Source organism: Solanum stenotomum, chromosome 2 (genome assembly GCF_019186545.1).
Source record: "Solanum stenotomum isolate F172 chromosome 2, ASM1918654v1, whole genome shotgun sequence".
Lineage (NCBI taxonomy): Eukaryota > Viridiplantae > Streptophyta > Magnoliopsida > Solanales > Solanaceae > Solanum > Solanum stenotomum.
This window is the reverse complement of record NC_064283.1, coordinates 43,451,414-43,523,502: the sequence shown is the minus strand read 5'-3', so window position 1 is coordinate 43,523,502 and position 72,089 is coordinate 43,451,414. Positions and strand designations below refer to the sequence as shown.

The following is a 72,089-nucleotide window of genomic DNA, read 5'->3' as shown; positions in this document are numbered from 1 at the left end:
CATCTTATCATGCATGCAAAGTGTATGATTAACAAGGTATGAATATGTGTTGCATAAAGGTGTTTATGTGAAAGGCTTTCTCACATAAGTACACGCACACACATTAATGATTGAATAAGGTTTATGATAATCTAGTGAAAGTGAGTCTCTTGAAAGGTTTCCTCAATTGAACTCTAAACTAGACTATGATATGAATATGGTATGACTATGTGAAAGGTCATTCTCACATAATGTAGGTTCTATGATGAAAGGCCATTCTCATCTTAGAAACCTTTGAGCTATATGATATGAGGGATTAAGTCCCTAAAGCCTACTTTATGAACTAATGTTAAATAAAGGCTTAAAGATGTTTAAAAAGGGAGTAGGAGCTTAGCACCGAGTGAACATGAAAAATGAGAGTGGGGGGCTTCAAGTTTAGCAAGTCCGGGTTCCCACAAGAGAACCTTCACGTTTAGCAAGTCTGGGTTCCCAACATAGATGTTGCTCATGAGATGGAAACCTCCACGCCTAGTAAGTCAAGTTTTCTAGTAGCAATCTCCTTGTTCCATAACTATGTGCCCCCGTAGGTCTTAGCTTAGTGGATCCACTAGATAGCTATTATGTATATAGGTCCTACCTTGGCAAGTAGTACCCTCTTTCTTCGGTGTGGGAGTAGAACACCGGATTCCATGTAGCTAACATGGTCTATGTCAGTTATGGCAATGTCTCCCGAAAGTTAAGAAATGAACTAAGATAAGAATATGAACTCTAGTCATGATTTCTTGAAGAGTTACTTAGTGTATGTAGGACTATGGACCCTACTTATGCATTGCACAAGTGGACTCTAAGAGAGGTTATGATTAGGCTCTTTATGTAATAAAGACTATGGTCTATGTATGTTAATATGAAAGCATGTTAAGGTTTACTTTACTTATGTCAAGACATGAAGTATGATTATGCATGTGAATTACACTTATGACTTCTTAATGGGTTTGCTTATTATATGTGGGCGTATGGGACTCCATGTGTACATTGCACAAGAGAGCTTGTGAAGGGGATTGTAAGGGTGGTTTACCTATGATATGAACTAAATGGGTTATGACTAATGATGTAGTAAATGAATGAGTCCTTATATGATGTTATGAAGTATATTGGTCTTATGTCTAATGTTAAATGAAGATGTTATGACTTGTTGAATATGATGTGCCTAGTCTATGGTGGCTTCCTAGGAACAATTGGTGGGAGTAGTATTATGGGATGCTACTTGCACATTGCACTAGTGTGACTTGGGGGTTGTCTTAGGTGATGGTTCCTATGTGAAGACTATGTCTTATGGTGTGCTTATGACTCTATGAATATATGTGGTTGGATTGATGAAGGTTATATGTAAGTTCACCCTTGTTAACCTTAAGGTGATACATTGCACCAAGTATTCCCTAGGGGTTGCTTGAGGAAAGGAGTTAAGATAAAGAGGAAGGTAATGTATTGTATGCATTGAATGTGCCTAAAATGTTATAAGTGGCTATATGTGTTATTATGAATGGTTTCCATGTGTATGATGATGTATGTGGTTTATATTGTGCCTATTGTACTAAATGTTCTTGAAGTTTCTCTAAAAAGGCATGATGCATGGTTTCCAACTAAATGTCCCTTTTAAAAGCATGTTTTTGCATGGTTATATACTTAGTGCATTTTTGTACTAACATCATTCTTCTTCATCTTTTTACACCAAGTGTAGGTGGTGGTGGCTAAAGGGCCTTTCCTAAAAGTGATGAGTTTGGCTTACTATTCCCAAGTTCGGGTGTGTCCTTAAAGATTCAAGGACCTTTATGTTAAAGAGTTTCCTTAAGTTCAATGTACTAGATAGTAGTTTCTTTTGTATTGTAAGGGTTGTGTCCCTCTTGTGTTGTAGTCGTGCTTTAAGATGGCTACCTTGAGACATTGTACTTCGATTTTGTATTAAAGGTTTAAATGAGGTGACTTTTAAGGCTTGTGTTATATTATGAAAAAGTTTTAAATTTTCCGCTATTTTTCTATGATAAATGATATGACGAATGCTAAGAGCTTGTATAAGACCTCCGAGAGGTCGAATACGCCGGTAACGGCTAAGGGGTGCTCTCGGGTCGTTACAGTTAACTTACATGGTTTATAATATTTTTATTGTATGTAGAGTGCACATGCATAATGTACATGCATGCCCCTAAGGCAATGTGATCTTCCATTTTGAAGGAAATAAGTTATGGCCTCTTCTTCTAATAGTCCATGATAAACACCTTCGGATTGTGTTGTAAATTTTGAAGGAGAAAGAACTTTACGCTAAATTTCCAAGTGTGAATTTTGGCTTAATGAAGTGGCTTTTCTAGGATATGGTATATCAACCGAAGGTGTAAAGGTTGATCCTAGTAAAATTCAAGCAGTTGTTGAACGGAGACCTCCCAAAATTCCCAGTAAGGTAAGAAGTTTGTTGGGCTTAGTAGGGTACTATAGAATATTTGTGAAAGGCATCTCCATTATCGCTTCCCCTTTGACTAAACTCTTGAAGAAGGAAGTAAAGTTTTCTTGGGATGACAAATGCAAAGAGAGCTTTGAAACTCTCAAATCTTTGTTGACACAAGATCCTATACTTACTCTACCAATTGGGGGGAAATAGTATGTAATATATAGTGATGCTTTCATCGAGATCTGTGATGTATTTTGGTTCAAGAAGAGAAAGTTATTTCTTGTGCCTCTCAGAAATTAAAACCACGTGAATTGAATTATTCTACTCATGATCTTGAACTTGATTCTATAGTGTTTGCTTTAAAAATATGGCGACATTATTTGTATGGAGAAAAATGTCAAATATTCACTAATCACAAGAGCTTAAAGTACTTGGGTACACAGAAAGAGCGGACCCTAAGACAACGTAGATGGCTTGAACTCATCAAGGATTATGAATGCACGATTAACTATCATCTAGGTAAATCCAATGTGGTTGTTGATGCCTTAAGTCGAAATATCCTTCAAAAGCTTAGCTTTGAGTCTGTTGCCCTTACTTCTTGAGTTAAGAGCCATGAATGTTTGTTTTGCACTTGATTCAAATGGTTCAGTTATTGCTAATTTGCAAGTCAAACCAATATTACTTGAAAAAGTGAAAGAAGCGCAAAGGTTGGATGAGAGACTCATAAAATTGACTAGATAAGTTCAAAATGGGGAAAAGCTTGATTTTGTATTAACGGAGATGGTACCTCGTTTTATCAAAATAGGTTATGTATCTCTAATGATGAAAAATTGAGAAGAGAATCGAATTAAGAACATACATCATCATATGCAATGCATCTTGGAGGTACAAAGAACATTATTAGTGGAATGGTATGAAAAGAGACATTGTTGAAGTCATTTCAAAATGTTTGGTTTGTTAGCAAGGAAAGGCAGAACACCAAGTCCCTGATAGTTTGCTACAACCTTTGTCGATGCCAGAATGGTAATGGGAGAGAATAACTGTGGACTTTGTTTCTGGACATCCTCAGCACTCCAAGAAATCATGATGCATTATGGGTAATAGTGTGCCCACTTTTTAGCAATCAAGACGGATTACTCACTTGAGCATTTAGATGAATTGTACATTAATGAGATTGTAAGACTACACGGGATCCCTATGTCTATTGTATCTGACCGAGACCCAAGGTTTACATCTAGATTCTGGGGTAGCTTGCAGGAAGCCATGGGTATTAAGTTGAAATTTAGCGCTTTGATTATATCCTCAAACAGATGGTCCGTCGAAAGAGTGATACAAATTTTAGAGGATATGCTTCAAGCTTGCATTATGTAGTTTGACAGTAGTTGGGACAAACACTTGGCTTTGATAGAATTTTCTTATAATAATAGCTACCAATCGAGTATTGGAATGCCTCCCTATGAAGCCTTGTACAGAAGAAAATGTTGGACCCCTCTTTGTTGGAGTTAAGTTGGAGAAAGAAAGCTTATTGGTACTGAAATTGTGCAAATATGGAATACAAGTTAAAAATTATCAAGGATCGTCTAAAGATTTCTTCGGATAGACAAAAGTCGTATGTTGATCTTAGAAGGCCTGACATTGAGTATAAAGCTGGAGATAAAGTATTCTTAAAGGTGTGTCTATGGAAAAAGATTATGAAATTTGGTAAGAAGGGAAAACTTAGTCCCCGATTTAATGGACCTTATGAGATACTTGAAAGAGTCGGACATGTTGCATATAAATTAGCTTTGCCACCTGAGTTAAACAAGATCCACAACGTCTTCCATGTTTCTATGCTCAGAAAATATCGTTCTGATCCATCACATGTTCTTCCAGTTGAATCTATTGAGGTTAATCTTGACTTGATGTATAAAGAAGAACCTATCCTAATTCAAGCTCGTGAAGTAAAGAACCTTAGAAACAAGATAATTCCCTTAGTAAAAGTACTTTGGAGGAACCATTCTAGAAAAGAAGCTACCTGGGAGCGAGAAGAAGACATGAGGACCCAGTATCCACACTTGTTTTGGGACTAGTATAAGGTAAATTTCGAGACGAAATTTCTGAGGGGGAGAGAGTTGTAACACCCCTAAATATTAAAACCAATATTCGCTTTTCGATACACCATTCTTTAATTACTTTAGTATGTTTTATTCTCATTTTAGGAACTCAAAATTTTGTAATATTTGCAAATTTGCATAACAATGATTTAAGGGATTGTATTGGGGTATTTACGTAATATACTAATTAGAATTACCTATAACTTGAAAGGGAGATAAGGTATATACATATTGGTATATATGTATACATTTTGGGCAACCAACCTTTTTACTTTTGGGCAGCCAATTTTTCTTTCAGCTATATCTATTAAGTGACAAACATCACTTTTATAACATATATTTTGACACCTCCTTTATAAGAATTCGTGTTACTTAACTCTAAGAAACCTGAAGAACTTTCCCTAGCCATATTACTCACAAAATCACAAGAAAACCATGGTCCTTTTGGTTGGAAGTCAAGACACATCCTACCTTTTGGTGAGTAATCGAAATTTGTTTTTGACCTGAGTAGTGTTTAGTACTTTTAAAATATCTCGTCCTGTAGAACTCCCTTTTCGGTGAATAAATATGATTTGGAAAGCTAATTCATATACCTACAACTCTTGTGTTTATGTAAAAATCTAAGTTTGTTGTTATCAATTCGAAATAAGGGACGCAACATAGGACAAGTTCTGTCGTGATTTCTGATTTAGAAATCCTGTATTTTCAACTGTTAGTGTTTTAAATATATATTTTTGTACAAAACGAATTTTGCGATGATTCTTGATTATTCGCATCTTTAAGAGATATAACTACATCTTTCATGAAGGATATAAAGTCCAGTTTTTCCGTTTTCCTCTTCAAAACTAAGTTGTGACTTGAGGAACCAGGCTGGACAGATTCACTGTTTTGGTACATGCTAGGTTTACTTGTGATGATGATCCTGTTTTATGTCAACATTATTCAGCTAGCACAAGATAAAAAAGTTATTTAATTGTATTTTTAAGGATATATATACTCGTGTAGAAGTTGAGGACCTTGATACTGAACTCTTGAAGTTTTGTTGGACTGTTTCTATGCTAAAGCCCGAGGTTTGTGTATAAACTTGTACTTGTACTCCTTTTATCTGCCTGTTTATTTGAAGGGTTATCTCGATACCTTGGTTACTTCTTGTCACGTTGTATTATCATATTGGTATTCTCTGAGACTTTCAAGACACTTGTGTAACTCGCCCACTAGTACAGATTGCTTGATCGCCTGGCATTCTTGTTGGGACTTTGTCCTTCTTGTGTATTTGATTTTGTCACTACTGGCATGCCTATTGATTCGGATCATTGGCCATCTTGACTCTGGATTTGTGGCTCCTCTTAAGTATGGAAGTTGTCCATTTTAAGTATGAACTAGGAAGCCATTTTTAATATGGCTCTCGATTCTCTTGATTTTTAGGCTTTGACCCTTCTTGATACAGGGCTTCGGTCCTTCTTGATACTTGATTATGCTGGGTGTGACGGTATGATGTATATATTGGGCAAGCCTTGATATTGGATCTTTTGGGAAATGGTGCTATGAGCGTTCTTGACAGTTGGATCTTTAAATATAGAACTTGATACCTTTGATATTTCGTTTACTTGATTTATTTATTATTTTTCAATTGTGCTGCCCATGACTTTTGAAAGGTAACTTGGTGAATCTAGCGGCTCCTCGCATATAGTTTTTACACCACTAAGCTTTATGCTTAGCGATAGTTGCTTCTATCGTAGGGAACGTTTGAGGTGATACTTGAAGCTGACCATTGGAGACGGAGATTTTGAGAGCTTTATAGGAAGATAACATTTGCATATAGGCATCTATAGTTTGCATAAATCTTGGGACTTGTACATGATCTATATGTTATACATTTACATTAAATTTTTAAGGCTAATTTGATCATGTCACCATGGGTTGTAAAATATGACTACATGTTTTACTGTTTGGGTGTGTAAACCCAACTCTTTTAATGTATTAAATTTACAGTTTATTTCAAAGGTTTGTATGAAGCATGAACCATTCAAGCTTCGGTACCCCGAAGTTGGTAATGATTTATAACGTGTCTTGTAGTAGTATAGATAATACATGAAACTCTCTTAGCGTATTTTTAAAATTATTTTGAAAGATTCTTCCGCCATAAATTGGGACTCTTGTCTTGTTTAAATTTGAGATCAACTAAATTTCTAAATGACAAGCCTTTATACCTTTCACTTTTTATTTTGGGCTAAATTTCTCTATTGAATTATAATTTATATATCTTAGATTAATCCCTTTTAAATGTGCAAGTATTATATTAGCGTTTTTGTTAAGTAGTAGCATCCTTCAGAGAGGGTTGTTACAGGTTCGACAAAATGGTTGAAATTTCACCATCTTTAAGGGCAGCTCAAACCTTACCCTCTCTATTACTCTCCAACTATAGAGTTCTCTATTTTCTCAGACAGCCAACTTCAATCAAATTCTCTAAAAAAAAATTGTTTTTTAATTTCTCTCCTCAAAATTATATTATTATTTCTATTTCATTCTTATTTTCTTGTTTCATAAAATAAACCATTTCTTCTTTTGGCAAATATTCACCCTATAATCTATATAATGTTCATGTCATATAAAATTTTATTCTTTTCAAATTTTCCATTTAATATAAAATTAGATTTTATTCTAAATTCTAAATAACATATATAAATTGCAACAAATATTATATATAATACATATTAACGAACAATTCAAATAAAACTGAAATCAATGATAAAATACTATTACATAATAAATAGTGCATCGTCGTAAAATTTATTCTAACTTTTACATAAATACTCAAATTTCAAGACTATTACATTGCTTTCATAAATTCTCAATTAATGCATTACGTCAAAATGAGTAATTTTTTGTCCTTATTTATTTCATATACATATAGCTAAAAATTGTTTAAAATAACAATTTCATCTTGTGTCCAATTAGTTTGTATTGTAATTTACTCCCCCTATTCCATTTTGAACTATGTAATAAGTATTTTCATGCTCGTTAAAAAGTGTAGTTTAATAATTTATCACTATAACATAAAAGTAGATTGTTTGAATTATCATGTAAATTTTGTGCATTTTTCATAATGGAAGATCAAAAAATTTTAAAAATTAAATTGAAAAAACTGTTAATTCGGGATGAATGTAGTATACTTATCAATAATATGTTTTTAGATGGTATATTACTTAAAAAATAAATACAAATATTAAAAACTTAATTAATAATTTTATATAATATAAATAATATTAAATTACATATTTAAAGTGACAATTATTTTTTTAAAATAAAATAAAAAATTATTAATTCGGTTGAAAGTAGTAACTTGTCAATAATATATTTTTAGACGTTTTATTACATGAGAAAATAATTACACATTATTTAATTAATGATATAATATAAAAAATATTAAATTAATCAAAAAGTGAAATACATAATTGAATTATAGTTTTCCAAATTTGGAGAACTACTATTCACATCCTGTATAAATGAAGTATAGAGAGTAATATGGAGGTGAGTTAGCGAAGACATTCTCTATTTTACCCTCAAAATATAGAGAATGGAGAGTAAAATAGAGATGAATGTAGAGAATGGGGGTAAAATAGAAATGGGTTGATAGGGATGGAGCGGATGCAGGACGGGGCGGGGCGGGTTTAAGGATATGCGGGACGGGGTGGGTTTAAGGTTGTGCGGGGCGGATGGGATGCAGGGCAGGTTGAATTAGATTTTTTTTTAAAACTAATGCGGGGCGGGGAAGGTTGCGGGTATATTTGATTTTATGTGGTTTAAACTTAATTTTAAGTTTTTATATGTTATAAGAGTGATAAAACATTATTTATTAAGAAAATTTCATTAAAGCTACTAAAATATTCAAGATAGCAAATGAAAATGGTTCGATAAAAAATAATTCAATTTCTTATATGTTTCCCAATTGACCTCTAAAAAATAAAATTTTAAGTCATATCCTATAAAATTAATACAACTTAATGAAAATGAATTTATTTTTATGAATTTTATTTTTAGTATCAAACTTAAATAGAAAAAGAAAATATTAATAAAATTATGTGGGGTGGATTCTTGCGGTGCGGGTCTATGCGGGGCGGGGTGGGGCGGTTTGAAAATAAGAAAAAATGTTATACGGGAGGAGGATTAAATTTTTTGCAGGTAAGCTCAACACACCCCGCCCCATTGCCATCTCTATGGGTCGGAGATGGATTCAATCGCATAGCATACAATTGAAAAGAGTAGTTTAACCCCTTACCTATGCGAATCTAGACCACAAGGGCCGCCTATTTATTTAATTTCATATACACAGATAGATCGCCAAAGTGAGGCTTGCTTCATTCACTCAATCTTTGTACCTATGCGAATCTAGAACACAAGGACCGCCTATGAGTTTAATTTCATACACACAGATCCCCAAAGTGAGGGGGTCATGCTTCATGCACTCAATCTTGGTGGCAGCAGCCATTGAATAGCACAACTAATGTTTATAAATTCCTCCTCAACAATCAGCATTTACTTATGAACAAACTTCTTTTTGTTAAACACAAGAGAATCAAAGTGTATATACACGTGTGATGGAATAATCACCATTCACTCACTATCTTAGATAAAAAATACCAACTCAATGCATACTAGACACCTGGTTAAATCAATCAAACCAATTAACAAAGGGACAGATTTCTGGTCTTAACACTTATACTCGGTGATATAAAAGTACAAAGTCAGAAAAATAAGGAACACAAGAAATGTGAATAAATTAGTACTGGTCCAAAATTTCCCAACAAGAGGAAAGTCGCATAATCAGGAATTAATATACTATGACATACAGAGTTTCGAACTAATAGCACTTCTGCAACAGCAAACTCCCTTTTTGTCCTGAGAAAACGATATCTAAGAAGCTATATACAAAAATCATCTGACTTCCCAAATCTGATGTATTCATTCAAAACATTTCAAACGTTTCTGCAGTATGATAGGAAGTCATGGACATTCCGCAGGATTGTCATTTGATTTGTAAGGAGCAACGAAGAACTGCATCCTTGACATTCACCAAAAAGAAAATATAACAAAAACCTGCTAGCTAGATCACCCACTTTCTCTCAAGCAATTACCTGGCAAAAGAAACTTATACTTGTCTGCATTTTCCAAAAGATATGCCGGTAGGTGAACAGCTGAATAAGAGTGGGGAATTGGTCCCATTTTGCCAATGATTTCCCTGAATGTATACTCCTCCGGTAGCATATCAAATAAATCATCCCCATTACAGATAACCCTTTGGACTCTCTTAGGGTTGAGAAAATGAGAAAATCTGACCCTGTCAAAATGGCTGTAGGCTTTCATCTTAAATATAAATTCACTTATGCGGCGGAAACAAAAGCTACAATGCCACCCTGCGTCTGCCAAGATGGTGTCCGACTGTCTGTAATGAGCATACCTTGTCTTACCCGATTGGTAGCGATGCACAGAAGCTCTCCAGCTATCATTATCAACAAGAAATTCAAAGGAGTAAAGATAATTCTTCAACCGAAGATGAAGAACTGAAGGTACATCATCACACCACCTCAAAAGATTGATGGTATGTCTACTAGGTATCTCATCAACATCGGACATTATCAGTAAGTCATCATCCTGAATACCTGCTTGTTTGAGAAGATAATCCAATGCAAGCCTCTGATAGGCCTCCTCAACAAAAGGGTTTTCTCCTCTTCTAAATCTCCCAGGAATTTGTCCATACGTCAATCTTGACTCAACAAATTCAAACTCTCCTCTGTGATTAGCAAAGTAAGAAGGCTTTGGCAATCCAGTGAAGGTTGAATTTGATTCAAGTAGAACAAACTCTGTAATATAAGGGTATAACTCATTCCACCGTATGGTAAGCATGTCAACCTCATTATTAAACAACACTGCATCAAAGACATGCCTCGGGTACTCACGGATTCCCCAGCCATGAAGTTTACAGAGATTCTCCATTGATACATTCTCATGATAATAGTGAGGCATTTCATTAAATGGTTTTGGTGGTTTTTCCCATAAAGGGCGTAGAAAGTAGGTGATTTTCTGGCCATGGACGTATATACCCCAGACACATGTTGGTATCAAGACAAAGAGAAAGATATATGTTTTAAGATCCAAGCCACGCAAAATACATTTTAGTCTCGACATACTCGAGGCTCGTCCAGTATCCTGCATTCAACAGGATCTCTTGTTAGAGATACACACATTATTACAAGCTCTATTATTGTTCCTATTATTATTATTATTATTATGTAAAATCAAACATAGCAAATATCAACAACAAGCAAAAGGACTTGAATTAAAAAGGCAAAATAAAATACTTGATGTAGACGGTTAGATATATTCAAACTGAAAAGCAATAGAAATACAGAGAATCACAAAAGACGACACGGGAATTTTTCTCAAGATCAGTAAGTTTCGTTTAACATACAAGCAGCAAATAGGCCTGTGAAACTAATTTTGAAAATTTATGTTGGGTATACTTACTGATCATAAAATCTAGAATCAGATCATACATCAATTTGATTTCAGTTTCCAATGGACCAACTAAAGATGATAAAGTTTCATATATAAAGCCGCAATAGTTGAAAAGTTTCTTTCTTCCTGTCTAAGCAAGATGTAGAAAGGATTTGAAGAAATCTGTTACCTGATTACACAAATCATCCTTTTTCTTGGAACAATAACTAGATCCCCCTTCCGCAACGGTGTAAATTTTCTCACAACATCTAGAAATACCCCACATCTTGTGTGTTGATTTACAGATCAACTTTCACTCCAATAAACCTAGAACAGCAAAATATTGCTTCTGATTTTCAAATTGGCAGAGAGCAGGTTTTGTTTTTGTGATGAAAGGGTTTGCTTAACTGGTTAATTGCCAGAGAGTAGTAGTTGTACAGAATATTATTATAACAATGCCGTTTTCTATTCTTTCTTCTTCCTTCAACCCCTGCCCCTCTCCTCTCTCTAAAAATAAAAAGCATCTTTATTTATTTTTTACTTGACAGATTTACCCATTTGCTAGTTCAAATTCGTCACAGTCAATGGATAATTATGTCATTTAACACTAGGAAGGCCACGTCCCCTTACGCGTCAAATTGACTTGCTCAAACGCAACAACGGATTGGGTCACCGCTCAGGCTAGGCATTATAGACGTCCAGGGTGGCTACTTAAATTAACAACTACTACAATTTTACAGTATCTTCTAAATTTTTATATTATATATTTTAGGCGAAATGGTCCGATGGATTCTCATACTTTTATGTGTTTATATTGTCAATCCTTCTACTTGTTCCTTTGTCATCTGTACCTTTGAACTCATCAAAACACAATATTTTAAATACGTTTTTTACTACTCAAATGTGTGTGTATCACAAACGCCTGACACATAATTTTAAAAATAATTATAAAATGACACGTATGATTATAAAATGACACATGTATATATGATCACTCCATGTCATTTTTCCTTTTATTATATTTGATTAATATACCTGCACTTTCTCTTTCCAATTTTTATTTCTCTTTGTCATAGTCATCTGCATCTCCATCCCCACAATCTCATTTCAAATTTTTCTTATCTTCCTTACCCTTTTCCTTTTTCCAACCTCTTCTACTCTTTCCATTGAAGTAAAAAATGTTGGCACGATTTTTGATTGTTCACAATCTCGTCGAAGTTGATTTTGGGTTCTGTTGGATTGGGATTTTGGTGGTGACCGGTGGCGCTAAGGAAAACTGGGGGTCTATTGGGTGGTCTGATTGTTTCTAGTTGTTCACAACCGGCGGCGTTCTGAAAGTCGAGACTTATTGGCGGAGTTAGTTTGGGGTTCTTGTCGTCGTTGTTGTTGTTGGTTCTCATTTATAGTTGCTGGTTGAAGCTTGTCGGAGATGGTGAGAACGAAGGCAGTTTGGTCGGAGAAGGTGAGGAGGACGAGAAGAAGGCAATAAGTTTGGGTTTGGTTTGGAACTGAAACAAGGGGTCAATGTCAAATATCTTTGAGATTTTTTGTTTGATTTTCAACTTATCTAGGTAGATTTTTCAATTTATTTTCGAATTTATTTGTTGTTTAGTTTGGATTTGATCTCTATTTGTGTCTTTGTTTGGTTTTGAGGTTTTAGTCGATTACATTGATTTTGTTGATTTTTTTTGGGGATTTTGCATTTTGGTGTCTAATGTTAGTGTAAGATATTTTGGTAGTAGTGTTATGCCATCCATGGCGTTTTTCATTAAAAAAAAAAGAGCTGTATAATAACAAGAAACGATAGAGAAGAAATTTGGGGGAAAAAGATAAAAAAAAAAAAGAGGCCAAGAAAAGCTCAAATTTTGTCCAACAATGGCGTTAGATGCAAATAGGAAGATGATGGCTTTACAAAGCCCTAATGTCACTGTTAGACCCTTTTCCAAGGGTCTCACGCTCCTAATAGGTGTGTGTCACATACTCTTTGATATTCACTGCCACATAGGATGCCAAGTCAAAAATAGTGTTTAAAATATTGTGTTTTGATAAGTTCAGGGGTTCAGATGACAAAAGGGCAAGTAGAAGGGTTCACAATACAAACACATATAAGTATAAGAGTCCACCAAACCATTTCGCCTATATTTTATGATAGATGTTTCCAATCTTATTAAATATTTTGGTGGCATATAGTAATTGGATTTACAGTTAGTATCTAGATGGGATTTATCATCCCATCTTCTTCTCTTTTTCTTTTCCTTTTGCAATTTTATTACTTCATTGAAATTTTATTCAATTTGAATTTTTGTAAATTATTTTAAATTCAAGAAAATAGTCTTTAAAAATAATTTCCTATGACAACTTATAAATTGGATAGAACAAAATTACCTTGAAAAAGAAATATATTACTACCAAATTGAAAAATAATTTAGTATACTTGTTGACACCCAATTTTGGACATCCACAATATAGATTAATAATCGAGTCTTTTCAATTTCAAATGATTTGGAATAATTAGTTTTATAAAAATTCAAGTTTTTAAAGTGATTTTAGTCACTTTTTATATTTTTTAAATAATATGTGTGTTTTATATAATTATGTATATAATTAGTATATTTATGAATATTCAAAAATCGTGAAATTTTTTTTTAGTTTTATTTAGAATTTTGTCAATTAGTTTAGTTAATTAATAGTTAATATTTTTGAATTAATTAATTTATATTTAAGTTGATTATTTTATTTCGTTAAGATTAAGAAATTCATTAATTAATTATGTTAATTCATCTTTTTAAATTATTAGTCGATTTTACTAATTAACTCAATTTGGCTAAGTCCTTAATTCAATGGCAATAATTGCAATCCAATGGGTCAATTTCTCCATTCCAATCTACCCTCTTTCATTACCTCACCTTAAACCCATTTGGAGAGCCAATTTTGGGCTTCTTAGTGCCATTTCCAGCAGCCCACTTGTCAAACTAAACAAACCCAATACACAAAATACCATCAGCAAACCCATTCCAATACAATTCCAAAAAACCCAACAACATCAATAATACGTACATCAATACACCAACGATACAACGCGACCCCACCTCCTCAACTTCGTCTTCTCTGCTGCGAAACCCAGATTCCAGAAGCCCCAGAATTGCGAGCAGCAACCTAGCGAATCAGAACCGAGTCTAGCGCGCGTCCATATCCGTCGTCCTTATCCGTTTGTGCAAGAAACGTTGGAGAATCATCCAATGTGTCCCATCTCCTTGCTCGTTTGTCCTTCCTCTCTAAATCAGTGGTCATCCTCTCAAATCCGTTGAGAATTCGTACAATTCCAGCTCGTCCCTTATTCTTTGGAATTTTGAATTTTGAATTCAAATCCCTCGGTTTCCCCCTCCTTCTGCCCTAAATCTCCCCTTATAAATACCCCTTGATTTTACTGTTAAGGCGGCGGATTTTGGGGACCAAAAAATGGATTTTAACTATTGTTTATAACTCTAAAAAAGCACACACAAAATTCATATCCAGAAAAGGCAATTTTATTGAAGAAATCGAAAGATTTTTTTGGAACCAAAGGCTCTGTTCTCTTTTAAAATTTTGTGTCTTTTCTGCTTAACAGGTTAAGCTCGTGGTGGTCTCCCTGCTCCGAAAAAGGTAGCACCTTATTTTCTCTTATTTCATTTTTATTGTAGTTAATTTGTTCTCTGTTTGGTGAAGCAGTTGTATGTCTATATCTGTTTCTTTCGGTTTGAACTCTATTAGGGATCGTTTGGTAGTGTGCATAAGAATAATGTTAAAAATAGTGTATTAATAATGCTTGCATTAGCAATGCAGGTATTAGTTATGATTGCATTTGTTATACATAAATTATTTTTATTTATTGTTTGGTTTGATGCATTAAAAAATAGCATGCATTGCATATTTAATTAATTACGAAGATACCCTCCACTATTATGGTAGAAAAGATGTAAAAAAGGTTTTGAGGGACAATTGAGTCTTTAATCATGTTAATGCATGCATTAAAACTATTGCATTGCTAATACCTAGAAATCCATAGGATTAACAATACACACCTTAATACACAATAGGGTGTGCATTAGTTATGCATACATTGAAAAAGAGTACCAAACAAGGTACTAATAATATACAAGGCTAATGCATGCATTATTTTTCCTAATACACTCGACCAAACGACCCCTTAGTGCTGTAATACGTGAATTAGGATACAATAATAGCTAATTTTATGATACAATGCCATCTTCTCTCACCGTTTATTGTTGCTTTGTTTAAGAATGAGAATGTGTTTTGCTTCACACCCTTTTACCCCTCAATGAAGATAAATGTTCTTGTTTGTTTATTTTGAGTAGTAGTTTTAGCTAGATTAACTAATTTCTTGAAATCGTGATTGTTTCTTTTGTTAAAATATCCCTTAGAATTGTATCCAAGTATTAATGTATGTCTTTTCTTTTTCAGAATATGCAATTTTTGCTTAAAATATTAATATGAGTTTGTGTATAATGAGACAGTCTTAACTTCTCTGTTTCAATTTGTTAGTGTCAAAATGTCCTGAAAATGCTTATTTAAATTCATTGTTCGGAAAAATTATGTTATTTAGAACATCTTGTCGATGTGTAACTTAGTTAGTTCAAACATGTATCAGGTTGATTAATTTTGATACAAATTGTTCTTCTCTTATCATAGTTGCTTTCGTTGAAAAGATTTGCCAATGCTATTTTATTTGCATATGGTCAGGAATTGTCTAGCGCGTGCAGTTGGTCATGCCTTGTTAATATTAATTGTATCTCATTTGCACAAGATTTTATTATCATTATTTCATCGTATTTTATTTTATTGTCTCTTATTTACCATCCTTATGATAGATACAATGGGATGTTCTATTATTTGGTAATTTAAAACACCATTGTTAGCTTTGGAATAAATTTGATTCTTATGTGATTTTTACTTCTTTTTTACATGCGACTTGGCTAATGTTGATTCAATTTTTCTTGTATATGCATCAATCCGAGTCCCTTTTGGACTCCCCTCTTTGCATATCTTCGAGTTGAATTTCTTTGAGTCAACTCCATCTTGTCAAAGTTGCTGGGAAGTTAAAATACAGGGCAAACGGAAGCAAAAAAATGCAGAAAAGGACTGATATGCATGCTGATATACACTAGTATATACTTATGTATACAAAGTGATACATGGGCAAAAATATGCTAAAAAGGCCCAGGTGCAACAACCGTCCAAAAGAGGACTAAAATGGACACATTTCAGAATGAAAGTGGGCTGAAAAAGGGCCCAAATGATGCAGCCTAATATTTAGGATAGGTGGAAGAGTGGACCTATAACCCAATACATGAGCAAAGTCCAATTTTACTCTCTCCTTTACATTGCATTTCTTATTATATTTGTTTAACTTTAACTTGATTTGTTTGGTTAATTTAGTTAAACCCCCTAAAGATTGAACCACTTTTGATTATGATAACTTATTGCATTTAAATAGTCTTATTTAATAAGCCTTTCTTTATTTATTTGATTTTTCTTTTTTGGACAAAGTTTATTTTCTTTTCAAAATCATTTCAAGTGCTTAAGTTAATTTATTTTCAAATAACTTTGAACATATTATTTCCTTTATTTTTTTTAAGTTAGTCAAACTAAATCCTTAGTCAAGTCATAGGTCAACCGCACGTTAGTAGACACTTCGAATGCCTAATCCCTTCTTGAAGTGTAAATTGAACCTCGAACCCTCTTTGGATTCTTAAATGATTTTTCTGTTTAAGTCTTTTGAAAATTAAAAGTTTTCTTGATTTTTATTAAAAATTAAGTGGCAACACTCTTTGAAAATTAATTTTTCTTTAAAACTTAAGTTAAGTTGATTTTCGAAAACAAAAGTCTTTTTATTTCTGAAACAATACTCAAGAGATAAGAATTTTTAATATCTAATATTTAAATGTATCTACTAAAATTTGTTTCTTAATTTTTTCCTTATTTAAACCACAATATATATTTACCTTATACTAACTCTGGAGTAACACCCAACTTTTTATTCATATACTTATGTTGCTGAGGAATGGACGTTCCACGAAAGGAAAACTATTTCCTTTTTACTTGATTGCTAAACAATGGTTTTTCTCACGTATTTATTCAAATAAATGATAAATAATTTTTATGATATAAAAATAAAAATATTTCATAGTTAGGTAATAATATTTTCTTGGAGAAAAATGTTTTAACTACTATAAATTGAAAATAATTCTTTTTACAATAATACAACAACATTTACAATGTAGGCGTTGAACAAAGTCTTCTTAATGGGAGATTATTCTTTTATTAGTTTTCTATATTTTTTTTTCATATCAATCATATGTGATGAGTCCACGACTTGGACTCATTTGGGGATTTATTTTAATAGATTTAGTGTCCTCAAATGCATATTTTGTGCCAATAACTGATGTAAATCCTTGATTTTCATGTATTTGGATTGAGGAACAAAGCATGGACACTAATGAGCAAAAAGGAACAAGGCAGCTGAAAGAACGAAGAAACGAAGGCCTGAAGATCGCCTAAACCATTGGGCGAGTCGCGAATGGCCAAAGTCTCGCCTAATGTTCAAGTGTGCCAATCCTTGAAGGAGAAAATCAAGTCGACAATAGAAAGGAGCAGTTGGCGAGCCGCCGAACGGCTCCGCAATGCAGTGCTATATCACCCAAAGTTATAGAACTTGAAGATGCTGAAGGCCAAAGTAGTATGGCGATGGAATTGACCAAAGGGCGGATTGCCGAGTGGATCGGCGATCCCGACTTATTGCGCCGAATGATCCTTCGCAGCACATTTCTGTCAACTATATAAATACATTTTTAAATTCTTAGTTTATTATCAGATATCTATCTAGTTTTCAAAGATAGAATCATTATTGTTCAGTTTTCAAGTTTGAGAGCTTAGAAGTGAGTTTGGAGACAATATTTCCTTAGCTTTGAAGATTTCCTTTTCTAAGAAATTGGAAGTGGGTGTTGAAGATTCTTCATCTTAGACCTTTGTAAAGACGATATTAATCTTGTCCAGTTGATGGAAAAACAATTTGGTAACGATTTTTACCTTTTTATGATGTCTAGCTAAAACTCCAATTCTTGGGGTGTGATTATGTGATTATGGATTGATTTAGCTGCTGGGTATTGTTAATTGATAGTGTAAATGCTGTTTAAAAGTGATTTCATTCAATAATTGTGGCTTAATCTAAAGGGTTGTAGTTACAAATGCAACTCTACCTTCGTATTTTTGGCTTGCTTGAGAGAGAGGTTTTAAAACCAAGATTACTAATTTGATGGTCTGTGGGTATTGGGTTGTCATGGGTTCATCTCGAGAGAGTGAATCCTAAACCCTTTTCCACACATTCAGCTCGAGAGAGTGAATGAACTAAAGCGTAGGCTGTTCTTTATTGCTGCTTGTTGGTGTTTGAGAGAAACCTATTTGATTCAGGGTAAATTATTCGAGAGAAAGTTTATCCCCACTAAAGTTTAGCTTATTCACTGATTTACATCTTTTCACTATTGATTGCAATCACCCATTTGTCTATCTTAGCCCATAATCCAATCACATCCCAAGAACCCGTCTCTATACTTGTTATTTTCGTGTTATTTGTTGTTGTAGTTGATAGTTGAAACCAAATCCCCCTTTTATTTGACACTTGTGTCACCCTAAACTTGAACCATGCTTTTATTCGTAAATATTTTTAGCTATGATTGACTTGAGAACATTCATGCTTTTCTATTGATTGTCAAATACGTACCACTCCCTTGGAATTCGACCCCAACTCACTTAGTTGGGTTATATTCCTGACTAACGATCGGTGGCACTTAGTATTGGATGAAGTGTCCTGATACGTTAAATTAATATGTAGGTCAATTGACCGACTTAATTTAATATATTACGAGTCTTTTATAATATATCTTTATTATCATTGTTCAAGGTTTCTTTGTTAGTTTTCGCGTGGGTCATGGTGTTTTTAGAAAAAAAGTATACTTATTAGACACAAAAATAAAATTAATTATTTGTCCATACCTCACCTTTAATGGTGCCTCAAAGTCCCCCTCCCCTCTAACTCCCAAGTCTAGCGGGGGGTTTGAGATCTCTAGTCAGACTCCCCCATTAAAAATGATGGCCCCACCGTCAAAGCCCCCAAACATTACCTTAATCCTTTCACGAAACTTCGACAATAATTCCCATGGAAGCCACAACCTCAGTAACTCCTAACAAACTCTACCCCTACACTATACAGAGTAATCATCACCTTACTCAAGTCGAAGTGACACCTCCCGTCATTTTGAACTACAATGGTTCTTCCTCATCCCTTAAGAAGGAAACTCAATCCTCTTCCTTCTTCACCTTTTCCTCCAGCTCTCAAGAACCCATAGAAAGTGATGGCAAACACACCACCAGTACCGCTAGTTTTCACTACGATTACACCATTATTGGACCACACACGATGCAAGGAAGATCGCTCTCCCTGAATGTTAAAGTAGGCGAACAACCAATGGCCGTGATTATCCAAAATTCGGCTTACCTGGCCCATCTGGTAAAGGAAGAACTAAACTATTCCATAGATTTACTAGGCCAGTAGGTGTGGTCTCAAACCCTGTTGTGCACCCAACTAATGAGGATCCAAGACCGGATATTTATGTCATCCCTGAACAATGTGATGGCATAAGTCTTCCAGAAAGCTCTTTTTTTCCTGAAAACACCACCATCAGAGTCTATCCTCAACCCTACCTTCACCCCTACACATACAGGAGGGCCAAGTAGAGGTATAAATCCAACGAGAAGACTACAAGCACCGGTCCAAATGCTGAGTTAAAGCAACGAAGGTTTGGAGCTCATTTTAGCCTCCTTAGGGGAACAAAATGCTCAACCCATAATAATGGAAAAGAAATTATTTAAAGAATTCAAAGATCCCTCAAGCAAAGCTATTATCGCGTTCTGTCCGAGGGAGATGACCAAGTTCACTATGAATCTGAGGAGAAAGAAAGGAGTGATACCGGCGGCACGTGGCTCTGACTCTGTAAGAGAACAACTATGGATTTTCCAAGTGGAGATAGGGAAGAATCTCACTGCTCAAACACCAGTGGACACAATCATGATGAACTTAATCATTTGGAATGTTAGAGGGGATAACAACGCCAACTTCAAACGCTAGTGAGAAGCAATGGTCAAGACTCATAAACCTACTATGTTTGTGCTCCTTGAAACTAAGATGGTTCTCAATTTATAATGCATCTTTATTGTTGCTTTTATATTGAATTGAGTTGAGTATTTCTCAGTTTGAGTATCCTTGAGTTGAGTTGAGTTTAGTTGAGTTTAGATGAGGTGAGTATGCCCTTCCTTTTTATCAGTTCAAGCTTACGTCTGTGCTTTAGAGTTCCCCTTGCATGCTCGTACATTTCATGTACTGATGGCATTTGGCATGCATCTTTCATGATGCAGATACAAGAGGTTAGGGTCATCAACATGCACACTATTGATACCACTTGCAATTCCAGCATCGCTTTGGTGAGCCTCCTTGCTTCCGAAGGATTCCCATTTATTTTTTAGTTTTGTTTGGATGTCGTGGGTCTTCACCTAATTCCATCATTGTAAGTAGAGGCTTCATAGACATTGGTATTATGAGAAGTCTGTTTCATTTTCAATTGTTAATGTTCAAGACTTGAGTTGCCTCTTTTGTCCAGTTGAATGTTTTTAAATATTTTGAGTTATTTATTTTTAGACTTTTGAGAAACCTTTACTTTTGAGCTCATATATTGTTGAGTAAGTCTTACACTGAGTATTGAGCCAAGGCAAGGGCTCACTTGGGGACCATCAATGGTTCTCGAGTAATAGTTACATCCATTTGGTATCAGAGCACAGAGTTCAAGAGTCCTAGGGTGTCTATGAAGTCGTGTTTGTAAAGTCTTAGTTGTCACTGTGAAATGCATCACATCTATAATTAGAAGGCTACAACATTTAAGAAATATCTCACTTCTTTCATACTATTCATGCGATAGAGATGGACTCTATAAAAGTTTATTTTTAATTTGTGCTCACGCATATTTTTCAGATCATGCCTCCACAAAGAGCTGCTCGAGGTCGTCTTGCTAGGAGGAAGGTTGATCCCAAGAATCTAGGGGTCCCAAATGCACCAGAAGTCCAACCCCAATGATAGGTCACTAATGTTGAGTTCCGAAATGCTATCCGGATGTTGAGTCAAGTGGTGACTATCCAAGCTGGGTAACAAAGAGGGAATCGACAGGATGTGGCAGATACATCCATGATTCGTGAGTTCTTAAGGATGAATCCTCGGGACTTCACCGGTTCAAGTGTCACTGAGGATCCAAAAAAACTTTATGGAAGAGTTGCAAAAGGTTTTTGAGGTGATGCATGTTGCAGATGCTGAGCATGTGGAACTAGTTGTATACCAACTGAAGGGTGTTGCTAGAGTCTAGTACGACCAATGGAAGAAGATTAGAGATGAAGGGGCACCAATTGTGAGTTGAACTGTGTTCGAGTAGGCCTTCATGAGGCATTTATTTCCTCATGAACTAAGAAAGGAAAAGGTTAGAGAATTCCTCACTCTTAAAGTAGGAATCCATGAGTGCGCATGAGTATAGCATCAAGTTCACTCAACTGTCCCGTTATGCTCTAGGGATGGTTGCTAATATGAGGAGCGGGATGAGTTTATTTTTGTCTGGGTTTTCTCGTCTGCCAAACAAAGAAGGTAACCCTGCGATGTTGATAGGGGACATGGACATAACAAGGCTTATTATCCATGTACAGCAAGTTAAGGAAGATAAGTTGAGAGATAGAGAGGAGTTTTGGAACTAGAAGGCTAAGACTATAGGTAATGAGTCCAGGAAGTAGAAGAGTAATGCGAACCAATCATCTTTTCAACAAAATCCGAATGTACCTGCTCCATCACCTGCTAGTGCACCTGCACCAAAGAACAGAGGTGAGTTCAAGTATCAGATTTCGCAGAACTGCAGTGCTAGACCTGCCCAGTTTGAAGGTAGTGTGGCACAAGAGGCCAATTGGACTCCTAGATGTGCTGAGTGTAGTAGGAACCACCCAGGAGCGTGTCGTGACGGATCTACTGGTTGCGTCAAGTGTGGTCAGACATTTTACTTCATGAGAAAGTGCCCCAAGAACATGCATGGTAATGGTAATGGGGGCAATAGATCCCAATCTTGTTAAGTGGCTCCGCCAGATAGAGTTGCACCTAGAGGAGCTACTTCACAGACAAACGGAAGAGCAAACCATCTGTATGCTATCACTAGTCTCTAAGAGCAAGATAATTCATCTGATATTGTCACTGGTATGATGAAAGTCTTTACTTTTGACGTATAATCATTGCTTGATCTAGGTGCGAGTCTATGTTTTGTGACTCCATATATTGCTATGAATTTTGATATTTTTCCTGAGTAATTTCTTTAGCCCTTCAGTGTTTCCACACCTGTTGGTGAGTCTATTTTAGCTCAGAGAGTTTATCGTGATTGTACCATTTCTTTTAATCACAAGGACACCATGGCTGACTTAGTCGAGTTAGATATGATGGACTTTGGTGTTATTCTAGGTATGAACTTTCTCCATGTTGTTATGTCTCAATTGAATGTAGAACTCGAGTAGTTAAGTTCCTGTTTCCCAATGAGTTACTTATAGAGTGGTGGAGTAGTTTAGTAGTGACTAAGGGTCATTTTATCTAGCACCTTAAGGCCACAAAGTTTGTTTCCAATGGGTGCATCTATCACCTAGTCCGAGTTAATGACTCTAGTGTTGAGACACCACCTATTCAGTCAACTCCAATTGCGAGTGAGTTTCCAGAGGTCTTTCCAGATGATCTCCCCAGAGTTCCTACTAAGAGAGAAATATACTTCGGTATAGATATTCTTCCTAATACTCGATCTATCTCTATTCCTCCATATAGAATGGCTCCCGCTGAGTTGAAAAAGTTAAAAGAACAGTTAGAAGACCTTCTTGATAAAGGTTTTATTCAACCAAGTGTCTCACCTTGGAGAGCTCTGGTCTTATTTGCGAGGAAGAAAGAGGGTTCTATTAGGATGTGTATTGATTACTGCCAATTGAACAAGGTCACAATAAAGAATAAGTATCCACTTCAGAGAATTGATGATCTTTTCGATCAACTTCAGGGTGCCACTTTTTTATTTAAGATAGACCTCAGATCGGGCTATCATCGGTTGAGAGTAAGAGAGAGTGATATTCCAAAGACAGCTTTCAGGACCCACAATGGTCATTATGAGTTTTTAGTCTTGTCCTTTGATTTGACTAATGCTCCTGCAACGTTCATGAGTGTTTAAGCCTTATCTTGATATGTTTGTCATCGTTTTCATTGATGACATTATAATTTATTCGAGAAATGAGGAAGATCAGGCTAGTCACCTCAGAATAGTTCTCCAAACTCTAAAGGATAAGGAGTTATATGCCAAATTTTCCAAATGTGAGTTTTGGCTTGAGTATGTGGCGTTCTTAGGCCACATTGTTTCTGGTGATGGGATTCAAGATGACACTCAGAAGATTAAGGCAATGCCGAACTAGCCTAAGCCCACATCTCCAACTGATATTAGGAGTTTCTTGGGATTGGCTAGTTGTTTTAGGAGGCTTGTCGGGGGGTTCTCATCTATTTCGTTCACATTGACAAAGTTCACTCAGAAGACAACAAAGTTCCAATGGTCAGAAGCTTGTGAGAAAAGCTTTCAGGAATTGAAAACGCGGTTGATTACTGCCTCAGTGTTGACCTTACCAAAGGGTACACAAGGCTTTGTTGTGTATGATGTGTCTAGAGTTGGACTGGGTTGTGTATTGATGCAGAATGGAAAAAGTTACAGCTTATGCTTCCAGACAACTTAAGATTCACGAGAGGAATTACCCAACCCATGATATAGAGTTGATTGTTGTAGTGTTTGCTTTGAAAATAGGGCGTCACTACCTCTATGGTGTTCATGTTGATGTGTTCACCGATCACAAGACTTTATAGTATGTATTTAGACAGAGAGAGCTTAATCTTAGACATAGGAGGTGGTTGGTGTCATTGAAAGATTACAACATGAGTATTTTCTATCACCCAGGTAAGACTAATGTTATTGATGATGCTTTAAGTCAATACCATCTTAAAACCTTTGAACTCATAATCACAGTCTCTTTAGTAACCATAGTTCATTATTCATGTTCTTATTGTGGGAGAATAGCCTTAACCGACATAGAGACCATGTGAGCTAAAACATGATCACCCGGTGTCTCCCACACCGAAAAGGGGTGTTCTACTTGCCTAAGGTAAAACCATGAACTCTTAGCTTAGGTGGATCCACTAGCTAGATAACCTATGGGAGCACATAGTGTATGGGATAAAAAGATTGCTACTAGAAACCTGGCCTCTACTCACGTGAGAGCTTCCATTTCATGAGACCTCTTCTAGAAACCCGACCTCTACTCACGGGAGAGCTTCCATCTCATTGTCAATATCCAGTCGATTCTAAGCATAATTCCCACATGATATTTTATTAAGTCTTACTTAAATCATATCTCATGGAAGAATGTCCTTGACCATCAATCCAAGTTAGGTCATTAGGATAGCTTTTATTCATTGATTCAATTAGGTGAGAATAACCTTTCAACCTAAGAATCCTTTACTTGTGAGAAAACCTTTCACATCATGTTTGTAAGTGTTTCATGAGAATAACCTTTCAAAAACACAACAACACAATTAACATTGACACTTTACTCTCAAACCACCCTTAAAACATTTGCATATGGTTTATAAGATCATGCATAAACTCACACTTTGCCCTTCTAAGGTTCAAAGCCATTATTAATCACCAAATGTAGAACATAAGCATTAGATAGGGATATCATCATAATTTCATGTAATTCTATCAATTCATACATTAGATCATAGAACAACTCTTTCTCAATCAACAACCCAACATATGAGATCACAATTTAGAGAAGTATAGGGATTTGCATGGGTTCAGATGGGAAGTATCATAAAAGAATTGTAGATCATCAATTCATGCATATATAGACATAACTAAACCATTAAAATCATTAAATCAAATAACCCATGGTGAATGAAGAAAACCCTAGCTAATTGGGAAATCTACCATTTGAAATTGAAGATTTTGAGAGGGCTCTATGGGTGAAAGCTACCCATGGATGAAAACCACCATACCTCAATCACAAAGCCCTAATAATTTTATGTAAAGCTCCTTGCTCCTTTAACCCTAGCCTTCACTTTCTTCTTCTTCTTTGAGTTTTCTAAAGAGAGAATTTTTGGAGAGGATTCAGGTCTTTCTTTTGGGAATTGGAAGAATGAGTTAAAAAGACTTAATTTAGTGATATAAAATCCTTATATAGGTGATCTAATTTAGGCTAAAACTACGTCACTTAATATTAATTAAAATCGCAAAACCCCAAAGTATCCCTAACTAACTTCTCAAAACAGTTTGAAGCTCACCACCCACGACCCCATGACCACGGTCTGTGGATGGACCCACGTGGCATGTTGGTGAACCATGGATGGGTGTAGTTGGCTTGATTTTTGGGACACCGACCCACGATTCCTCACCATGGGGTGTGGATAGACCAACGGGGCGTAGGTCCTCTTCGTTGGTCACTACCCACACAGTTTTCTAGGGTCTTCTTCAACGACCCATGGTTGGCCCTTAGGGGTCATACTTTGATGATCCAACTCAAAACCCTTTATTTTTAAGTACGGGGAGTTACGTTTACAACTCTAACCCTCATGTTAAGATCTAGTTTAGCCTACTAAGTTCCCGAGTGTTACAATATCTCCCCCTTGGGAACTTTCGTCCTCAAATGACGATCTAGACACCTTACGGAAATAAAGACTTAAGACTAGAAGGCCATCATGCATGAAACATCAAAATAATGCACAATTCAAAGGAGGAAACATCAACCCTATCTCAAACATAATTAATGCATCACAAGGAAGTAGAAACTACATCTAACAACCCATTATGTATGAAAACTCAACATTTTCTCGTATTCATAAAAGGAACTATCTTCTCCAAGCTTTAAAGCATGCTCAACACAATCTCATGAAACCATTAGGCCATTCCCTTTAAGAAAAGAATATACATATAAAGCATGTTCATCAATTCATCTCATGAAGTTAAATAGGCAACTCATACTCAATACACAACAACATGAGGAACATCAATCATAAAAACTCATTTTCTTACTAAACATGTTCTCAAGAACACGCATAATATAAGGAAATCATGGAAATACACATATAACACGCACGACTCCCAAAACACTAAAACTCAAGAGGAACTACTTACCTGAAGCTTGAATATGAGTAGAAAGAAAGAGATGAGGATATCGGGACTTCATATCGGCCTCGGCCTCCCAAGTAGCACCCTCAACTAAGTGATTTCTCCATAAAACATTTACTGAAGCTATTTCCTGGTGTCTCAATCTCTTGACTTGCCGGTCTAGGATCTCTACCAGAACCTCTTCATATGTAAGACTTTCATCAACTCCCAACCCTTCTAGGGGAATAATGGATTCCGTATAATACTCTGGAAACTAGTAGGCAAAAACTAGAGCTAAACGATTGAGGGTTAGAGTCATGGAGGTGGCCTAGGGACAAGGGCCAAGGCTGCCCAAGCCTTGGCATAGCATTACCCCAAGACCAAGAGGGCCTTCACAACCAGTGGTGGTCACCACGAGTCGTGGTGACACTAGTGAAGGTGGAGGTAGTAGCCTCCCCAAGGCTGCCCCAAATTGGCTCCTCCACCCGAGCCACTTCACGACTTGTGAAGCCTTAGATGGCTCGTGGGAATGGCCTTGGTCATGCCTTGGTGGTGTGAGCTTGGTGCAGAAAAGTGGCTTAGCCACTGCCTTAAGGTCCATGAGAGGGACCACGACTCGTGGCCTTGACTACGGTTCGTGGAGTCCCTCGTGAAAATGTCTTGGGCTTGTGAGCTAAGGGCACATATTTCCCAAGCCACTGCCTCAAGTCCACGAAGGGGACCACGGCTCATGGTCATGACCACGGCTCGTGGAGCCCCTCGTTGCACTTAGTAGCTCACTTTAAGTGAGGGGTGTTTTGGGTAATTCTGTTTTGAGTCCTATCAAAGTGAAGTCATTTTGGTTAAGTTTAGGGTCACTATATAAGTCATTTTAAAGACAAATTCACCTAAACTAAGTCATATTTTCGCAACACCCAAATATTTTCCCAAAGTTCATCTCATCTCCCAAAATTTTCTCTCTAGAACTTCAAGGAAGTAGAAGAAGAAGCAAGTTGGGGCTAGGGTTCAAGGAACAAGTTTTTATACTCAATTCCATTGGATTCCATTGCTAAGGTATGGTAGTCCTTCATCCATGGAGTCCCTTCAAAACTCCAATTTCAAAGATAGAAATTCCCTAAAATCTAGGGTTTGTTTCTAAGTCATGGGTTCCTTTCAAATTCCAATTCTTTAATTACATTATATTTGATTGAATTGATGAATTATTATGGTTTTTATGTTGAAACACCCAAGAACCCATGAATTCCCCATTTTTCTCAATTATGATCTTGTGATGTAGGTTTGTTGATTATAGAAGAATGGTATGAAATTATGTATGTAGTGATTGGGTTACTTGAATTATGATTATATCCATGTCTAATGTAGTAATTCTAGATGTGTTGATTGAATATGATCTTTTGTCCTTGAAAGGAGAAGTATGAGAATTATGCATGATTATGAGATTGATGTATACACGTTAAGAACACTTTGAGAGTAAAGTTAATATGATTATAATCTAGTTGTTGTGTTGTTGGAGGTTATCCTCATGTGCACACTTATGTATGAATATGGTATGATGTGAAAGGTGTTCTCACAATATGATGATTCTAAGGTTGAAATTCTATTCTCACCTATTGAATCTATGAGTTATAGTATGAATTATGTTGGATCCAGTGTCAAAACATTCTTCCATGAATATGCACTTAAGTCAAGACTTAATATGTAATCTATGGGAATTAATGCTCAGCACCGAGTGGATATGAATATGAGATGGAAGCTAATACGATAGTTGAGTCTGACTTTTCAAACGGGTTCCTTCTACTTTAGTTGAGTCCGGGTTCCCATAGTATATATCTCTTGAGATGAAAACCTTCTACCTTAGTTGAGTCTGGGTTTCTAGAAGAAATCTCCTTATCCCATAAACTATGTGCCCACATAGGTCTTTAGTTGGTGGATCCACCTAAGCTAAGATTATAGTTCTACCTTAGGCAAGTAGGACAACCCTTTTTCGATGTGGGGTAGACACCAAATTCCATGGTAAGATCACATGGTCTATGTCGGTTAAGGATAATTTCCCCTTTATGATAGTATGAACAAAAATATGAAATATGAACTATAGTTACTCAAGAAGCTTTACTTAGTATGGGTGGGATTATGGGATCTTATTCATGCATTGCACAAGTATGCTTTGAGGGTATTTATGGTATCTTCCTCTTATGGTATGATGATCTATGAGTTGATTATGCTTATGACTTATGATTTTCCATTATCTTCCAAATGATGCTCTAACTTAGTAAATTGCATACATTCAACTATAATGTCCCTTTTAGCATGTTTTCATGATTTTATGCATGACTATCATACTTAGTGCATTTTTGTACTAACCCATATTTTCCTACATTTTTTTCAAGTGTAGGGTACGGTTCTCAAGGTGGTCCCCATTGTGGCTAGAGCTTGGATTTGTTCATTTCTCCTTGTTTGTGGTGAGTCCTCATGGTTCGAAGATGGATGTTGTCTTTGTAGTTCCTTTTTCTTATATTTGACTTCCGAATTATGCTATAAGGGCTGTGACCCTATTTGATTTAAGGATTGTCATAGATGGCTAATTGAGACAAGTCTAGACTTCCTCTTTCCTTTTATAAAAATTTTGGACTTGAAATGCGTTTTTACTCTTATTGTTCTATTGCTTATGTTGTGGTATGCTAAGTGGCTTACATGGAGCCTTTCGGGGTTCTATGTGCCTTGTTACATCTAGGGGGTACCCCTGGGTCGTGACAAACTTGGTAATCAGAGCACAATGTTAGAATGATTCTAGGATGATGTCTCATAAGCCACGTCTAGTAGTGTCTTGTTCATGAGTTTGAAGCGCACCATACTTATGAATGAGAGGCTAGATGTTTAGGAAATGTCACTTCTTTAATTACTCTTAAGTCGTGCCTTAGGGTTTAACTCTATAAAGTCCCTCTTCTAATCATTCTCTTGTGTCTTCAGGATATGAACACACGAATGGCTAACACTAGAAGAATGGAGGGTGTCAATGTGAATGAGAAAGCTCCTCAAGGTAATAAATCTCCTTAAGTTAACAAGCTCTGGTTGATCTCGTGGTTGAGAATGTGACTCATGCGGAGTTTAGTCTACCATCCAAATGTTGGCTCAAGTCGTGACGGCTCAAGACAATAGAGAAGTTGTAGCTCCGGTGAATCCTAATGTGAATTCGGCTGCTTATAGGGTTAGGGATTTTGCTAGAATGAACCCTCCAGAATTTCATGGCTCTAAATTGGAAGAGGATCCCCAAAGGTTTATCAATGAAGTTTATAAAGTTCTTGCTATTATGGGAGTGTCTTCGCAAGAGAAGGTAGAGTTAGCCGCCTACCAACTAAAGGATGTTTCTCAAGTATGGTATGATCTATGGAAGAGGGGAAGATCCGTAGGAGCGGGCCGGTTGAATGGGAAATATTCAAATTGGCATTTCTTGATAGATTCTTTCCCCTAGAATTGAGGAAAGCTAAGGTGGAAGAATTCATTAATCTTAGGCAACGTAGCATGAGTGTCAAGGAGTATGCCTTGAAATTTACCCAACTATCCCAGTATGCTCCATCTATGGTGGTCGATTCGAGGGATGAGATGAGTAGATTTTTGACGGGTGTGTCCAACTTGGTTCAAGAATAATGCCGAACGGCAATTCTCCTTCATGACATGGATATGTCAAAGCTTCTGGTGTATGCTCAACAAATTGAGGAGTCAAAACTCAAGAAAAAGAATAGAGAGGTGAAAAGAGATAAAACCGGTGACGGGAACTTCTCCAATGCTAGGTCTGATGGACAAGGTCGACCAAGGTTCAGACAAAGGTTCTCCAATAAAGGCTCCTCTAGTGCTCTAAGGGTCAACAAGGATAGGGTTTCCAACCCTAAACCTCAAGGAGGTAATAGTAGTCGTTCTTATGTTGCTAGGCCTAATTGTGCAAAATGTGGAAGAAAGCATGATGGCAAGTGTCTTGTTGGTACAGATGGGTGTTTTAGTTGTGGGAAGGTTGGCCACAACATGAGAGATTATCCAATGCTCAAGGTTAAGGGAAGGGAATATAAACAAGCTCCTCCAAGCGGTTCAAACTCCAATGCTCAAAAGCAAAACCGCTCCTATGCTCTTCAATCCCGAGGTGACCAAGAGAGCTCCCCGGATGTTGTAACCGATATGTTAAAAGTCTTTTGCATTGATGTGTATGCCTTGTTAGACCCCGGTGCTAATTTGTCCTTTGTGACACCTTTTGTGGCCATGAAGTTTGAAATATTCCCTGATGTGTTAGTAGAACCTTTTTTGGTCTCTACCCCGGTTGGTGACTCGGTGGTGGCTAAAAGAGTTTATAGAAGTTGTCCCATTTCCTTGTCCCATAGAGTTACTTTGGTGGATTTGGTGGAGTTAGACATGTTAGACTTTGATGTGGTTTTTGGTATGGATTGGTTGCATGCATGTTACGCCTCTATCGGTTGTAGGACTCGGGTGGTTAAATTACAATTTCTAAATGAGCCTATCTTGGAGTGGAAGGGGGGAAATTCAATACCTAGAGGTCAATTTGTTTCTCGTGTTAAAGCTAGGAAAACGGTCTCCAAAGGGTGTATTTACCATCTTGTTAGGGTGATGGCTGTTGAGTCCAAAACCCCTTCTCTAGAGTCGGTTCCGTTAGTGAATGAGTTTCCGAAAGTTTCCTCGATGATTTGCCCAGTATTCCTCCCGAGCGGGAAATAGATTTTGGCATTGACCTTTTACCGGATATGCAACCAATCTCCATTCCTCCTTATAGAATGGCTCTGACGGAGTTAAAAGAGCAATTAAAAGATTTGCTAGATAAGGGTTTTATCTGACCGAACATCTTTCCATGGGGTGCTCCCGTGTTGTTTGTTAGAAAGAAGGATGGGTCTCTTAGAATGTGCATCGAGTATCGTCAATTGAATAAAGTGACCATTAAGGATAATATCCATTTTCTAGAATTGATGATTTGTTTGACCAACTTCAAGGGGCTAGCTATTTTTCCAAAATTGACCTTCGTTCAGGTTATCACCAATTGAGGGTGAGAAGGGTTGATATTCCCAAGACGGCCTTTAGGACCCGGTATGGTCACTATGAATTTGTGGTTATGTCATTTGGGTTGATGAACGCCCCGGCGACATTTATGGATTTATTAGTTAAATGCAATATTATATATATATTTATTTCAATTTGATGAGGTTCAATCATGTAATTAGTCGTATCGCACTAATATTACCTTATAAATGATATTTATTGTGTATTTTTCTTGTCATCTAACCATATGTGTTGTGCATGTGTATTCCACGTTAAACTGTTTAGATATCATAAGAACATGTGAAGAGAATAACTACATTTTATCTTTTAGAACTACTTTTTGTATATTAATTTTTTTATAAGTTATAACATAATAGATGACGTTCTTGTTATTGGCTGTCATATTTGACTTTTTGATTAATTGTGTAGATAAATCAAACATAATTATTTGACTGTCCATAGTTAACTGAGAAAGTTTTTCTTTTTTTTTTTAACCGAAAACACTAAAAATTAAAATTAAAGAATATATTCTATTTGTGAAATCATATATTCACTTGTTCATCTTACACCCAACAAAGATATAATTCATATACTTGTAAACGATTTTTAATTTATTCAACCAAACATGATTCGTCAAAGGAAACATAACAACACTATGGCTGGTAATGGGATCGGTAGCGGGACTACCGGATCGGGACGAACCGGAATGGAACCGAGTACCACGGGGCAGAACCGTACTGAAACCGGGACGGATCGAAACTAGTAGTTCCAGAAAATTATGTGTATATCTGTCCCGGACTGGTACCGTACCGGGACCGAAAACTGGGTCCCAACGACTACATTTTAAAAAAAGAATTTACTTATTACAAGTAAAATATTAGGAACTTTAACCAAATAATATTATAACTTTTATAATTTTTAAAGTTAAAAATTTATACTTTTAAACTTTTAAAGTTTAAAATGCAAACTTTCAAACTTTAGTAGTATAAAAGTTTAAATTTCACACTTTAAAAGTTTAAAAATTTAAATTTCAAACTTTAAAACTATAAAAGTTTAAATTTCACACTTTAAAAATTTAAATTTTGAACTTTAAAAGTATAAAAGTTTTGTTCACACTTTAAAAGTTTGAAAATTTAAATTTCAAACTTTTAAAGTATAAATTTCAAATTTTCAAACTTTTAAAGTTTAAAAATTGAAATTTCAAAATTTAAAAGTTATAAAAGTTTAAATTTCAAATTTTAAAAGTTTAAAAGTATAAATTTCAAATTTTATAAGTTATAAAAGTTGAAGACAATAATAAAAAAAATTAAGGCGCATAGCCTATAGTTTTATTAATATTAATTAAATAGTACAATTTGATTTACAAAATATTATTAGAGTAATAAAAGATCTAATCTACACAGCCACCTTCTAGGAAGGATTTTGTTTGAATTAGACCTCAAAATATCATGCTCATACTAATAGACATTTAAATTTAATAGTTATCCTACCAAAGAAATCTTTTCTTAAATCATTTAACATTTCTCTAGTAACATGATCTGGAATTGGTTGATTAGATAGTTCCTCCAATGTATCAATGTCGTCGTCACTAAAATCTTGCATTATTTCATCAATATCATTTTCAAATTTGGTCGGTAAAGCTGGATGATCATAACTCCTTCTCTCGCCATTAATCCAATCTCTAAATAGTACTGATATCTCAAAGCTATCTGCTGCTAATGAATAACTATGATCTCCAATTTGAAATCTTGCTGCACTAAAAGCACCTTCCGAAGCTATTGAAGATGCTTGAATAGCTAACACATCTCGAGCAACCGGTTGATGTTTTGGAAATCCCTTGTCGTGATTGCTCCACCATTCTAGAAGATCAGTAGTAGGTTTTGTATTTTGATTAATATATGCATACATCAAAAGGAACATGTACGGTGCTGTCCTCGAATCTATGAGGACACATCAAGTCTTCATCGTCAACACTTAGAAACTTAAAAAGTAGTCATGACATGTCACTGTCTCTCAATCCCTACACTTCATTCAAAAAGGGAAAGAAAGGGATTAGCACAATTAAGTACTAAGTATGGAAACCATGCAAAAACATGCTTCAACAGACATTTACAAGGAATATATGCTTTCATATCATTTTTGATAAAACCTTCACTTCACAAGTATAAGAGATATAATACAAGTCAACATTCGCATATAAGACCATAGCCAACCATACACATACTCAACATATCCATTTCCAATCCATGCTTAACTTTAGAAGAACACATGCAATTTCATTAGCATAGGACCTCTACCTAATATAACCTTAAGACACGCTTGAGTGAGACAAGAAGTGACCGCCCATACGACCTCGTCAAGCACACTTAAGTGTTCCTCAAGATTACCTTAGATAAGGACATTTCCTTTACAACATAACATCAATAGACCCACATTTTTTAAGAAACCACTTAGGAGACCTTCAAGCACATAAGGGGACTTTCACATAATAGTCGTTAGACTTAGGGAACTCACTTTAGTATCTTCAAAGCCTACTCGTGTCATGTGTAGATAGCATCCCATACTACTACCTACACATTGTAGAACCTATCCAATAACTATAGTGCACATCCCACATGATGGGAATAGACATAACTGACATAGACCATACTAGCTAGGCATGGAATCCGGAGTCTATCCTACTCCGTGGAGGTTGTTCTATTTACCAAGGGTAGAACTAGTAAGCAACCCATGTAGGCACATGGTTTGGGGGATGTCCAAGGAAGTTCATTGTGCCTAAACTCATACTCAACTAGGACACCTTCCTAACCACATCCACTCGGTGTTAGCCTTGTTTCCCATAGAATATTCTATCACATATGTACTAGAGAGAGTTCCTTTTCTAGTTCAACCAACTCATAGTACCACTTCCCAAGAAAGGCCCCATTTCTTAGTCATAGCCAATCAAGGTTCATAAGAATAGCTCATTTAACTTTCTAAGATAAGGATTCGCATGCTGTTCCGGCTCCATCCATCTCTAAGTCTATTATTTCACTCAAGAAGGGAACATCGCCCTAAGGCCCATCCTTCAAGGTTATACATCTACTTAGGAAAGTTAGACTTATGAAAGGGCACCATTTCTTAGTTCTGCCAATTCAAGTCTGGACCTAGAATTCCTCTTTTAGTATTTATAGAAAGGGCACCATTTCTTAGTTCTAGCCCACTTCACACATTCATGCATTCAAGACTTTAAGTAACAAGAAGAGACACTTTAGTCTACTAATCAAGTCACAACATTATCATTTGAGGACACTTCATAATCCAACATCATCACATATATACATCAATGAGAAATCATACTTTAAATCACAATGCTATCCACTTTACATAGGATCATCTCAAGATCACATAAACTCATTCACATCATATCTTCACATATAGCTTCACATAAAACTTTACATACAGCTTCATATAGAACTTTACATATAGCTTCATTTATATATATGAACACAATAATACAACAATACTCATATAATGCCCTTCATGGACACAATCATAATTCAAAAGCAACCAGCAACACTTCCACCAAAGGTGGATCCTACCTAAGAAGCAATTATAGCAACATTAAGAGATCAAGCCATCTTACCACCTTTCCAAGGCCATAAGGCACAATACTCAATTACGTGCCACTTATACATTATTCATCAAGTTAGGTCAACTTACCCTCTTTCCATGTCTATCTTCATCATCCTCATATTCCAACAATTAACAATACAATAACATTGATAATAACAACATTCAACTATACAAGCTAAGCTAAACAATATCCAATAACCAACATAAAGCCTAAGTCCCAATTTATGACCATTCAAGGCTACTACCTCACATTATACAATTCAATAACAATTTCCAACAATTCAACATAGTTAAGATCATATAAGAACAGCCCACATCAAACCACTCAAAAACCCTTCATCAATTACTCAAAATGAATAGACCCACTTTAGACCAAATTTAGAGAATTTGAGAAGACATGGGTTCATGAAGATTTCTTACTTAAAACCATCAATAATCATTAATAACAACATAAAAAATCATTTAAAAGGTTTTCATGCAAGAACCCATGCTAGAATTGAAATTAGGGTTTTTGGGAGAACTTTGAAAACACTTTGATTTGGCTCCTTGAATGGAAGAGGAATCAAGGATAAAGGATCCCCATACCTTAACCTTCATGAATCCCACGAAATTTGAGAAGAAAACACTTGAAACCTTCAACCCTAGCTTTAACTTGACCTAGCCTCCAATGGAGTTCTAGAGAGAACTTTTGGGGAGAGAAGGGATTTGATTTGGAAGAATGAATTCTAAAATACAATATACAACTTTAAATACCTTTAAAATACTTAAAAACACTTTAAACAATAACCCACATATTACCCAAACTACCCCTCACTTAGTTGGACCTTTTTAGACAAGTCTAACTTGAGTTTTATTTTCACAGATTTCGTCGGGAAACAAGTCCGCGAAGCGGAGGTGTTCCCACAAGTTTCTAAAAATTAAATTTCAGGACAGAAGAGTCCGCGATGCGGACCAAACATTTGGCCCTTGGTGGAGCTAGTTCGCGACGTGGACATGCTCCCTCCAAGCATAACTTCAAGCTGCCTTGGCAGCTTGTTTGGCCAAGGTTGGGGTCCTTCTCGGGGACCCTTAGGGTGGACCCCCGGGCTTCGTATCCAAAGGTTTTGACCCTAAAAACATTTATTAAGACACTAGGGTAACCTCCACTGATTTTAGACTCCAAACAACACATAAAAATATGAACAACATACTAGAACATACCAACACGTAAAATACTAGTTTCCGAACGTCTTGGTCGTCCCTTGACATTTGACTTCCAAACTCCTTAAACTGACTAAAAAGGCTATTCTTCATTATTTTAACAAGTTATTAATGCATAAAACCCATGTGAGGCTCTACTTTATCCTACTTCATTTTGAGGGGTGTTACATCTTTAAAAAGGAACTTACGATAACTTTTGCCCACTTTTATTTTGCGACTTACCTTACTTCAAAACTTGAGATACAACCCTTGAACACTTAAAATATGACATACCACATCATTTTTAATTTATTACTCACCCTCTTGTCTTTCCACGAATGTACGAATTAATTTAGACGTTTAAAAAAGTCGGGGTGTTACATCCTCACTCGACTTGGACCTAAATTCTGTGAAATATTAGCTGATATTTGTGCAAGAGATTATGTTATCTCTTATCCAGAACTTTACGAGAAGTGACTTGATCATGAACTTTTCATCAAGCATAAAGAAGCAAAGAAGCCACTCTCAACACCCATTACTGTTGCTATTGCACAGCAAATAAACATGCATCCTCATCGAGGGAACACCTTTAACAGGCGTTCAAATGAAAATCCCCCCAACACCAACCAGTCAAGGCGTGCTGGCAACAATGACCATCAGTAGGTTTATGACCTCACTCTAAAGTGCCAGTTGTGTGTCCACCCTAGTCATTCTGCTAAGGTTTGCAGACCACAATCACACAATCATCTACAAGCCCGGGCAAACTATGTTGCTTCATCTCCAACTCAACAGGCTCCTTGGATTGTTACAGGAGCCACTTATCATATTGCCTCTAATGCGCAAAACTTCACTGATGTGCACACCTAATATAACATATCGGAATCTAGTAGACTAAACTAGTGCCAAGTGAGAGGGCTAGAGCCAAGGAAGAGGGCTAGGGCAGCCCACCTTTCCATAGACACTGCCCCACCTTCCATGACCACCACCACGACCAGTGGTGAGGACCACGACTCGTGGTGTCGTTCGTGGTGGGATAGGCAGTAGCCATACCAAGGCTACCCAAAACAGTCCCCTCTACACGAGCCATTTCATCGCTCCTGAAGGCTATCACTTACCGTGGGAAGGATTGTGGTGGTGACTTAGTTTTTAGGGGTTAAGGGGAGGGTTGCCTAGCTTTTGGATCATGGCCACAGAGGCACCGCGGCTCGTCGGGTCTCACCTAAACGGCTTTTCATTAGACTTAGATTTTAGGGTCAATTTCAAACGATCATATCTTTTAGCTCAAACCGAATTAGGTGGTCTATGACCTAGCAAATTAAAGGTCTATGAGTCCTCTTTCCAAGGCCACCGAATTTTCCCCATTCTCATCTGGCAGTAAAAATTTATGTCCAAAATAATGAAGAACTGTCAGGCTAAAATTCTTCACGACCTGTTTGACGGGCCGTGGTGGTCATGACGACCCATGGTGAGCTTCCAGTGAGTCAATTCGGCAGTTTTTAAGTTAGGGGTTATTGGGTCTTTTCCCAATTATTTTAACTCAAAGCTATGTCGTTTTGCCCAAGCCTGCGACCCCTATATAAGTCATTTTAACCCCAAAACTCACCTATCCAAGTCATTATTTCCAAAACCCAAATGAAAATCAAAGATCTTCCTCTCCATAATATTTCTCTCTCTAGAAACTCAAAGAAGAAGAAGGAGATTCAAACTAGGGTTGAAGAGCAATCTTGCATCTTCAATTTCTTTGGGCTTTGATAGTAAGGTATGATAGTTTTCATCCATGGATTCCTTTCATCCATGGAGTTCCCAAATTCCTCAATTCCAAAGATTAGAATTCCTCAATTGAGTTAGGGTTTTCTTCAATTATCACGGGTTCTCTTTAATGTTGATTTAAATGATTGAATTATGATCTTTTACGCATGAATGGATGAAATACTATGGTTTTTATGATGACTCCCCATGAACCCATGTAGATCCCATATTTTCCAATTATGATGATATAATGTGGGTTTGGATTATGAATGAAGATTGTTACGAAATTAAGCATGTATTTCAAGCTTTACATGTATATATGATGAAACCCATATCTAACCCATGTTTTCTAAGAGTTTATGATTGAAAGTGGATTTTGACCTTAAGAGGTGAATTATGGACTTATGCATTGTTTTATGAAATCTATGCAAATGATTTAAGGGTGTTTTGAGAGTAAAGTACCAATGATGATGTTGTTGTTCTGTTGCTGAAAGGACATTCTCATAAATACATAATAGCATGATGTGAAAGGTTTTCTCACATAATAAGGATTCTTAGGTTGAAAGGCTTTCTCACCCAATTGAATCAAAGATTAAAAGCCATTATAAAAGATCATGGACGGTGAAAGGTTTCCTCACGTATGATTTAAGGAGCTATCTCGATGAAACTAACTTGGTTTGGTTGTCCAAGGGCACCTTTCCATGGATTATGAGATAAGTCAAGACTTAATAACTATTTTGTGGGATTTATGGTTAGCACCGTGTGGATATTGTACTGAGATGGAAATTCTCCCGTAGAAAGGCCAGGTTTCTAGAAACAATCTCTTGAGATGTAAGTTCTCCCGTAGAAAGGTGGGGTTTCTAGTAACAATCTCTTTATCCCATAAACTGCGTGCCCCCGTAGGATATTTAGATAGTGGATCCACATAAGCTAAGAGTTAATGGTTCTACCTTAGACAAGTAGACCAACCATTTTCGGTGTGGGAAACATCAAGGATCATGTAATAGCTCACATGGTCTCTTGTCAGTTAAGGCTAATTCCCACAACAAGATTAATAATGAGCTAAGGCATGCTTAAATAAGCATCTCGTAGTGTTCAAAGATTTTAAAGATGATGTTGGCTTGCATTGATCATGATTTATGACTTATGTTTTATAACTCTTTCATATGATGTTTAACTTGGTCAATTGCATGTCATGAAATGAAACGTCCATTTTAGCATGTTTTTAAATGTTTTATGCATGGTAATCATACTTGGTACATTGTTTTGTACTAACGCATACTCTTGCCTATATTTTTTCCAAATATAGGGTCCGATATTCAGGGTGTTCAGTTTTGTGGTTGGTTGGTGACTTGATTGATTCTGAGCTTTGGTGAGTTCCCAGAGGACGAATTCTTATTGTCTAGTTTCTTTCATGTATTTTCTCTTTTGGACATGATGTATGGACTAAGCCCAGTTTTATTCTATTGTATTAAATGGCTATGATGAGACAAGAGTTTAGACTTCTGCTTTTCGGTTTATAAAATATTTTGGACTTGGCCTATTTTTACTCTTATTTTTCTATTTCTTATGTTATGAGAGCTAAGAGGCTTGTATGGAGTCCTTCGGGGTTCTATACGTCATGTTACATCTAGGTGGTACCCCTGGGTCGTGACAAACTTGGTAATCAGAGCACAAGGTTTAGAATAGTCCTAGAATGTCTCATAAGCCACATCTAGTAGAGTCTTTTTTATGAGTGTGAAGCGTGCCACATTTATGAATGAGAAGCTACAAGGTGATTAGGAAACTCCACTTCTTTCATTACTCCTAAGTCGTGTGATAGAGTTTAACTCTATAATGTCTCTCTCTTAATCCTTATCCTACGTTCTTCGGGATATGACTACTAGAAGAGCATATGCTGCAAGAAATGTGAGGGAGAATGAGGAACTGTTAGCTCCTCCCCAAGCTCCTCAAGTTCCGAGCGATCCTTTGGCCAAGCATGTTACAAATGCAGAGTCTAGGGTGACTTTTCAAGTATTGGCCCAAGCTATGAAGGCCTAAGCAAATAGGGAGGTAGTAGTTCCCGGGAACCCTAATGTGAATTCAGCGGCTTCAAGAGTGAGGGACTTCACAAGAATGAACCCTCCGGAGTTTCATGGTTTTAAAGTTGAGAAATATCCTCAAGAGTTTATCGATGAGGTCTATAAGGTGTTGATGATCATGGGAGTTACACCATTGGAAAGGCAGAATTGGCCGCTTATCAATTGAAAGGTGTGACTCATGTGTGGTATAACCAATGGAAAGAAGGGAGGCTGGAGGATGTGGGTCCTCTCTATTGGGAGAAGTTTAAGCCCGCGTTTCTTGATAGGTTCTTTTTCCAAGAAGTTACTCTCAACCATTATCTCCATTACTTTCCCCCATTATGAAGTTAAGCATAACCTCCACTTTTATAACTATTATTCTTATAACATTTCACTTCCATAACCTCCCCCATTATATTCATGTTTATGACTAGCCTTTTGTATGCCTCTATGTTACACTATAAATAGAGGCATAAGGGTTCATATTGTATACACTTGAAGATTTGGTGAACACTTGAAAGAAAGAACGTTACCTCATATTGTTCCTCTTGTCTGATATTCTTCTTGTCTTCATCTTTATATTGCTTTTTTGTTCTTAAGTTTTACAACAAATTATTTAAATTCAATAATTCATTCTTTGCAAAAGAATAGTAAAAGTTACTTCTTATTCCGGAACAGTTCTTTTCTTCTTTTAATAACTGGTTAATTAGTCATGCATAGTAGGGACCATAAACTTATTAATTGATGCTTCTTATTACGATATTAATTTGCTAAAGAATAAATTAATCATATTGCAATAAATTATAAATTATTCCACTAAATATTTGTAATTGCACTCCTCGATTTAATTTTAAAATCTACGATTACATCTTATTTGACTTCCCATGTTAGAATTACTGACACCAATCAATTAAACTAAATTTTTTGAATAATTTGACTTATTGACTAATTTAATCCTTTATTATTATACTTAACTTATTCCACATGGCGGATATAAAATCCAAATGCAGGGTTTTCACGTGAGAACTTATAAGCATCCATAAAGGGATGTCTTCTATCTCAAGTCTGAGACATGATTCTATCTACTAATTATTATTTCACTAATGTGATTTGTCATTACCAAATCTATTAGGAATATATTGACTCATAATATAGTCTCACATTTTAATAGATTAAAATAATAAATCAAGCTACATAGATCATAATAATTATACCATGATTAAGAGTATAAGTACACATAATGGACTAGAGAAGTTGTTTATAATTATTCAAAACATAGACAAACATCTCTATTGGTCCGTTCAATACACACAGAATGTACTAGCACAAGAAGTTAGAATTTAACCATTCTCATAATTAAGATAGAATTATATTTTAATCTTGTGCTACAATCATCAAGATTTTTTTCAAACTTCATCCTTGATTGTGAATATTTAATTTATAACTTATAAGAACCGATAATTTTAATCTTTTGTGTATGAATTAAATAACTCCAAACATAAAAATCGTCTACTATATAAATAATGGACACATATATTAACACAATGATCTATTTATATAAAGACTTTATTATATCAACTAAAATGAAATAAATAGTATTTACAAGAGATTAGATAAAATACTATATATAATTCAACCACATGATTAATAGTATATCCAGATACAAAGCTCAATTGCTAACTTTTCGGCATAAAACTTGTTGGTTTGGCCTGCAGTTCTGTTGAATTGCATGTCCACTTCTACCTGTTATATTGCATAAATTACCTATAATGATACAAATGTGTACAATGCCTAAATTAATAAATTCCAACACTTAGTGTTGTGAATTGTCCACTTTCACATTCGCGAGTCTTGACTTCAATTTTTCAAGACAAATTCAACATAATTTACACTGTCAAAAAGGTAGAAAATTAACAACATTGTCAGTGGCAAAATAAAAAATTTCGTTAAAGATATTTAAGATTTAATATATATGTATGAAAAATAAATTTTGACCTATATACTCTTAATAATGAATATTCTAACAGCCACCCTAATCTATAAGTGGCTACGCCACTGAATAGTGGGGTAGGCATTGCTGGGTTTTAGATTAGCCATTGTTGAGTGCTTGGCTCAACTTCGACTTTGATTTTGAAGACAGTGATAACATTGAACAGAGTGATAGTTGGCTTTAAATTTTAATTTTACTCTTCACTAAACTAACATGAAATGTTAAAGATTACAAAAACCAGAATATTTTTAGTAAATATTGAAGCAGCATCACTAGATAATTGGACATCCAGGTGGTGTAATTTACAAAAACAAAGACAAAAAACACAGATAAGAGTGCTTAATCCAGGTGGTGTAATTTACAGAAAATGTACACAATTTTCATTCTCTTCAATCTTCTCAAGACCTTTTTCCTTTTCCTGGTTTGCTTATTGGACGATGAAGGTCAAGAGGAAGAGATCCAGGTATTCTTGTTTCGCGGTTAAACCCTCTCAGACATACATATCCTGCAACACTTAACAAAAGTGCATTCAGTTTCATTTGTAATGCATCAATGTCGTCACTGTGTTAAAATTTTAGTTTTATGTGTAAAAACTATATCTTATTTTTTAAAATTATGAAAATTCTATAACTGTTATACACACAAGACATGTCTCTTAGTATATGATCTACATTTTCTGTTTTCAGTAAGAACCATTAGTTGTCGTAAGAATGTTGAATAATGATAATGTTTATGAATGAAATCAGTTCATACCTCTCCAAAAGCAATTCTGTACTTCTTTTGTTGACATCCCTGAATTCACACAAAACACTTCATCAGGGGAAGGGCGTGCAAATTTTCTTCTCGGGTGTGCACATAATAACTAACATTTCACCTCTATACAACACATAATTTATTGGAGTAGGGTATGCACTTGACCACCCTTAACCTAAGGTGGCTCCGACCATGCACTTTGTAATATAGAACTATCCAATTTATGGCATTTGCTGCTATTATATTTAACTAACAACTTTTGTGTGTCTTTACCTCTAAATATTCCTCTGATGGAGGTGCCACAGTATAGGGTCTCTCTTGGCAAATTCCATAAACATGCCCTTGGAACTTCAATTGGCTTTTGAGTAGACTCTTCATCTGCAAAAACCTACGTAAATCACTTTATTAATATTTCTCAAACTAATTAATTAAAGACTTAGATATGAAATGGTTTCATCACTGAGTACATTACTGTATAAAATTCACCTCATTTACTTGGAAGTATGTTCCGTTGAGTGGAAATTTCCCCTTATTTGCTGTTCGACACGGAATCTGAAGATGCTCTTACGAGTTAGTTTTTATTGGAAAAATAACTATCCAAATAAATTAGAATGTGGAAATTTTTACAAACATGAGATATCCCAATTCAGGAGTAATCATTATGTCCTAAATTTTTTTTTCGCACCAGAAGAGTCCCACTAACAGTCTCAATATTTCTTCCATCGACCTTGTTTTGAGTTTCATCGCAATTACAGGATTCATACTTCTCTTTTGTAGGTTCTTCCGAAGCTGCATTTCCTGTACGGTACAGAAGTGTGAGTTCACTATGAATAGCCTGCATAGACAACATTTTTGTGCTTATTTTTATATAAATCTAGTCCATTCAAGTATATAACTTTCGGGAAGCAATGACCTCGTGTCCTTATAGCAAGTAGATATGGGCAAGGGTCTTCCAGTTCTCGTTTCTCTAGCTGCATTCATAAGCTTTAGTCAACTTCACCAAATCAAAAGACATGACGAATAAATAGTTTCTTTCATGTTGGTAACCTAACTTACCCCTTCTAACAAAGGATGTGAATCTGGAAGTTCATAGCTGCAGCGCGTAGGAAAAACAAATGTTAATGAGCAGTTATTTAAACACTTCACCATTTTCTTCGTTATCTTTTGGAATGTGCATCCCCTTTATTGCACGAAACTTCTTCCGATATAACACCCTTGCAGAAATATTTCTTATATCCATTTGTCAGCTCAATAATAAGATTCTTAATGTGCACACATAGCTTTCCTATGTAATGCCAATTAAATAGTGAAGATAAATGAAACTTATTACAAAACTTACACTTGATGCTCCGTCCTTAACCGACCTATATGCTTCAATTTAGGCAAAGGTGCTTCTTGAGTGGCAATGACCAAAGCTTTAGACAAATCGGTGTCTTTTGTTGATAGGTCATTCTCATCTATGTAACTTAACAAATTTTCCATGAATGCCTGGCGATCAAATGTGATAGTAGGTATGTCACTGGCAGAATAATCTTCAATGTCTGTTTCTCCAATACACCCAAGAGCTGGATAGGTGATAAGCTCATTCTGGTGATCTCCCGTCGAATGATTTGAATTTGAGGCTTCCCCGAAAGACGAAACAAGATTTGCTTGAGATCTGTCAGCACATGAGTATGCACTGTCTACAGGTACTAAAGCTGTATTGACGTTTGCACAGCTGTTTTCCCCTGGCCCCGTCAGGGCTCTTGCACTGCATTAATGTTCAATAAGTTTACTTAGGAATTGTACTGTTTCTACATAATTCTATCAACATGATTTAGTTTCTGAATGTTCCGAGAGAAGATCATTGCAATGATTTCAAAGAGAACGAAGAACTATCGTTAAGTTTGTCTGGAAGTATATATTTAGAAGCATCAACAAAGGAAGATATAATATATGGTTAATAATCAAGGTAATTTAGCAGGATCAAACCTTGTAAAAGAACTTGCAAAGTGTCTACATTCTGCCTTCATTGGACATGCATTACAATTAGGGGATGATTTTGTACAGAATACCTGTGTGCAACAAAATTACAGTCTCAAAATATCAAGAAAAGCAATTTAATATTAATGACAACAAACAAACCTTTCCGAAGGTAATCATCTGATGATGAAATTCATATCTGCAAGTAACCACAAAGGAATACAAAATGATTTCCACTAATATTCTGTCGAATAATCAATCATTTAAATTAAGAGTATATATCTTTAAGTCTGAAGGTGAGCTTTTCGCAAGTCGATCCTTACAGTGTTAGATAATCAAGTGTGCATAACCGTGGCCAGAGATACTTGTGAACATCTTTGACGTCCGGGTACCTAAAGTATGACATTCAGGATCATGGATAAAAACTTCCAAAATGAAAATTTGACAGCATCAGCTGATAAATCCAAATTCTTACATATTCAAAAGATGCATCTCTTGTCCTCTTGGAAGTGATTGAATAGGTATCCAACCCAGTCGCACGAGCACTCGTCCTACATTTGTATCAACCTAATAAAATAATAATGAGTGTTAAGGATAAAGCTCATAGATCCATTAACACGTGCTACATTATAAACTTACTGGGAAGGCTTGGTGTTGGAGAGTTAGCAACCTTATGCATTCCACACTTTTCACTCCCAGACCATAAATGCTCAGCAAGTACTCCCTGGTAGAAAAAGATTTCTCGATCAACTACACTTTCAAATCACAGTTAACTTATGTGTTTCCTATCTCACCAACTATCCAACTTTTTGAATTCATGCAAAAAGAAAGTGCAGACATTACTTAGCCTTTTCTGGTTCAACTTCTCGTAGCCATTCTAGATCCACATTCCCTTGTTCCAGGAGCAGGCAGTTGATAAAATTCTGCAAGTAGTGAGCACACAGTTAGTTTATTACAATGCTGATTGATTGTCGAGGAATTCTTAACCAAACATTGTTAACCTTAATTCTTAGTGCAAGCTTTTTGTTCATTCCCCTTTGATTGATAGCTTTTGATACTTGATCCGTTGTTGCATCGTGGACTGCATGCCAATCTATGGCATCTAACGTGCTATCATTAATCTCTTTGGGATTTACAAAGGAAGAGAACTTCCTTATATTTTCCCTTGTAATGGCTTCACTTTCCATGTCTGCATTTTGACTTTTCCTTCTTAAGACTGGTTCAGATTGCTGATTTCTTGCCTCCTTTTTCTTCTTCCCCCCTTTCAGATTTGTTCTTCGGATTATCCCCTGGTTCTTAATATTAGAACTTCCTTTGTAAGATTTCTCCAGCTTGGTCTTTCCATTTCCATTGTGGAATGTTGATTTGAAACTGACTTCATTACAAGGATATTGAGCGGCAAGGGACATGAAAGCAGAGCTGCAAAAGCACAATTTGAGATTAGTATTCAGATTCTTAATGAACACATTAATAATCCCTTGTGAAAAGTTTTTTGCATACAGTCTTCAATACCTTGATATGTTGTCGGTGACATTTTGAGCCAGGAAAACCCCAGCCACAGAATCTACAATTGAACCTTTCCACTGTGAGAACTGTCTATTACCTGTCAATATAGAATCTGCCTGAAGACACCGACTAGACATATTCTCTTTAGATGATATATAATGAAAGAAAATGAAATGTTTGCTCATTGTTATCTTACTCATGCTGATAAAGAAATACTCCAGTTGTAGTTACCATTATTTAACATATACAAATTACATTTATCTGGTTCTTGTCATTTTTTATTTTTAGGGAAGCACTAAAAGTCGGAAAAGATTACAATCAAAACCTCAGTTTGAGTCTCACTAAGAGAAACTTCAAAGACACGTGTGAACTTGTGTTCATATCAAGTGATGCATAAACAGGCATTTTGATACTTCAGAAAGATGATCAGTCCTTAGTGAGTTATAGTGTTTTCATCTTTGGAGATATTGTTTTGCTTTGACGATGTTCTGGATTCTGGCTGAATTCTTTGTGGACACGTGCTAGTTTGTCGAATTTCTATGATATTTCTGTATCCTTGAATTGGTGGAATTATATATATGCTATTATTTTCATTTATTTATGCTGCATACATTTATAACTTTCAGAGTTGCATACAAGAAAAATATCTAGATCACAGTTTGATACTGAGTTTAATGAATACAAGCATAATCTGATACCTTGGATAAGATGCATGCGAGAAATGAATGATATCACCCGTCCGTGGAATAATGTCCTCTGTATTTCCCATCTTTCATCACACTTTTCAGATTTGCAGCCTTCATGTTCCGGTTTTCCCATCAGAGATTTCCATTCTCGTAGTGTCTCCTCATCAAGGATTACTTTTGATCTCAAGATCATTTTGTCTGTGTCACTAGGTGTTTCATCGGTTAAAACTTGTGCATCTTTCTTCTTGTGATGGATTTGAGAATTCTTTTTATGTTTCACTATGAGTCCATTTTTACTGCTAGATTCTTGAAGCCTTGGTTTCTTGTGAATGCAAAGGCTGGCAGCCTTCCCTGGACTATCCTTTAGACCTTTAAAAAGTTACATCAAAGGATAAAATATAATTTCTTGTTAAATGTTATGTCATATTAAAAATCCAAGTAAGTTGTATGACCACCGTCTTCATTACCTTCGGTAGTAGAAACTTTTGATGTTTTCCGCTTCATGTTCTGCCATTCCTGAAAGGCTGGTAAAACTGTTTTGCAGTTGTTATATATCTGATTCTTCTTAAATCGTCGATTGTACACCTACAACGTATAGTTAGTAGCATAGTTAAGATTAGAAACAGAAAAAATGACAGTGGAACAACATTTGTAGTAAAAACATTTGCCTGGACAGGCTTGTTATGCCCTTCAATGAATGGCTCAACTTTTTCACACTTGTTACGTCTTCTATGGTACACCTGCAACGGAAAGTAGTACCATACTTTGGATCAGAAACAAATGAACATTTGCAGGATTGAGAAGTGAAGAAATAGGGAAAAAAAATTTACTTGGAGAGGCTTGGAAGGAACTGATAATGAACCAAGCTTTTCTGATGAGGTTTTTTTCGAGTCTTTGTAACTGTGTTTTTCTTCATTATCTGCTGGAAAATAATTTAGTAATATTATCCAACAGAGACATGATATGTATAACTCAATCTTAGGAACAAGCTCAATGTTGAGATAATTATTAAGCACAAAATCTAATATACTAGTTGACTTGGAAATCACAATTGAAGCCATTACCTGCACCCAATCTAATTAGCCTTTCCTTTACTATTTTCCGTTGACGAAGAAAGTACCTTTTAACTGTCAAAATGCTCTTACTTAGTAAAGCAGAAGATAATCCCAACGATACAGAACCTTTCGAACATATTTGATTAATCACCTGCTCCCGAACTAAGTATCTCCTTTCCTTTCCTTGGTCGAAGCCAATAACTATAATCTGTGGAAAAAAAGACATTGAACTGATTAAACCCCAAAAGAAAACAATAAAGTTTCTCTCGATCGCATGACAATAATGCTGCAACCAAACAATCAAGAATAGACATTCAAACTTGGCCTCAGCTGGCAAGTAGTATAAGTAGTACACAACTAGACACCTCCACTTGATCTTAACTCAACTGGTAACTAATCCTTATGGAGGTGTTTGGATAATCATTTTGCAAGTTGGAGTGTTCAACCAACACTTACACAATGGTGACAAGTTGCACTACATCAAAAATGATCATTAGCGGCAATTAATTCTTAATAGCCGCTAAATATGTATTTTTAGCGGCAATTGGCACTCGGCACTCTTTGTATATGTGCCTAAAGCATTTAGCGACATTGGTTCTAATGACACTTAACTAATGCCGGTAAAGACTTTAGCACTCTTTATTAATGTCAATATTTATTGCCGCTAAAAGCTGTTTTTGTTGTAGTGTTGATGAGTCTAAATTTGCATGCTCAAAAAATAGAGTTTAAGTGTCTGTTAATGTATTATATCTTCATCAATTAAAGCACTCATAAAATTTGATGCATGTGCTTTGAAACAATCAAAGTTGAGCAGTAATAGTGTTTTATATACAATAACATGACAGAATTCTGAATTGAAAACTAATCAATCCCATGAAGCCTCAAATTAAGTAATAGCAAACTCAAAATTGGAGTGCTTACTGTGTTGAAAGTGGGATGCAGCCTCTGAACCCTTTACCATGTTGAAATTTCAGAATATCTTTATCTGAGTTTTAACTTAAAGAGAAAAAAAGAAGCTTTGTGCCATTAGAAGTGATACATGCAATATACATAAACAAGAGAAATTCATCCATATGCAATGTTTGTATAGAGGATTTAGCCATAACAAGCATGCATGAGGATGGATGATCATTCAGGTGAAGCAGCAAAGGAATATTGAGAAAGAAATTACCAGAAACTGTAAATTGAGTTTTCTCAGTCTTTGAAAACAGGGTTTGGTGACAAAGTGGGAGAAATAAAAAGGAAAACTAAGTCTTGAGTTTGGGGACAAAGTGAGGTATAATAACAAATCCCCAACTCCATGTAATCATTGCATCATGCAATAAAAACTAAGTCTTGAGTTTAATTTATTGATTATTACACCATGATTTGATAGTTTCTCCTCAATTCATATGGAAGAAAAACATATTTTTGTGGACTTAAACTAAAATATGGACTCCCTCCATTCCATTTTATGTGACACCATTTGACTTGGCACGGTGTTTAAAAAAAATAATAACTCTTCATACTTATGGTCTAAACAATTTATATATATTTGTGTAGTTGAAAATCACTTCACTAAGGGTAAAATGAGTATTTTAAAGTTAAATTGTTTCTAATTATAAAAAGGTCATATTCTTTTTTGGACGAGCTAAAAAAAAGGATGCCGCATAAAATGGGACGGAGGGACTAAATGTATCAAAATATTCTTTAATTTTGTGGTCTCAAATGTATAAGGTGAAAAGTTAAAAAGTTGTCAAAAGAAGACATTGTAAATACAGAAAAGGATCAAAATTACCCTCAAATTATTCGAAATAACTCACATTTACCCTTCGTTTATTTTTAGGACCAAAACTACCCTGACGACTATGTTTTGAACCACAAATGTCCTTTAAACGTTATCATTGCCACCGCACCTAACATGACAATCCACCTAAGCACTCTAACATGGCAAAAATCCCTTCCCTCAATAGTGTTGTTCTTCCTTGTTAGCCCTGTTACTAAAAAATAAAACACCAAAAATATAGTTTTTTCATTGTTCATGTTTAAGTTGTTTTCAAAACTTTAAAACTTCAATTTCAAAGTGGGCTGATGTTTGTTTGAGGTTGTAACTGTGTGTTGAAGGATCGAGTTCATTGTTTGGATTTTGAGGTCATTGAATTTGAGGCTGAAAATTTTATTCAAAGATTAAATGATGTCGAAAACTCTTCAAGTCATTCTTTGTGCGTTGAAACTCAAAATTTCGCCTCAACAACATTTAGGCCAAATTCTATGATCAAAATTCACTACACAATGTACATGAAACAATGAATTTGGTTTCATTCTAATCTTGAATGTATGCAAGAGAATATTTTTCAAGTGTAACAAAAGTATGAACGAGAGATACCAAAATCATGGCTTGGTAAGGTACTATAACAAACCCCCAACTACATGTAATCATTGCATCATGCAATAAGAACTAAGTCTTGAGTTTAATTTATTGATTGTGTTTAACTTATTGATTATTACACCATGATTTGATAATTTCTCCTCGGTTTTAATTTATTTGTCTTATTTTTACTTGAAAGAAAAATAAATAAATTTGTGGACTTAAACTAAAACATGTATCCCCTCCATCTCATTTTATGTGATATTATTTTACTTGACACGGTGTTAAAAAAAAGGAAGACTTTTGGTACTTGTGGTCTAAAACAATATATATATATTTGTGTGATTAAAAATCATTTCATTAAGGGTAAAATAAGTATTTTCAAGTTAAATTGTTTCTAATTATAAAAAAGGTCATATTCTTTTTTGGACGAGCTAAAAAAAAAAGGTGCCACATAAAATGGAACGGAGGGACTAAATGTATCAAAATATTCTTTAATTTTGTGGTCTCAAATGTATAAGGTGAAAAGTTAAAACGTTGCCAAAAGAAGACATTGTAAATACAAAAAAGGATCAATACCCTCAAATTATTCAAAATAACTCACATTTACCCTTCATTTATTTCTTGTGATATTTTGCTATAGTTTTAGGACATATTTCTTGTCTTATTGGGTTTTAGTTTTACAACAGAGATGGGAATAAAAGAATAACATGAGAGATGCAAATCAAATATTTAAGCCTGCACCAAAGTCCAAACGTCATCCAATAATTATCGTCATCTCAGAATACAACACTATGCTGCGCCCCTAAAACCCTTGCAGAACTCCATTTCCCAAGGCAATGGAGTCCAAACTTTTGTTCATCAGGTAAAGCTAATTCTCAACGAGGCAGAATACTCATTATTGGACAGAAAAGAAAAAAAATAGTTGGTCTTTTCACACTGACAGCACTGCTTCTAAAGGAACTTTACAGATTAAATTCATGCTTCAAATTGTGTATAGCTATTACATCTTATAAGCAGTGTATTCTGGTTTCCTTTGAATGATTACCATTCAAATCACCCTCTTTGGATCACGAGCTGCAGCCAAATGATCCTGCAAAAACCACAGGGAACAAAGTTAGAAGAGTCACACACAGGTCCTAAAATGAAGTCATCTAGTCTTCTCAAGTTTGGGAAAGATACCCTACTGTTCACAATCAGAATTGACGCACTATTACTCACAACTCACAACATACACAAAAGGTATGCATCTAAATATATTAAAAGAAAAGGAATAGCAGATTATAAAAGGGAAAATGGTCAAAAATGCCCTCAGTTTATAGTTTGGTCCAAAAATGCTCTTGCCGTCAATTCTTTGTCCAAAAATGCCCTTATTGTTATTTTATGGGTCAAAAATGCTCATTTATCAAATAAATATATTATTATTTTCTTTTTAACATATTCTTTTTCTAATAATATTTTTTTTTTAAAATTAGCAAATCTTTATCTTACTTCAATTCAAAAAAAATGAAAATATTTCTTATTTTATCATCATTATTTTTTATAGTTATATAAATATAAATTAATGATGAATATAATATGATCTTATATATATGACATATATTATTTGTCAAAAGGATACATGAAGTTATTCTATTTTAATTGATAAAATGAGATTAAGAAGAAGAAAAATATTTTCTACATTTTTATTTGTTAAGTGATTTTAGAAGAAAGAAAACAAGAATAGTGTTCTTTAAGGTAATATTTTAATTAGGAAGAAGATGTGTTTAAAAAGAAAAAAATTATATATTTATTCGGAAAAGGGCATTTTTGACCCATTTTGTAACTATAGGGACATTTCTGGACCAAAGTATTGAATGCAAGGGCATATTTGAACCAAAGTATTGATGGTAAGGGCATTTTGAACCAAACTATAAACGGAGGGCATTTTTGTTCCTTTCACATAGTTTAAGGGCATTTTTGACCCTTTTTTCCCATTATAAAATACAGAGAACTTCCATATCACCACAAGAATAAAGGTGGAGGATCACTTCTTTTTTATTTTTGGAGGTTTGAGAGGGGGGAGGGGGGAAGTGGCATGAAATAGATAAAGAATTGTTAATGGCAACCTTTAAATTCAGGGGCACGTAAAGGCAGTCACATTTTAATGCAGATTCAAAGCAATAATAGAAAATGGAAGTGCACAAGGCCAAACTTACCGAGATAAAATCAAATGCCTTGGTATCTTCTTTCTTCGAAGTGTTCATCAAGGAAGTAGGAGTTTGATTAGAAATGCTAGCATTGAAGATATCGGGGAGAGCTGAACCATAAACTTCAGCAGAATCAGCAGCATGACTAGCACTAGTGGATGGGTGCATGCTCCCTAATTGCTGGTAACTGGAAAGCGTTGCAAGGAGTTGCTGCTGAGCAAAAATGTTTCCCATAGCATTATAGTTTAGAGCCTGAGGAGCAAATGATGGATTCAACACGAAGCCAGGAGGCAAGTTATACTGCATAGCACCCAAAGGAAACATGGAATTTGCATTAGCTCCACCAGCCTGGGAGGAAAGTATGCTGTTCATGGCATCATTAGAAGCCTGATGACGAGGATCAATAGTGGGCTCTTGAAATATATTCTGATAGGGGGTTTCCCCTGAGCTGCCATTCTGCTTCATGGATGACTCATTCCCATTCAAGGAGAGACTATTCATCAAATCAGGAACATCCTTTCTAGAATTATTGGGTTCCTGAGGAACTTCAACACTGGGACCAAAGATATCAAACAGTTCAGGTCCATTTCTATTATTCACCGAATGGATTTCAGTAGCATCTGATTTGTCAACTGTCATTCCAGAAAAGAGATCAGCTTCAGGCGCCTTCTCAGTACTGGTGTGAAAAGAAACATCAGCAAAGGGGTCATCATCATTTTTCTTTTGGCTGGAACTAAAGCTGCTGCCCGAATTGTCTCCAAATAGATCATCCATCAGAGGGGTGGCAGAGGTGGATGCAATTTTTATGCCTTCACTACTCTGCATATTTGCTAAATCATCTGCTCCAAACAGATAGTCAGAATTGTCTGCGTCTATCAAGTCAGGCATCTGGACAGCAGGGTTACAAGCATTTGCAGACCTATCTACATGAGCCACAGCATCAGCTGTTTGTCCATCATTCAGAAGATTTAAGACCTGCCCATATTCATCACATGACTTCAACTAGGGAAGATACATAATGCAATCATACATTTGTTGCGAGATGCCAACATATGCACATTAAATGTTTTTTTCCTTTTCCTTCTGAAGCTGAGATGTATAGCTCAAACTCTGTAAGAGACTTGTTTAAATACCACCATTCACACCTTTATGGATTTGATGTCAGAATCACAATGGTGCATGACATGGAGGATCATGAGATAATTTGTTCTCCTAGTCATCTCTTTTACCTTCAATTTTATTTTTTTTGGTTAAATAAATTAGGTCTCATCACCTTTAATTCTTCCACTGGCTTAACAGTTTTATGTATCATTTTCTCTACTTTTTTTTTATGACAAGGGAAACTTGCAGCCGCTACCCTTTGGGTGCGCACAGGGTAAAACCCCCGCTCCTATGCAATAGCTCGCAAACCACATAGGAGAGGTAACCCGCACTACGCATGCCCGGTGCGATGAGCTCCATTTTCTCTAGTTTTTTCTGAGCAGAACAATGAGATTTGAGTGTATACCCACCTTATAATATATAGCCTAAGCTACAAATCTGATCAATGACAATCAGCCTTTAAGTTATAGTTACCCACATATGTGAAAGATATAACAAGTATCAAGTATACATGTAGATTTTGTAAATGAAACTAGAAGGCATAGAAGCAAGGACCTATAAAACCTAGAAGAATTTAAGTGAACATAATATTTAGAGCACCATGTGATAAATGCAAATTGGAGTTTCTTTTTTTCTCTCTCTCTCTGTCTTTCTCTCCATGTCTTTTCTTTATAAAAACATTAATCTTTGCACTTATATTTGTGTATGTGTTTCTTCATTTCTATTAGAGGAGTTCGAGGAGAGCAAATAAATGCAGAGTGTTCATCTTGGAAATCTTACTTTGTTTGCTTTTTCTCTTAATGATGCTTGGGGAGATTCAGAGCATTTTACCACAACATCTCTATTTTCAGTGAAATAAGATGCCATAGTACCAAAGTGAGCATCATCTTTTTTCCTCAAGATAGCCTCAAGGACACAGATTGCTTTCACACGAACCTGGCAAAAGAGAAGACCAAGTAAGAAATATGTGAACTAGTTTGAGATCAACATTAATTAAGCACAGTCTATCAGTTCAAGTAAGAGATTAAGTGCCAAAAAAAGAGTTTGAAGTGTCACATAACGAAAATCAATTACAATGAAATGCTTCCCATAGTGAGTAGTGACTATCTGTACGTAGAAGAGCAACTTGTGAAAATTCTAAGCAACAGATTAGCATCATGACAAACCTGCCACGAAGGTGATTGCAGTTTTGACTCAAGGGCATGAGTCAAAGCCAAGGCATCTAATTTTGATGCCTCCAGAAGGAAAACCTGAAGTGCATCCCGAGTTGGCTGCAGACGAACTCCACCGGACGTTGCAATAGTTTCTAATAACCTCTCTTCTCGGGTCTTTTCACCAGAATCTGGCTTGGTTGTTGTTTCAGGGTGAGATGGTTGAAGATCTTGAGTCCAAGTTGCAGAAGCAGGATTTCTTGAAAAGCGAGAAGTATCATTGTGAGAAGAAATCCCTTGATATCTGTCAGCTTGAGTTGTCAATGACCTCTGAAGATTTGGACTTGTGTAACTTCCAGTATCATTCTTTTTGAGAGATAGGGATGGAGATTGTGTAAGAGTGTTAAGTCCTTGTTTAATTGTAGCACTTCCTATACCAACGACGTCACTGAGGAAAGACCTCTTATCATCTGCTGCTGCGATTTCATAGCTGGTATTACCAAAGCCTTGTATCCTACCACCAAGATTTAGATTTTCTGTGGGAGGAGGTTTAGTGTCTTCTGAAGAGAATAGAGCAGATAATGCTTCCTGTGCTGTTTCACGGACTGCTTTATTGAGTGCATCAGCCTTCAAAGGATCGGGTTGACCCTTGTAGTGAATTAACTGGCGTACAGCGACTGAATTTCTTTGCATCTCCCTTCTGAATTCTGCACCAGATTTTCCGACGGCATATTTGATCACTCTGAGAGCCTGCATAAAGAAGATGGTTGTAACAAGGCAATAAATAAAGAGGGAAGGTGTGTGTGTGTGTGTTACCTTTTGCTTGATAATTGGGGATTTGTGTTGGAGACGTTTGAGGATGAATTCAGATACTTCTTTAACAATAGAGGAATGTGAGGATCTAAGCAAGTCACAAATCTCCTCCAATTTGTAAACAGGCGTCACTTTATCTTCATCAGAGGTCGCTCCATCGATCATCCGTGACCTCCAATACGACTCTACCGCCCTCCTGCTTGAATCCATTCTAATCAAAACAATTTCAGATCTGATCACCCTAACTCCAAATCTACTTAGGGTTTTGGACCCAACGGACGTCCACTGCTTCTTCTTCCAATGTATTCCCTACACCTCCATTTTCGCCTTCATTTTTCTCTATCTTCTTTTTCTTATCATAAATAAAATATAAAATTCAATTTTCTTTTTATTATATTTAAAATAAAGAAGAGATAACAACTCTTTATTTTATTTCACTCATCAATTCTTGCAATTTCTTCCAATATCTTTTCCACCCAAAAGTATAATTTCTTAAAATAATAACAATTCATTGATATCAAAATTACCTGTGCAATTTTATTTTTTAATAATTGACTATAGTCTTCTAGTCTGGATTGACTAACAAAAACTCATAGACGTTTAACATTTATTTTAGGGAAAATTATACAAAATCGCAAACATTTAGTCTATATTATTAGGTACTATAGCTAGAGTTTAAAATATTATAATTTGTGGCTACAGATTTTCCAATTTTTGTTATTCGCTTGATTTGTATAATTAATTTCTTGATTTTATAAATAAAGAATTTTGTATATGATTTATGAAAAATTCATATACATGTTTGTATATTGACAAGCGAAATATAAAAACAGAGTTCTGAAAAATTTTCAAATGTATAAATACAGAATTTGTATATGCTTACCATATTTGTATATTCGTAAGCAAAATTTACAAACAGAATTCTAAAAAATTCCTAAATATATAAATACAGAATTTGTATATACTTAACCAATTTGTATATTCGCAAGTGAAAGTGCAAACGAGCAGAATATACAAATTGTAGCCTCCATAACAAACCGAATAATAGCTATGGAGTGCAATTATCGAAATCGTAGCTATAGAGTCTTATTATGTCTATTGTGTTTGCTATTTCTAAAATCTTCTCTTTTACTTGTTCTATCATAATTAATTAGAGTTTTGTTTAAGCAAGTTAATTGGGTCCGGTTAACTGACGAGCACAAACATACTATAAATTTAGCGCTTCGGTAGTCAAATATAATATAGTGTATAGATAGTCTCATCAGGGATTGGTACGAATAATAATTTAATCAAATCTTGCTAACTATTATTTATGTGATCAAAAGAAGAGAATTTGTTGTGGTTATAAACCACATTTATAGACTAAACGATAATTTAAAACAATTGGTAACTATGGAGTTTAAGATAGGGTACAAGACGAAACAAGTGCATAATGTTGATTTGACCACGTTCGTTGATCACATCTAATGTTATATCAATTCTCTCAAATTCGATAGTTATTAGAGTATCATTAAGATTTGGATTTCTCTTCCGAGTAAATCTCAAGTTGAAGAAATAAACTAATTATAACCCAGTTATCATAAGATGTAAGAACATGTTATGAATTATTCTTGAGGAAGTAACGTCTCCTTCTACTATTTTCCTTGAGATTCAATCAACAATTATCAACAAGCTCTTTCAATTACTTGAGAAAAGATATATTGATTCAAATTCACACAAAATTATGCAACAATATTTATAAGCAATTCCTCTTTCGATTAAATAAGATAATGAACATAGTTGCAATTTCATTAAAACACCCTAATGAGTTCAAACATAAGAACGAAAATCAAAATCCCACAATATTCTTCAATACAACGTGTTTATCAAATACTCTTTAAGAATCTACTCATTGGAGGAGAATTAGCTTACGAAGAACAAAGATGAAAACGAAGACATAGCAATCTAACTCTAAATCCCAACTTTCGTTTTGGATTCGAGTAGTGTACCGTATTTTTTCTATCTCTCCTTCGTAACCTAACATTTTTCTTGCTCTTTTCTTGATATCCTGGCCATGGAGCAAGATCCAACATTATATAGAATAGGGTTCCCCACGAAATTCCAAAAGTACACTTTCTTTAACGATTTCACGCCTCCACACCGTGTGGGTGCACCACTGGGAGCCCGAGAACGCCACTAGCGCGCGGAGAGGCAGCAACTTCAAAATCCATCGTGTGGGCGCACCATCGGGAGCCTGAGCGCGCGACCAACGCGCGGAGGGACATTTATGAAAAGTAGAACATTAATTGCAAAATTTACATTCAAAACTTGTCTAGTATCATCTCATTTCATTACCCATAAAATACCAGCACACTTGAGTTTTTGCTCTACCCATGTAAATTAGAACAAACTTGACCCCTCTATACTTTAATGCACAAGTCACTAGAAACAGTAATCAAATTCAACCATCCTTATAGTTGCACGCAACATTCAGCGTTATATGACTACTCATTGACAATAAAATTGAACCGAAAATCAATCTATGAACTTTCTAACAACAAAGAAGATGCAATTTTATCACCAACAAACTTATGTTCATGCATTTTAGACAGAATCTCTCGTTCCACTCACTCTCACAAATAAATATATAACATTATTCCAGAATACCATAGGCTTGACAATCAAGTAATTCTCCACTAATGTAGGCCTTCTCAAGTTAAAATCATGTAGGACTTGAACGGATGCACTTTGTGGTAAGGGCGTTAATAGAATCTGAAAATAATAAGTCACATCTCTCCTCTCTTACTTCTTATTTTCTTTTTATTTTCGGACAACTTTCTTCTTCTTCTTAAAACACATCCAACAATTTTCATTACTTTTAAATACTTCAGTTGCATCTTTTTTTTTCTTATCCTTTTGCATTTATAAAAATATTTTTTTCATTTTAAAAAATAATAATTCTCTACACTTTCATATATAATTCCAAGTAAGAGATTAACACTCGGGAGATTAGATTGGAGGGTTGTATCGCTAATCAAAGAAAATGGATTGTTATAAGACTCAAAGTGGTTGACTAGGAATACTTATCATCAATTATCGATAAATTAATACTAGAAATGGGTTAATCAAAGAAAGCCTACAATCATATTCTTTTTCAAAAAGTCTTATAATTTCACCTAAAAAACTACCATGCCAAGTTCTAGATTCTTTCAAATATGAGTACACATCAAAATCTTCTCACCACATAATATTGAAGGATTGATGATGCCTCAACTTCACATACCAACAAGTATGCAAATTTCAATTAAGAAAGCAATACAACCTCTAGATAAGAATCAATAAATTCTACCTCTAGCACTTACACAATAATTATGTCATGCCTCTTATCTTAAAAAATTGTCTCATTCAAAACAAATATGATTATGATAAAAGAATCATACAAGAAACCCATAGAAGTACAATAAAGAAGTTACCCTAGAAAGATTAAAAAAAAATTATTTATAACTTCTTCACCCCCATACTTAAGCTATGATATGTACCCATAGCATAAAGAAACTACAAAAGTAAAGAAAACTTTCTTTGCTCTCTTTAGTTGGTGTCACAAATAGTGCATGAGTCCATTGTGCAGGCTTGGCCAAGCGCACACAACCATGCTGTGATCTTTCTATCTAACTTGACTGTCTTAACTGTTAGCTCATCCACCTTCTTCATATTAAATACTACATTTTTCTCTTCAACTCTAAGAATCAATCTCCCTTCATACACATCGAGTATTTCTCTATTAGTAGCTAAAAACGATCAATCATGAATTGATGGAACCTCATTGTTTTCTTTCATATCCACCATGATGAAGTCTACTAGAAACACAAACTTGTCCACCCTAACTAGAACATCTTCAACTATTCCTTCCGGAAAAATGGTGGATTGGTCTGCCATTGTAAGGACATCATGATGGATTTAATGATTTTGAGCTCTCCTTCCAACTTTTTGAAAATGGACAATGGCAAGAGGTTTATAGAAGCTCCTGAGTCACACAATGATTTCTCAAATTTAACAATCCTTCTGTCACACGAAATAGTGAAACTCTCTGGATCACCACATTTTTGAAGTAGTTTATTTTGAAGGATGGCACTACCATGAGCATTCAGCTTGACTACTGATGTTTCCTCCAATTTTTTCTGGCTAGACAAAACTTCCTTAAATTTTTAGCATAAGCAGGTATCCGAGTAATTGCCAATGTGAAAGGAATATTCACATGAAGTTGTTTTAGCATCTCTAAGAACTTACGAAACACTTGTCAAACTTCTCTCGTTTCATCTTTTGAGGAAAAGGAAATGCATGCATTTATTTAGGTTGAACTTCTAGTTCTGACTTCTTCTTTCCTTTCTGAATTTTGTTAGACTTCCGTACTACTTTCTCGCTTCCCTATTTTTCATCTTGGCTCTTTGTTTCTTCACAAGCTTTGCTTTTGCAATTATCATTTAACATTTTCCTACTTCGAAAAGTAACAACCTTCAACTTCATAGGGTTACTCATTGTGTAATTTTGAAGATTCTAGGTGGTTTCTCGGATATCTTATTACCAATCTGTCAAGCATGCTTTTCTAAATTTGGTATAGAAGCACAATCAATTTCAAAATCTCATCAATCTTAGTTATAAAACTGTTAAACATCTCTTCTAAACAGGATTGGTTCTCTTGTTGTCCCTGATAAGGCTGATATTTTTGCTTCTAGTGATTCTGGTACCCATGAAATGCTTGTCCTTGTCCTCTCACATTGTTTTGTAGCCACATATTCAAACTATTATTTGGTGAACTCCATAAGAATTTAGGGTAATTTTGCCGCATTACATTAAAAATATTTCTTTTTTGATATTTTCCTCTGTTAAAGTTTCCAACAGCATTAACCTCCTCTTCTTCAAGTGGCTCTTGTTAACATTCATAAGTAGGATGCCTCCCTGCACAAAAACCACACATTGTTGATTGTGCCATTTGAGCCTGGGCTAAAGTAAATTGTTTCCCATCCTTTGCAATATGCGCATACAAGATAGTGTAAGTATCAGTTTGGTGCACCCTTGCACTCTTCTTTCTTTCAGAATTCTCTGCAACCTACTGTGTAGCATCTTCTTCAAGTTTGTTAAGGATTTAAATTGCTTCTTCGGATGTCTTTTTCATGATCGGTCCTCCTACTATATTTATTTAATATCCTCCATGACGTAGGTGATAACCCTTTCCAAAAAATTGTCAACTGCAATCATGGCTCTATTCCATTATGTGGACACTTCCTCAATAATTCCTTAAATCACTTCCATGCTTCAAACACTATTTGTGATTTTATTTGACCAAAAATGCTAATCTCCTTCCTCATTTTGGTTTTCGCTAGTGAGAAGTACTTATCAAGAAACTTTGTCATCATTTCATCCCAAGTATAGATTGATCAAGAGGGTAAACTTTGTAACAAAATCTTAGCATCATCCTTCAAAGAGAAAGGAAATTTCCTTAAGTATATAACATCGTCTGATGCTCCATTGTAGTTAAAAATGTTCATGATTTCGTTGAAATCCATCAAATGACTGATTCGATCCTAATTCTGCTTCTCTCTGAACACACAGTTATTTTGTACTGCTTAGAGAACACTATGTTTGATTTCAAAGTTTTTGACGCAACAAAAGGATATCTCACTGGACTGCATCCCATTGTAATTTGGCCTAGCGTAGTCTCCTAGTGATCTCCCCGTCTATCATTATTTTGATCTATTTGATCTTTTATTTTAACTAGAGGGAGGTGGATTCTTCGGTCAACAACCCAGTATGTTCAACATCTTCATCAAGCACATGTGCTCGATTTAGGTTACCATGGTTGAATAGGTAATTCAAAGCCATGTTACCGGTGTTATTATCACCCATTATATTATGCCTTTTTGAGACTACACAAGAACCCTTTCTCCAAGTTCCTTTTGAAGCAAATGTAAAGCTCTTTCCAACTCTGGATTGTATTCTATTACCTCTTTTGAGGAAGATCATGTCATACACAAAAGTTGTGGTTAATACATGTTGCCTGGGATAACAGGTACTTGAGATATTAACTAAAAATAAATAAAAAACCTAAATTAATAGACAAAATCTATTGAAAACTACTTGTTTCCAATCCCCGACAACGATGCCAAAATTCATGAGCACAAACACACTATAAGTTTAGCGCTTCGCTAGCCAAATATAGTATAGTATAAAGATCGTCCCTACAAGTATTGATATAAATAATAATTTAATCAAATCTTGCTAACTATTATTTAGGTGAGCATAAGAAGAAAATTTGTTATGGTTATGGACCACGTTCATAGACTAAACGATAAATGAAAATAATTGGTATCAATAATAAAAGATAGGGTACAACATGAAACACGTGCATATTGATATTTGAGATTTGACCACGTTCATTGATCACATCTAAAGTTCTATCGATTCTATCAAATTTGATAGTTCATTAGAGTGTCATTATGATTTAGATTTCTCTTCCAAGTAAATCTCAAATTAAAGAAATAAATTAATTAGAATCCAATAATCGTAATACGTAAGAACATGTTAAGAATTATTCTTAAGAAAGTCTTGTCTTTCGACTATTTCTCCTTGAGATTTAATCAATAATATCAAAAAGCGCTTTCGATTACGTTAGAGAGGATATATTGATTCAAACCCAGACAAGATTATGCAACAATATTCGTAAGATATTCCTCTTTTGATTAAATGAGATAATGAACATAGTTGAAATTTAATTAAAACACCCATAATGAGTTCAAACATAAGAAAGAAAATCAAAATCCCAACATATTGATCAATACAACATGTTTGTCAAATACCCTCTAAAAATCTACTACATGGAGGAGAATAAGTTTACTAAGAACAAAGATGAAAAAGAAGACATAACAATCTAGCTTTAAATCTCAACTTCCATTTTGGATTCGAGTAGTGTACCACATTGATTCCTTCTCTCTTTCGTAACCTAGCCTTTTTCTTGATATCCTGGCCCTGGGTTAGCTCTAACATCATATAGCACAAGGTTGCCTGTGAAATTCAAAAAGTACCCTTCCTTTAATAATTTCACGCCTCCACGCCGCGCATGCGTGCCGCTGGGAGCCAGAGTGCCTGATCGGCATGCGGAGGGACATCAACTTCAAATGTTCATTTTTACTCTTTTTTTCCTTGAGCATTCTTGTCGTCTCTTTTCACTAATCATGTTCAACACTTGAACTAGTAAGCCTACACATATGAAAAGTAGACCATTAATTACAAAATTCTCATCCAAAGATTGTCTAAAATCATCTCATTCATTGCCCATTATCAGGTCGATCCATTATCGTTTTGAGTTACTAGGCCACCGAATCGGGCTAGACTGAACTCCCCACTAATGGGCTGATCTGATCACGGGATGAACAGTAATTTCAGCGAAAATGCACTGGCTCATGACTGATGAGACAATTGTACTGGGCTTAATGGGTTGTGTCTGGGTTTTAGCCTAGTGGGCTAATGAGTCGGGCTATTTTAAAATCACTATTTATTCATTCAAAAATTTTAGTCAATTATCAATCTAATGTATTGTTATCTATTTAATTTTGACATAATTATAACTATTTATAATAATAGATTGATTACATTTTACTATTTATATATATTTACTTATAATATACACTAAAACACACACACAATATACTATCTATGATAATATAATACTTATATTACATTATATAATAACCCTCACACTACCAAATAGTAAAGATGCGATACTAAAACTTATTATTTGAGTTACTTTCAATCTTCTTATTTCTATAGACTAAAAAAATATTAAGTATCATTGATTTATTCAAGAATTATGAGGGTCAACAATGTTAACTAAAGAATGTAACATAATTTGTGTAAGATCTATTAGGCGAGCCTCAAACTGGGAGTTGAGCATGCTTAGGACGTACAGTCGAGCGCTTAGGGCATAAGTCTTACAGAACTAAGCCCCACACTTGAAACTTGAGACATTTTACTAGAGCCCTACCCTGGAGTGAGTCCTAATAGAGTTTTTTAAAACATTGTATAGCACTAAGATCAGAAGCAAGAGAAAATCTACGTGGAAGATTTGTTAATAACCAACGTAGAAAGATTGTATATCGTCCGTGAAGTCTAAAAGTATCTGATCGACAAGTACTTCTAGGAATACCTTAAAACGTAGTATTATAAAGTGATTTTATATAATGAATAAAAGCATCATAAGAAGCAAATGAAAAATGTAGACAATCGGAAACTATCATTTTCGCTAACTCTTCACGACCCCTCATTTTATTATACATCCCAATTAATTTTTTGGTATGTAGGTTTAATCTACCTTGGACTGATCTAGTAACACCCTTAGGTTGTTGTTTTTGTTCTTTCAAAAGATTATGTTCATCATCTAGATGTCTAAGCAATTGAACCGTTCCTCCTTGATTGTCCCCGGTCTTATGCTCAAATTTTTGGGAACAACTACTACATTCAACTTTAGTTGTTGCAGGTACTCGACTAAAAAAATTTCATACTAAACTAGTGTTTTTTCTTTCTTTTATAGGTCGTGGAGGTGATTACAAGTTCTAGATTGAGTATTATCAATTATAATAGCAGGACTAGTTGGCGTAACAACATCATCATCATTATTATCACTATCATTTTGTTCTACTTCTACTTCATCTTATTCTTCTATACCATAATTTTCATGTAGCTCAAATACAGTCATATCGTATGCACCGACACCTATTTCTCTAATTTCGCTAGGTGGTGCGTCAGACATATGAGAATAGAGTTTATTTGTACTACCTCTAGCGGAAAAACTTTTTTCTTACTACCATTACTACCTCTGAGACAATTTTTTTTTAATATTTCTACCTACCTTTTTTACGTATCCATTCTACAAATTAAGATGACAAAGATTATAAACATGAAAATAATATGATTAAATATTCAAGAATTAATATACTAAATAAAGGAAAGAGAAGGAACATTATACCATTTTTTGGAGATAAAGAAAGAACCTTAAAATGATGAAATGTTGAAAACTTCCACTTGATATTGTTAATTGCAAAATATAATATAAGATTGCTATCACTTTAAGAGAGAATTAAGAAATTGAAAGAGAATAAGAAGATTGGGAAAAATAATTAAATGTAGGAACTATTAAAAAAAAATTAAAATTGAATTTTGGGCTACTTTTTCAGAAAGTGGCTCAACGGTCATGTCCCATTTATTAAAAAATATTCTCATCGGGACGGTGAACTGCAGACCACCTCCCAGTCTCTTATTGGGCTAGGGTAAAAAATACACCAGACCGGCGCAGTAAACTTAGTACGTGGTTGGGTATTGGTACTGGTCTTACCTGTGCCGGGCCCTTGCTGGGCTAGTGTTAATGGGCCGAAACTGGTCCACCCAACCCAATTAACAACTATAGTTTTGTTGTATCTATAAAGTAATAAATTGGGAAATGTTTGGTATATCATACTACAAAAAATTACATTTTGAGAGAAATAAAGTAAGATATTTAAATTTGTCGTTTTAAGCATTTAGAGTCCGTTTGAGTTGACTTTTGATTTTTGACTTATTATTATTTTAGCTTAAAATCAAATGCTTCTATGTACCTTTTTGATATACTCAAAAACTCCAAAATTGTTTAAAATTTTTTTTGCCTTGAAAACACTTAAAATAAGTCAGTCAAAACAAGCTTTTAATCATACGATTTTACTTTTATGATGTAAACACATTTGAAACGTGTTTTCTTAAACATGTCATAACATTTTGAGGTTTTAAAAAGGTGCTCATTAAAAATACGAACTGTATTTTTAAAAAAATTAATGAGAAAATTGTTTCATTCAACTATTTCACGTACATTCCTTATACTAACGTCATTCGGTGTGGCATCATTTCATGAAGCAAGTTCAGGTTCACAGGATTAACAGTCACATTACTAGGATATCACTTTCATTCAGCTATAATAAGACCTCCTTACTTTTGGAGGGCTCTAGTTTATCTAGAATATAATTAGTTATTACATATTGTTAGTAGAGTATTCAGGTAACCTGGGTACTTTCATTATAACATATCCTTAGTAGGTTAGAGGCTTCATAGACGAGTCAGCTGAGTCATAGTTCAATCATTTTACAAACATATTTATTATTCAGATTTTCAATCTAAAGTTCAATTTATTTGATTCATCTTTTAAAAGCTTTCACATGATTGTTATACCATTTAGTATAGTAGTAAGCCAAATCAAGGGTTATCTTTGGATCAACAATGATTTTGAGTGCCAGTCACACCCACTGTGTAGGAACGGGGTATGATAGAAATATCAAACCTTCAAAGAGAACTAACAATTGAAAATTTGTCAGATAATTCACATAAAAATAATTTTCAAAGATCTCTACTTTCTGAGGGTGAGAGAGCATGAGATAAAGAGAGGGTGACATTTTGGAAGAAAAGACTGTGAAAGAGGGAATAGAGAGGTAACCTAGTGAAGGAGGCTGAACGTGTCATTGGGTTTCATAATTTTTTTAAGGTATCGCTAGGTTATGTATATATTGTAGCTATGTTTACTTAGATAGGTAAATTTTCTAAATTATTAAAACGTTTCTGGACCAAACAACTCATTAATACAATTTTAAACTAACATAGTCCCAACAAACGACCAAACTTGGAAAACAAACACATTAACAAAAAGAAAATATCTCCTGAGACATAACTCAAATAGAGATTTTAGAAGTCTCTTCAAGCTCATTGAGGACCTACATTGGATCTAAGAAATACCGCCAAGATTCAATCGGATCTTGATCTCATGTAAGCTATGTTATTATGCTTAATTTTAGTAAGTTATACATTTAAATTTCTATTGGCCGACTTTATTTAGAGATGCATCGAGTTATGTCAAGGAGTGTGACCATTGTCACTGAAATTGTACTATTTCTATTCATACTTATTGTGGTGGACTACGTGTCGAAATGGGTTGAGGTAGTGGATCTTATTCAAAGGTGGTAGTCAATTTCATCTAGAAGAACATATTCACTTATTTAAGAACTTCAAGGGCTATCATTAAAGATGGAGGATCTCACTTTGTTAATAGTTGGGTGCAAAATGTGTTAGCTAAGTATGGGGTACGACATAAAGTGGCGACAACATATCACCCTAGACCAATGTCCAAGTGGAATTGTCATAAATAAGTTAAATAGATCTTGTAGAAGACTATGAATATGCAAAATGAGGACAAATCAATGAAGAAAAATGATGCGTTGTGGTCTTATAGTATGCGTACCAAACACATATTGGAACTTCTCCTTATCAGATGGTCTTTGGTAAGGTATGTCATCTTCAAGGGGAGTTAGAGCATTACTCCTATTGGGCTGTGAAGAGGTTGAATCTTAGCAGATGGTCTTTTGTAAGGTATGTAATCTTCTAGTGGAGCTAGAGCATTACTCCTATTGGGTTGTGAAGAGGTTGAATCTTGATACAAAACTAGCAGAAAAGAAATGGATAATAGAGTTGCATGAACTTGAGGATCTTAGACTCCATGCTGATGAGCATGTAGAGCTTTATAAGAAAAAAAATGTTGGCACGACAAACATATTGTCTCTCACTTGTTTGAGTCGGGTCAGTAGGCATTATTTTTTTTATTCAAGGTTGAAGTTGTTTCCTGGAAAGCTAAGGTCCAAGTGGTGCAAACCAATCTAAGTGATGAAAAGGAATTCACACTTAGCAGTTGGATTGTGAAACAAGGAGAAGAGTGAAACCTTCTTAGTGAATGATCAGCGTGTGAAGCACTACCTTGGGAGTGATGACAATTGTGATAAATAAGTACTCAAACTTGGGTGATGAATGACATGTGATCTAGGTCGAGACGTGATGTTAAACCAGGCGTTGCACAGTAGGGAACTCATGATTTAATTATAATAGTGTCACCAGGGTATACCCTAGATGTAACATGGCGTATAGGACCCCGAAAGACCCCATATAAGCCACTTATCATTCATAACATAAGAAATAGAACAAAAGAAGTAAAACACCATTTCATGTCCAATAGTTTATAGAAGAAAAACAGAAGTCTAAAACACTTGTCTCAATAGCCATCTAATACAATCAAATGAAATTGGGACTAGCCCACACATCATGTCCAAAACTGAAATACAATAAATAAATTGAAACAATGAAAGTTTGTCCTCGAATCATGAGGACTAACCAAAGCTCGGAAACCTCGTAATCAACCACTAGCAACAAAACTGAGAAACCTGACTATCGAACCCTACAATTGGGGAAAATGTAGGCAAGAGTATGCGTTAGTACAAAACAATGTATCAAGTATGATAGCTATGCATAAAACATTTAAATCATGCTAAAAGAGGACATTTCATGACATGCAATTGACCAAGCTAAAATATGATATAAGAAAAGAGTTAGAAAACATAAATCATAAAAACATGGTCAACGCAAGCTAACATCACTTAAAGCCTTTGAACACATATGAAATACTTTTTGAAGTACCCTTAGTTCATTGTTATTATGGAAAGTAGGTTTAACCGACATAGAGATCATGTGAGATGTGAGCTATAACATGATCCCGATGTCTCCCATTATTATTGAGGGTGCTACTTGAGAGGCCGAGGCCGATATGGTGTCTCGATATCCTCATCTTTTTGCTTCTACTCTTATTCTAGCTTAAGGTAATGATTTCCTCATGGTTTGCTCTTTGTTTGCAGTCATGTGTGTTTTAGATATTTCCATGATTTCCTTATGATGTCCATGTTCATGAAAAACTTTTGTTTAGAAAGAAAATGAGTTTACATGATTGATTTTCCTCATGTTGTTGTGCATTGAGTATGAGTTGCCTATAGACTTTATGAGATGAATTGTTGAACATTCTTTAGCTATGCTTTATTAGAATGAATTGCATATAGGCTCCATGAGATTGAGTTGATCATGCTTTTAGCTTGAAGATTGTAGTTCCTCCTTGAATATGAGAAATGTGAAATTTCATGCATATTGGGTTGCTAGGTCTAGTCCTGCTTTCCTTATGGTGCATTGAGTATGTTTAGCTTGGAGTTGATGTTTCCTCCTTGATTTGTGCATTGCATGCATGATGGGTTGTTAGAATTCATTTCACCCCTCTTATGATTATTTGATATCGTCCTAGCTTGGAGTTGATAGTTCCTCCTTGGTTAAATGCATTTTGATGAAGTTGCATTGTAGGTTGGGTTGGTACTTCCTCTCCTAATCTTTTAGAACCAGTTTGAATCTCATTCGACGATGAATGATCCCAAGGGGGAGATAATGTAACACCCCAAATTTGAAAGAGGGCAACATAAAAAAGTTTCAGAAGCTGCAGGTGCCAGCCACGGAGGCCAACCACGGCCCATGGGTAGAACCACGAACCGCAGGTGTAGTTCGTGGACTGGGCATCCAAGGCTGTTCGGAGGTCCAGGAACCACGGCTTGACCAACGGACCGTCGGTCAGACCATGGTCCATGGTCCAAGGTCCGTGGACCATGACCCCAAAATTGGGATTTTGGTGACCAACGACGGACTACCAGGATGGACCTTTGGTTAGACCACGGTCCATCGACTAGTGGCCGTAGGTCGGCAATTATTTTTAGGGGCAGTTGGGTCTTTTCCTAATTAATTAGTTCCTATACTATGTTGTTTTACCTACGTCTAAGAACCCTATATAAAGGATTTTAACCCCAAAACTCACCCATTCAAGTCATTATTTCCAAAACCCAAAAGAAGTCCCATAGTTCTTCTCTAAAATATTTCTTTCTCTTGAACTTGAAGAAGAAGAAAGAGTTGGAGCTAGGATCAAGTTCAAGTCTCCATTCCTTAAGCATTTTTGGGATTTGTTAGTAAGGTATGATTGCTTTTCATCCTTGGAATCCTTTCTTCCTTTGTGCCCTTTAAGATTCCCCAATTGTAGAGATGAATTTTCCCAATTTAAGTTAGGGTTTTTTTCTAAAGTTGTACGTATTGATGAATGTTGATCCAATTAAGTGGATTATGATTTTTTTATGATTGAATTGATAGGATTACATGTTTTTAGGATGAATTTACATGTACCCATGCTTAACCCATGTTTCTATGATGAAATTGATATAATTGGGTTTGAAGCCATGAAAGGAGAATTTGTAGGTTTAGATGTATCCTTGTAGGATTGATGAATTATGATTAGAATTGCTTGAGATTGAATCTTATGAGATGATTATGATAATTAATTGCTTTAGAATGAGCATATATGATGAATTATGGAATATAGGGCTTTAAGAGTAAAGCTTATGTTATGAATTGATCTAATTGTTATGGAAGAGATAGTTCCCACATAATTTGCTTATGTTATGAATGTGAAAGGCTTTATCACATTGAATAATTCTAGGTGAAAGGATTGCTCACCTAAAATGAACCTAAACTACAGACAAATTGATGAGGCAAGAAGTGATCACCCATGACCTCTAGATGAGAAGGATATGAGGCAATTCCCCATATTCTTTAGAGAAGAGTAAGAGGCAACTACCCTTATTCCCTAATGTTGGACATGGATGCTAATACCCATGATCCCCTATGATTAAAGACGTGGAAGCAAATACTCGTATCTTATGTAGAATGATGTGGAGGTGAATACCCGTGTCATATGATGTTGGGCATGGAGGCGAATACCTATGATCCTATAAGATGGACATGACCATATAAGCAAGGCAAGAGGCAACTACCCATTATCCTTTATAGGAAGGTAAAGAGGTGATTCCCCGTGTCTACAAAAGATAAGTTAAAAATGAGAATGATAGGTGATAATCTTTGATGATTGCTAAGGTTGCCTACTATCATGAGTAAGACTTGTGGAGGATTACCCATGTCTCGACTAAGTATGCTTTGACGCTACTTTATGAAGTATTCCTCTTATATTACGATGATCTACTTTATGGATTGATTATGCTCATGTCTTATAATGTCTACTTCTTATGCTTATGTTGATGTTTATGCAAGCTATCATATTTAGTACATTCTTGTACTAACACATACTCTTACCTATATTTCTTATCCAAATGTAGGGTCCGACGATCTCGACTCTCTTCCCCCTAGCTAGGATCTTAGTAAGAAGCAAGCTTGAAGATTGGTGAGTCCTCGTAGCATTCAAGGATTTGGCCACCATTTCCTTATGTCTTTTCATTTTATGTTTTGAACATCATTGTATGGACTGTGCCTCAATGACTCTTTGTATTAGATTGTTTTGAGACGATTGTATGAGACTTCCGCTTTGTTTTATAAAACTTTGATTATGTTGAAAAGGGTTTTAAATTTTACCATTTTTCTATTATGTTGACTATGAAAGCTAAGTGACTTATATGAGGCCTCTCGGGGTCTTGTATGCTATGTTACATCTAGGGTGTACCCCTGGGTCGTGAAAAAATTTGCAAAGAGTTGTTGGTCCTTGAGAATTTGCAACACAATCCTCAAATAATTGATGTGATCACCCCCCACTTCTCGAGCAAATCAATATATCGTCAATGAACACAATCACGAATAAGTCAAGGTATTGTCTAAACACTCTATTCATCAAATCCATAAACGCTGCTGGAGCATTAGTCAAACCAAACAACATCACCAAAAACTCATAATGACCGTACCAAGTTCGAAAAGCCATTTTCGGAATATCATCATCTTTCACCCTCAATTGGTGATACCCCGACCGAAGGTCAATACACATACGAAGAGAACCATCTTTCTTTCTAACAAACAAAACTGGAGCACTCCATGGAGGGATACTTGGTCGGATGCAACCCTTATCATACAAATCCTTCAATTGCTCTTTCAACTCCTTAAGTTTTGCCAGAGCCATTCGTTAAGGAGGATTATAAATAGGTTGCATACCTGGGAGAAGGTCAATACTGAATAACATTCCCCTTTAGGGAGGGATACTGGGTAAATCATCTAGGAACACTTCCGGAAACTCAATAATAACGGGAACCAACTCAAGAGTTGGGGTTTCAGAATCTACATCCCTCACCCTAACTAGATGGTAAATGCAACCCTTAGAAATCATCTCTCTAGTTTTAAGACAAGAAACAAACTGACCCTTAGGCATAAAATTCCCCCCCTTCTACTCTAGGATAGGTTCATTTGGGAACTGAAACTTGACTACACGAGTTCTACAATCAATAGAAGCATACCATGAGTGCAACTAATCGATACCAAGGATAACATAAAAATCTAGCATATCGAGCTCTACCAAGGCAACAATAGTAACTCGATGGGATAAGGAAATGGGACACCTTCTATAGACATTATTAGCCACAACAGAATCACCAAAAAGAGTAGAGCCAAAAAAAGAAGATCTAACAACACATATGGAAGAACATCAATCCCCATAGCCACATATGGCGTCACAAAGACAAGGTAGCACCGAGATCAAGTAAAGCATAAACATCAAGTTGCAAGACTTTCAACATACCGGTAACCACATCTAGAGAACCCTTTTGTTCACCACGAGTCTGAGTGCATAAAATCTGTTTTGCTTAGAAACATTGGAACCCGAACCACTAGGAGGAACTTGCTTGCCCTCTCTTCCTTTAACTG

The 72,089-nt window shown here is 35.4% G+C and overlaps 5 protein-coding genes, 1 long non-coding RNA gene and 1 pseudogene across 6 annotated transcripts; 2 read left to right on the top strand and 5 right to left on the bottom strand.

Annotated features, from left to right (window-relative positions):
- Positions 1-9,132: 9,132 nt before the first annotated feature.
- On the bottom strand, positions 9,133-11,503 carry LOC125857084 (uncharacterized). The gene is made up of 2 exons (XM_049536755.1): positions 11,198-11,503; positions 9,133-10,719 (listed from the first exon to the last, which is right to left on the bottom strand). Exons 1-2 carry the CDS (start codon positions 11,291-11,293, stop codon positions 9,622-9,624), a joined length of 1,194 nt encoding a protein of 397 aa, XP_049392712.1. The 5' UTR covers positions 11,294-11,503; the 3' UTR covers positions 9,133-9,621.
- Positions 11,504-29,984: 18,481 nt separating this feature from the next.
- LOC125856004 (uncharacterized) lies at positions 29,985-31,779 on the top strand. The gene is made up of 3 exons (XM_049535616.1): positions 29,985-30,136; positions 30,239-30,586; positions 31,776-31,779. The coding sequence occupies exons 1-3, from the start codon at positions 29,985-29,987 to the stop codon at positions 31,777-31,779; spliced, it is 504 nt and encodes a 167-aa protein (XP_049391573.1).
- Positions 31,780-43,516: 11,737 nt separating this feature from the next.
- LOC125856003 (protein ROS1A-like) lies at positions 43,517-44,539 on the bottom strand. The gene is made up of 4 exons (XM_049535615.1): positions 44,490-44,539; positions 44,032-44,442; positions 43,749-43,785; positions 43,517-43,663 (listed from the first exon to the last, which is right to left on the bottom strand). The coding sequence occupies exons 1-4, from the start codon at positions 44,537-44,539 to the stop codon at positions 43,517-43,519; spliced, it is 645 nt and encodes a 214-aa protein (XP_049391572.1).
- Positions 44,442-47,039, bottom strand: LOC125856002 (DNA glycosylase/AP lyase ROS1-like). Its single transcript, XM_049535614.1, has 10 exons — positions 46,859-47,039; positions 46,167-46,257; positions 45,656-46,073; positions 45,498-45,577; positions 45,294-45,378; positions 45,130-45,221; positions 44,978-45,046; positions 44,817-44,853; positions 44,664-44,746; positions 44,442-44,582 (listed from the first exon to the last, which is right to left on the bottom strand). Exons 1-10 carry the CDS (start codon positions 47,037-47,039, stop codon positions 44,573-44,575), a joined length of 1,146 nt encoding a protein of 381 aa, XP_049391571.1. The 3' UTR covers positions 44,442-44,572.
- A 14-nt stretch (positions 47,040-47,053) lies between these two features.
- Positions 47,054-47,748, bottom strand: LOC125857086 (uncharacterized). The gene is made up of 3 exons (XR_007445593.1): positions 47,677-47,748; positions 47,314-47,586; positions 47,054-47,215 (listed from the first exon to the last, which is right to left on the bottom strand). It is a non-coding gene; the product is annotated as an uncharacterized LOC125857086 (long non-coding RNA).
- Positions 47,749-51,114: 3,366 nt separating this feature from the next.
- On the bottom strand, positions 51,115-55,853 carry LOC125857083 (protein MODIFIED TRANSPORT TO THE VACUOLE 1). The gene is made up of 5 exons (XM_049536754.1): positions 55,506-55,853; positions 54,705-55,439; positions 54,319-54,474; positions 52,447-53,412; positions 51,115-51,341 (listed from the first exon to the last, which is right to left on the bottom strand). Exons 1-5 carry the CDS (start codon positions 55,710-55,712, stop codon positions 51,300-51,302), a joined length of 2,106 nt encoding a protein of 701 aa, XP_049392711.1. The 5' UTR covers positions 55,713-55,853; the 3' UTR covers positions 51,115-51,299.
- A 4,890-nt stretch (positions 55,854-60,743) lies between these two features.
- Positions 60,744-60,813, top strand: LOC125857324 (small nucleolar RNA R71; annotated as a pseudogene).
- Positions 60,814-72,089: the final 11,276 nt, after the last annotated feature.

Excerpts from the sequence above, each read along its gene's own strand:
- LOC125857084 (XM_049536755.1), bottom strand. The coding sequence starts at position 11,293 with ATGTGGGGTATTTCTAGATGTTGTGAGAAAATTTACACCGTTGCGGAA. Across the intron at positions 10,720-11,197 it reads AGGATGATTTGTGTAATCAG|GATACTGGACGAGCCTCGAG; the intron begins GTAACAGATTTC and ends TGTTGAATGCAG.
- LOC125856003 (XM_049535615.1), bottom strand. The coding sequence starts at position 44,539 with ATGATCTTCTCTCGGAACATTCAGAAACTAAATCATGTTGATAGAATT. Across the intron at positions 44,443-44,489 it reads AATCATGTTGATAGAATTAT|TGCAAGAGCCCTGACGGGGC; the intron begins GTAGAAACAGTA and ends ACATTAATGCAG. Across the intron at positions 43,664-43,748 it reads CACATCCTTTGTTAGAAGGG|CTAGAGAAACGAGAACTGGA; the intron begins GTAAGTTAGGTT and ends TTATGAATGCAG.
- LOC125856002 (XM_049535614.1), bottom strand. The coding sequence starts at position 47,039 with ATGATCTTGAGATCAAAAGTAATCCTTGATGAGGAGACACTACGAGAA. Across the intron at positions 46,074-46,166 it reads GTCACCGACAACATATCAAG|CTCTGCTTTCATGTCCCTTG; the intron begins GTATTGAAGACT and ends GTGCTTTTGCAG. Across the intron at positions 44,747-44,816 it reads AGATGATTACCTTCGGAAAG|GTATTCTGTACAAAATCATC; the intron begins GTTTGTTTGTTG and ends TGTTGCACACAG.
- LOC125856004 (XM_049535616.1), top strand. The coding sequence starts at position 29,985 with ATGGATATGTCAAAGCTTCTGGTGTATGCTCAACAAATTGAGGAGTCA. Across the intron at positions 30,137-30,238 it reads CGACCAAGGTTCAGACAAAG|GCCTAATTGTGCAAAATGTG; the intron begins GTTCTCCAATAA and ends TTATGTTGCTAG.
- LOC125857083 (XM_049536754.1), bottom strand. The coding sequence starts at position 55,712 with ATGGATTCAAGCAGGAGGGCGGTAGAGTCGTATTGGAGGTCACGGATG. Across the intron at positions 55,440-55,505 it reads CCCCAATTATCAAGCAAAAG|GCTCTCAGAGTGATCAAATA; the intron begins GTAACACACACA and ends TTCTTTATGCAG. Across the intron at positions 51,342-52,446 it reads AGGCATTTGATTTTATCTCG|GATCATTTGGCTGCAGCTCG; the intron begins GTAAGTTTGGCC and ends TGGTTTTTGCAG.